General features: G+C 51.5%; 5 protein-coding genes across 9 annotated transcripts in view; 4 read left to right on the forward strand and 1 right to left on the reverse strand.

Annotated features, from left to right (window-relative positions):
- Window positions 1-32,714: 32,714 nt before the first annotated feature.
- FXYD3 (FXYD domain containing ion transport regulator 3) lies at window positions 32,715-38,868 on the forward strand. Its single transcript, XM_080645158.1, has 8 exons — window positions 32,715-32,837; window positions 35,370-35,421; window positions 36,507-36,539; window positions 36,649-36,672; window positions 37,528-37,602; window positions 37,677-37,713; window positions 38,031-38,068; window positions 38,227-38,868. The coding sequence occupies exons 2-8, from the start codon at window positions 35,382-35,384 to the stop codon at window positions 38,244-38,246; spliced, it is 267 nt and encodes an 88-aa protein (XP_080501284.1). The 5' UTR covers window positions 32,715-32,837; window positions 35,370-35,381; the 3' UTR covers window positions 38,247-38,868.
- On the reverse strand, window positions 38,762-47,821 carry LGI4 (leucine rich repeat LGI family member 4). 2 transcript variants are annotated; one of them, XM_080645157.1, is made up of 9 exons: window positions 46,994-47,821; window positions 46,510-46,581; window positions 46,201-46,272; window positions 44,783-44,854; window positions 44,581-44,652; window positions 44,190-44,359; window positions 41,660-41,824; window positions 41,043-41,548; window positions 38,762-40,169 (listed from the first exon to the last, which is right to left on the reverse strand). In XM_080645157.1, the coding sequence occupies exons 1-9, from the start codon at window positions 47,167-47,169 to the stop codon at window positions 39,855-39,857; spliced, it is 1,620 nt and encodes a 539-aa protein (XP_080501283.1). In that variant the 5' UTR covers window positions 47,170-47,821; the 3' UTR covers window positions 38,762-39,854. The 2 variants fall into 2 exon arrangements, with proteins under 2 accessions (XP_080501283.1, XP_080501282.1); XM_080645156.1 differs by having other exon boundaries at window positions 39,234-40,169; window positions 41,043-41,824; window positions 46,994-47,686.
- Window positions 47,822-51,490: 3,669 nt separating this feature from the next.
- Window positions 51,491-55,585, forward strand: FXYD1 (FXYD domain containing ion transport regulator 1). The gene is made up of 8 exons (XM_080643699.1): window positions 51,491-51,611; window positions 52,727-52,791; window positions 53,268-53,300; window positions 53,792-53,866; window positions 54,169-54,205; window positions 55,044-55,093; window positions 55,282-55,333; window positions 55,451-55,585. The coding sequence occupies exons 2-7, from the start codon at window positions 52,731-52,733 to the stop codon at window positions 55,302-55,304; spliced, it is 279 nt and encodes a 92-aa protein (XP_080499825.1). The 5' UTR covers window positions 51,491-51,611; window positions 52,727-52,730; the 3' UTR covers window positions 55,305-55,333; window positions 55,451-55,585.
- Window positions 55,586-55,770: 185 nt separating this feature from the next.
- On the forward strand, window positions 55,771-63,377 carry FXYD7 (FXYD domain containing ion transport regulator 7). 2 transcript variants are annotated; one of them, XM_080643695.1, is made up of 6 exons: window positions 55,771-55,907; window positions 59,377-59,406; window positions 60,984-61,058; window positions 61,201-61,243; window positions 61,437-61,477; window positions 62,971-63,377. In XM_080643695.1, exons 1-6 carry the CDS (start codon window positions 55,877-55,879, stop codon window positions 62,991-62,993), a joined length of 243 nt encoding a protein of 80 aa, XP_080499821.1. In that variant the 5' UTR covers window positions 55,771-55,876; the 3' UTR covers window positions 62,994-63,377. The 2 variants fall into 2 exon arrangements, with proteins under 2 accessions (XP_080499821.1, XP_080499822.1); XM_080643696.1 differs by having other exon boundaries at window positions 61,201-61,234.
- Window positions 63,378-63,722: 345 nt separating this feature from the next.
- FXYD5 (FXYD domain containing ion transport regulator 5) overlaps window positions 63,723-68,251 on the forward strand; it is an 11,732-nt gene continuing 7,203 nt past the window's right edge. Inside the window, exons 1-4 of one of the 3 annotated variants that reach the window (XM_080643686.1) lie at window positions 63,723-63,890; window positions 64,599-64,659; window positions 66,408-66,488; window positions 67,243-67,299. In XM_080643686.1, the coding sequence (XP_080499812.1) occupies window positions 64,599-64,659; window positions 66,408-66,488; window positions 67,243-67,299 (199 nt within the window). In that variant the 5' untranslated portion in view covers window positions 63,723-63,890. Of the gene's footprint in view, window positions 63,950-64,598; window positions 64,660-66,407; window positions 66,489-67,242; window positions 67,300-68,251 lie in introns of all 3 variants that reach the window. The other 2 variants (XM_080643688.1, XM_080643687.1) reach the window with 2 other exon arrangements.

A 68,251-nucleotide genomic window follows, 5' to 3' on the forward strand; every position in this document is an offset into this window, starting at 1 on the left:
CCGATCTAATTAGCATATTACCCTTTTATTATATAGGATAAAACTGTGCCTGGGACTGTCAGGGGCTAGAAGGGGGAGGCTGGCGGGGCTAGCCAGGAGGGAAGGCGAGACAGGAGGATTGGAGGTGGCCAATGTGAGTCCTCAGTATTCCTCACTGCCGGCAGGGCACTGGGGCACCCAGCCCTGTTGAACTGCTTTGGGCCATTGCATTAACTCCTTGTATCCTACACCCAGGCCTGTGTCTTCAACCTCTGCCCCTCTGGCGCGGGCAATGGCATGCTGTGTACCTCAATGGAGGCCTAGGCCAAGCTCTGCACCCTGCACAGTGTCCACCTGCTGGAGTGGTGAGCCAGCCTGTGGGGTAGTACTAGTAAGTGCCCCTTCACCTTCTGATGATGACCTCACCCCTTGGCCAGCTAGGATTCCAACATCCCTGGCAGATTGGAGCCCTTCATTTTCAGGGAGACCCAAACCTTGCTGCCTGGGATGGTGACCCAAACTTCACACCAGAACCAGGGTTTCTCTCAGCCCCTTTCTAATCCACCTCCCTGCACTTGATCTTGAGTTGTCCTAACGGTTCGGTATGTGGCACAATTTTTAAGTGATCCATGGACATGATAGTAATAAACCACATGGAGGAAAAGCATTACTCAGGCACAATGGCGGTTTGGGAAGGGTCCTATGGTCCATCCCTGACCCCTCCCTGCCCTGCACCCATCCGAGTTTTTTCTCCTTCTGACTGAGGGATCCAGGGTTTCAGGGTGGTGGCCCCTGCTCATCTGTTTCCTCCCCCAGGTGTGGCATGTCCAGCCAAAAGCTACTATGACTTCTATAGACCACCCCGCCCAGCCACCTGCGCCAGCCTTAAGTCCTCAGCAACCTGCACCTGCACGTGCACAAAGAGGGATCGTGGTGCTGTTCTCTGATCACACAGAGTGCTCCTGCGACTAGACGTGTGGGTTTTCCACACCAAGCAATCCTCCACGTCTCTGTGACACTGGCTGAGTGCCCTACAATTCAGGTCAGTGCTGACTTGACCTAGAGATAGCATCAGGCTCCACAAGTTAATGCCTCAGTCACTTGAGACTGCCCTGGACTTCTGGTGCCAATCACAAATGGGGGTCCCCAAGTTATCACAACTTTGTCTGACTTGGCTACAAATTAGAGGTTCCCCTGACCCTCTCTTCAGTTTCAGTAATTTGTTACAATGGCTCACAGAACTCAGGGAAATGCCTACATTTACTGGTTTGTTATAAAGTCTATTATGAGGGATACAAAAGAACAACCAGATGGAGAGATATATAGGGTGAGGTCCAGGAGGGTCCCCAATGCAGGAGCTTCTGTCCCCATGGAGTTGGGGTGCTGCCCTCACAGCACATGGATGTGTTCACCAACCCTGCCATGCTCCAAACCCCGTAATCAGGGCTTTTTACAGAGGCACCATCACATAGGCACCGTCAGTGTTAACTCTATAGCCCCTCTCCCTCCCCAGAGGATGGGGGTGGAACTGAAAGATCCAGGCTTCTAATCATGGCCTGGTCTTTCTGGCGACCAGCCCCCATCCAGGAGCCCACCAAACATTGCCTCATTAGAACAAAAGACACTCATATCACCTAGAAAATTCCCAGGGATTTGGGAGCTCTGCATCAGGAACTGGAGTCAGGGACTACATATTAGAACAGAGGCGCTCATAGCAGTCCTGTCACTCAGGAAATCACGCAGGTGTTAGGAGCTGTGTGCCAGGAACTGGGGGCAGAGGCAGTATAGACTATTTCCTAATATGTCACAGGTGCTTACCTATATGAAGACTAAGAAGTGTAGATTGCCTAGAACAAGATACTTAGTAAGGCATAAAAGTATTTGACTGAGAAATAAAACGTAACTGCAAAGTCAAACCGGCTTTTTGTCAATGCCCTGTCCATGGCAGGCAGAATGAAGAGGCAATCTCTAAACCCCAAATCTGTTCACATAGCTCCTTTCTCAGAGCCCTCCCATGGCTCCATCTTACTCAGAGTAAAACTGTGGCATATGTGACCCCACAAAACCGGCCTCTGTCACCTCTCTGCCCTTAACTCCTCCCGCTCGCTCCCACTCATGCTCCTCCAGCCACGATGACCTCTCTGTTGCTCCTTCAACACTGCAGGCAGGACCCCCATTCAGGACCTTTGCAGCGCTGTCGCTTCGGCTGTAAGGCTGTTCCTTGAGATGCTCACATAGGTGATGCACTCTCATCCTTGAAGTCTCCGTACAAATGTCACTTCCTTTGAGAAGCCTCCCCTGACCACCCCCAAGAAAGGAGCCACCCTTCCCAGTCTCTATTATAACCCCCATTTTCTTTCCTTTAAAGTATATCATCTTTTCTATTGATCACTTCTTTATTTCCTGTCTGTCTTCCTCTTGACAGAACAGGAGTTCGCCGAGGGCAAGGACTTTGTTTATTTTGTTGAAACATAGATAAAAATCCCTAGAGAAAGACAATAAACCAATATATGGTAGTATAATTATTATAATGAGATGTAACTTCTAGTAATACAGTTTGCACCGGAGAAAAATAAAGAAGGGAAGGAGGTAAGAGAGTGCAGTGGGGTGTTCCACTTTAAGACAGGGCGGGCAGGGAAGCACTGGGGCAGAGACCTGAAGGGGATGAGAAAGGCAGTCATGTAGACACTGGCGGGAAGGGTATCCAGGCAGAGGGAACAGCCAGTGTAAAGGCCCAGAGGTTGGAATGGTGCCCCTGTGTAGCTGGAGCACTACATCCCTTCCTCCCGAGGACCTGGGCAGAAGTGTAGGACCCTAAGGGGCATCTTCAAGTGACACCCACTTTTCCCTGGCACCAAACAGGCATCTGGGCACTCACACATCACCACCTTTGATGGGAAGACGGTTTAAGTCCCAGGCACTTATTGTAAGATTGGAGTCGCTCAAGCAATTAGGCAAGTAAGAGGGGAGTTTATTAGAGGGAATGGGAGGATGGAGCCACAACCAGGGAAGTTAAGACTCAGCCTCTGCTGTCCTTGAGGTTGAATTTTATGTGTCAAAACCGCAAGGGGCGGAGGCTGGGAAATGCAAGTGCTCTAGTCTGATTAGATGGAGTTTGTTGTCCTTCAACCGATTAGGGCTGGCTGGCCCTGGAGGCTGTGGGTTGTAGGCGGCCTTGTTATCATGGGCCTGCTGTCTCGCCCTTGGTGCGGCTGCCTCCTGTTGAGCCGGACAGGGTGACTGCAGGCTGTTCCACGAAAGGAGGTTGGGGCCACCTTCTCGTTCAGGACTTTCTAGTCTGCCTGAGCCACAGTCCTCTGCTGGCCTGTCACGTACGCTTCTGTCTTTACCAAGTCCTTGACTTCCTCAGCTCATTGGCCCTTTTCAAGGTGGAAGTTGGGAAGGAGAACAGGTCCATTTCAAAGATGTCTATCCAGGCAAGGGGGACCCAGACTGTCCGCAGAGAGAGCCGTGACCTGACTGAGGTAAGCACTCATTGGCCTCTAGAGACTCTTGGTTTTTTTTTTTGTTTTTTTTTTTTTAAATAAATCTTTATTCAGATTATTACAATTATTTCTCCTTTTTCCTCCCATAGCTCCCCTCCACCCATTTCCCACCCCACCTTCTGCCCTTACCTCCCCCCCACTGTCCTCATCCATAGGTGTATGATTTTTGTCCATTCTCTTCATGAACCCCCCATACCCCTTTCCCCCTGAGAATTATCAGTCCACTCCCTTTCTATGCCCCTGATTCTATTATATTCACCAGATTATTCTGTTCCTCAGGTTTTTAATTCACTTGATTTTTAGGTTCGCTTGTTGATAGATATGTATTTGTTGTTCATAATTTTTCTCTTTACTTTTTTCTTCTTCCTCTTCTTTAAGAATACCTTTCAGCATTTCATATAATACTGGTTTGGTGGTGATGAACTCCTTCAGCTTTTTCTTATCTGTGAAGCTCTTTATCTGCCCTTCAATTCTGAATGATAGCTTTGCTGGGTAGAGTAATCTTGGTTGTAGGTTCTTGCTATTCATCACATTGAAAATTTCTTGCCACTCCCGTCTGGCCTGCATAGTTTCTGTTGAGAAGTCAGCTGACAGTCGTATGGGTGCTCCCTTGTAGGTAATCAACTGCTTTTCTCTTGCTGCTTTTAATATTCTCTCTTTGTCTTTTGCTCTTGGCATTTTAATTATGATGTGTCTTGGTGTGGTCCTCTTTGGATTCCTTTTGTTTGGGGTTCTGTGCGCTTCCTGGACTTGTAAGTCTATTTCTTTCACCAGGTGGGGGAAGTTTTCGGTGATTATTTCTTCAAATAGGTTTTCAGTATCTTGCTCTCTCTCTTCTTCTGGCACCCCCATAATTCTGATGTTGGTACGCTTGAAGTTGTCCCAGAGTCTTCTTACATTATCTTCAACTTTTTGGATTTTTTTTTTGCTTTTTGCTTTTTCAGTTGAGTGTTTTTTGCTTCTTTGTATTTCAGTTCTTTGACTTGATTCTTGTGTTCCTCTATTCTGTTTCTGGGTCTCTGTATAATATTTTTTATTTCAGTCAGTGTATGTTTAATTTCTAGTTGGTCCTTTTTCATATCTTCGAGGGTCTCGTTATATTTATCGGCCTTTTCTAGGATATTCTTAAAAAGTCTTATAACCGTGGTTTTGAATTCTATATCCAGTCGTTTGTTTTCCTCCATTTCTTTCGTTTGTGATCTGATTCTTTGACCCCGCATTTTCACTGATTCCCTGAGTTGGTAAGGTAGATATTTGTGCTAGGTTTCCAATAAGGCCCAGTGGGTCTGCTTCCCCAGTTAACCTGAGGTGGACACTCTTGGTGCACCCCTTTGTGGACTGTGTGTACAGCCTTGTTGTAATTAAGTCTTTATTGTTGTTGGTATCACTGGGAAGAATTGACCTCCGGGTCAGTTGGCTATAAGGATCAGCTGTGTCTATGCTGGGAGAAGTTCGGTGCTGGAGACAGCCTTATAGGATTAGACTTGCCAAATTACAATAGGCTCTGTGCTCAGCTTGGATGGGGTGGAGTCTCAGTCTTGGCTTCCTGTCAGCCTTGCCCTTGCGCGCATGTGCGCTTTCAGTCCTCCGCCTTCCCCAGCTCGAGTCTCCGCCTGAGAGTCCAGACTCCCCCCACAAGAGCGTGGGTCCCCAGGGGCTCGCCTGGAACTGGGGTTCACTGCAGTCAGAACTGGGGCTCAGTGCCGTCAGGACCCTCTGACTCCCTTCCACTAGGGAAAGCCTGTGGCAACCTCCGCAGCCTTTGTGCGCACTGGCCCGCGCGCGCCTTCAGACTTCTGCCTTTCCCAGCTTGAGTCTCCGCCCGAGAGTCCAGACTCCCCCCGTAAGAGCGTGGGTCCCCAGGGGTTCGCCCGGAACTGGGGTTCAGTGCAGTCAGAACTGGGGTTCAGTGCGGTCGGAGGCTTCCTTCCCCCTTCCGCCAGAGAAAGTCAGCCAGGCTCTCAGCCGCCCTTCCTCTCTGCGCGCACAAAGCCCCTTTGCCGTACCTCCAATTCTCTGTGAGCTTTTCTTTTTCCTTCTAGTTGTAGAATTTTCACTCAGCCAGATTTCCTGTGGTTCTGGATGGTGTCCGTTCTGTCTTTTAGTTGTAGTTTTGAAATTGTTGTGCGAGGCAGCAGTTTAGGTGTTTACCTATGCTGCCATCTTGGTTTCTCCCCCGACTCTTGGTTTGTGTGAAGCTAGAAGAAATGCATTGGCTCAAGCTAAGTAAAACCACGTGACACATATCCCAGTGCCGTGATTCTGGGTCCATGGAATTTCTTTGTATAACAGTTTAGCTTTCCTTGGTTATAAATAACAAAAAACACATTAAAACTCACTCAAACAAGTCAGATTTCTTTATTCCATAACTAAAAATTCCATAGTGAAACCGAGCGTGGTTTGAACAGGGTGCTGACTGTTTCTCAGCTTTCTCTTGGTCTGTGGCCTCTATAGCTTTAGCTCTGTCTTCAGGCTGCCTTTCTTGTGGTGGCAAAGTACCGAAATTTCCAGGTCTCCAATGTGCATTCCCCATCGTCCAAAGCAAACCCCAAATCTTTTCTTCCAATTACTAAACAAGATCCCAGTGCTTCACTTTGATTGGACCCCACTGAACCAGTGTTGTGGCCCGGAGGTTGTCTTAAAGGAATCCAGTGTTAGCTTCGGAAGCTGCAGGTGGGAGAGATTCCCCCAACCCACACAGCTGCTCATGGCAAGGACAAGGATTCCCAAACCAGTATTTCTTGTTGCAGAAATCCTGCGAATTTACATTTATTTACGAAGAATGTAAATGCCCAGGAAGACCTGCCCTCTGAGACCTGAGGCTTTTTTCTGGAATCCTCAGGGGTGGATGTATTTTCCACGCCTGAGTTCCCCTGCCTACAAGCACACCATTGTTAACTGTTGGAATACACAAGCCCTGCCCCTCCCACCTTACGCCTTCCAGGAAGGGGACAGCTTTCAGAATTAGTCATGCTGTCAGCTTTCCACACACAGCCCTATTGAATACAAAGGGCAGCCTGTAGAGTGAGTGCTATTTTTATCCCCATTGCACAGATGGGGAAACTGAGGCCAGGAAGGGAGACTTGCTTACCCAAGATCACATAGTGAGTACGTGGTGGAGCTAGGATTTGAATCTAGGCTTTCTGGCTCTGACTTCCTTCCCTCTCCATCTGTGGACCTCATGTGTTCCCTCAAAGTGTGATCTCTTTAAGGAGAGTTGGGTACCAGGTTCATCTGTTATGAGGCCTGGGATATAGTAACTCTCAAGAATGGTTTTCGTTTATTCACTCAACAAGTATTTCCTGAGCATGTACCATGGACCAGACCCTGTGCTCAGTGCTGGGGACACAGAGGAAATAGAACAGACCAGGTCCCTCACTCACTGAGCTGGCATCCCAAAGGGGAGAGAGAGACAGTAAACAAAACCGGTATGTGTATAATTGTATAGTATGTCAGGAGGTGATAGATGCCAGTGCTTTGAAAAAAATAAAGGACAGAACAGGAAGCGGGGAGGTGGTAGATTACAGTGGAGGCTATGGTTAAATGGAGTGACCAAGGAAAGCTTCATCAGGAAAGTGATGTTTGAGCAAAGCCCTGAAGAAAGGAGATGAGATGGGACCTGGGTACATCTGTGGGAAGATGTAAATAAATGTAAAGTCCCTAGAGGAGGGGCAAGAGCAGATTCTGGAGGCTGGAAGGTAGCTGGGGTGTTGGAGGAATAGCAGAGAGGCCAGTGTGGCTGGGGCTGAGTGAGCAAGTGAGTGAGAGGCTGAGGGAGAGAAGATGAGGCCACGGAGGTGACAGGCAACCAGCTGGAGGGGGCTTATGGGTCGTGGTGAGGACTTTGGCTTTTTACCAGGAATGAGGCACAGCGAAGAGAGCTGAACCAGGAAGGCCCTGACCTGACCCAGCGGTTCACAGGCTACCTCTGGCTGTATGTGGGGAGCAGATTATAGGGCAGGACAGGAGCAGGGGACCAGGGAGGCAGGGGATGGAGGCTGGGCCGTGGGGCAGTGGAGGGGGTGGCAGTGGTTGGTTCTGAAAATATTCTCTGGGGTCTTATTTCCTCTTCCCACCCTGCTGTCTGTTCTTCAAAGTTATGTGGGGCTCTGTTGTCCTTTGTCACACACACACCCCGCCCGCCACACACACACACACACACACACACACACACACACACACACACTTACGCGATGTGAAGGCAGCTTGGAATTCCAACTTCGACCCTTAGTTAACTGTGTGACTGTGGCTAAGTGACTGACCCCTATGTACCACAGCTTCCTCCACGGAGAGAATAATTCCTCCATAGCAGGCAGTGTGTCCTGCAGTTGCATCCACCAGGATTGTTCTTTGAAGATGAGAGAGAGACTGTTAGCAGTAGGCAAATGACTCAGGGATGTGCAGGGCTGTGGAGCTGGCTCTCACTGGGCACAGCACCACATTCTTGGACACGGAGGTGCTGGGAAGGGAGGATGGGCATGCTAAGATGTCAGGGGTCTGGCTGCCAGCAGGCTGCTGGGTCAGTGCCTCCCATGGCCACAGAGCCAAGCTCTCAAAACTGCAGACTCATCTCGCTGCCTCTGCAGCCAGGCAGGAGCCTGCCAACTCTAGGGCCAGCCACAGAGCCCGGGGCCCCTCAGGCCAGGGCTGAGCAGCCAGGAGAGGGAGGCACCCACCACTAGGAAGATGCATAAGGGATGAGGGACTGGCAATTGATCCAAGAGGAGGAAAAGGAAGACATGTTGGGAAGGCAAAAAAAAACACACAAAAACACAGGCTTTTGTCTAAAAGGAAAAAAAAATAAAAATAAAAAAAAATATATATATATACACACACACACAATAGGAAATATATAATACATACTATATGCATGAACGCATTGCCTAAGTTCAATTAAATTGATTAACTTTTAAAATAATAATTTATTCATTTTTAGAGAGAAAGAAAGGGAGAGAGAGGAGAAACATTGCTCTAAATTGATCAGTTGGCTGCCCCCCACATGTCCCCACCAGGGGTCTGACCAGGAGTCAAATCAGCAACTCTTTAGTGGCCAGGATGACACCCAATCAACTGAGCCACACTGGCTGGGGCTCTTTATTTAACTTTTAAGTTACCCGATCCTAAATTTACTTTTCCTCTAATCTTTTATTGTTGTTTTTATTTTGTGGCTTATTATTGATTTTCCCAACTTTCCTTTTAAACTTTTTGAACAATAGAGAAGTTGCATAAACAGTGCAATGAACCCAAATCCCCTGTGCAGACATTCAGCAGCTCTTCATGTTTTGCCTCATTTGCTTTATGTCTCTCTATCTCTATCTGTTTATTACTTGTCTGAACCTTGCATCTCAGATATCTCCTGCTCCTCTTTGTGCAGGCATTTCCAAAGACAGTCTTCTCTGTTGTTTGCCTGTCAAAGTCTTTTCCGGAGAGAGTCACAAAGCACAACTAATCTTTTTCTTAACTGTGCCTTTTCCCCTGACTGAAACCAGAAAATGAATGGGTCTGAGCTGCCTGTCACTACTTGAACCAATTAAGCAGAGACAGGGTTGAATCATATATGAGCATTTTATTTTCTAACTAGAGGCCTGGTGCATGAAAATTCATGCACTGGAGGGGGTCCCTCAGCGCAGCCTGCCCCCTCTCACGATCTGGGAGCCCTAAGGAACGGGAGGCAACCTGGCGGTCAGGGGAAGGCAACGCCTTATCACACCTCTGCTGCTGCCACTGCCAGCAGCGCAAGCCTCAGCCAGCTCTAGTTACCCAAGCCTCGGGAGGCCCTGGAAGCCTGGGGTGCTGAGGGGACTGGTGGACTCTGGAGGCAGGCATGCAGCAAGGCCGGGCCCGCTTGGGGGTGGGCCTGGCCTTGCCACATGCCTGCCACCCCAGCGGGGCTGAGGGGACTGGGCGCCACCATCTTGTGGCTGTGGGTGCTGCCATCTTTGAGGGCAAGGCAGTCAATTAGCATATTCCCTCCTTATTGGTTGTGGGTGCCGCCATTTTTGCGATGGCATGAGGGTCAATTAACATATTCCCCCTTTATTAGGTAGGATATTGCAGGCAACATAGGAGAGCAGCAGGTCATCCACAAAAATTTACTCTACCCACCCACCCCCATAAACCAGCTGCTTATTGATAGATCGTCCCTCCCCGCAACTGGTGGGTGGAGTTATGACGTTACCGGCGTCTGCTGCCAAGATATCCCCGAGACATTGAACCACCAATCAGCACGTGCCGAGTGCCCTGGGGCCCACCCCTTCCCATTCAGCCCTGGGCCCAACCCCTTCCTGTTCCTTCCCTCAGAAGGCCGTCTCCACCCCTCCATTGCAGCTGTTCTCCTCTCTCTCCATCTCTCTGTCTCTCCGTCTGCGGAGACAGCCCAGTTGGGTCCCTCCTTCTCCTCCTCCCCCTCCCCTAATCCTGGTTTCTCTACCTCCTCCGTAATGAATCTCGCTCGTTACTGCAGAATAAACCTCCCCTTTAATATGTCTTGGTCTCTGACTTCTGTTTCCTGCCCCTCAAATCTTACACTTATTTTGGTTAGAAGGACAAAGGTTACTTAGGTAAAATGGTTACAGGTTACAGGTGTACAGGTACAGGTGGGGGTTACAAAGAACAGGCACCTCCAGACTCCATTGTTTTGGCAACAAGGTTGTTAATCTTCCCATGAAGATAGGCAGTTCTCAGATAAGGAGAATGGACCGCATTTTGAGGTTAATTCCCAGACAGGTCAGAATGCACTTTCTTTAATCAGAACAAAACAATCACAGTTAACAGCATGATTAATATTTCTTATAACTATAGCTAGTCCCCACTATTCTATTTCTCCCTCCTACCCCTAACATGACCATGGGCAGACTTGATGACAGTCCTGGCAGTGTTTCCTAAACAGACCCCACCCTGATCAACTCTCCAGTGTCTGTGCTGTAATGGTGGCCACATGATTGCAAGGTGGGTCTGAGATGGGAGATGACTGACCAGGCCTGAGGCCATAGCCACTATGAGTCTCCCTCTCCTTGCTTCCTCTCATGAAGCCTCAAACCAGGGCAAGATGGGGCCTTGGTCATCCCAGGGAGACAGACCTACCCCTCCTAAAACTGCCCCCAAAGAGGAATGGGGTCCAGTTAGGACAGGTCTTCTAAGAGAAGCTGGAGATGCAGCCTGTTTTGTTGAAATATCCCAATGTTTAAATGTTAGCAACTATTAACTTTCAACACTTTGTGAACTAAAGGAAACATGTGAAATAGTTGGGTTTGGCCCTGGAGCTACTAGTTTGAGATCCTTGTCTTAGTGAGTGAGGCAGGCTGGAAGGGGGCTGCAGGGTCTGCCCCTTGACCCCCATCCCAGACATGTAGCCTTCTCCCTCCTCCTTCCCTGTAATTCCCACTCATACCCAAGACTCCAAGCCAGGCGTCCTCAAACTACGGCCCGCGGGCCACATGCGGCCCGCCGAGGACATTTATCCAGCCCGCTGGGTGCCGCTGCCTGTCCTGCTTAGCAGCCGACTCATCCCGGGCCCCCAGTGCACATAGGAATTTGATCATAGTTTTTTTTTTAAACTATAGTCCGGCCCTCCAACCGTCTGAGGGACAGTGAACTGGCCCCCTGTTTAAAAAGTTTGAGGACCCCTGCTCCAAGCCATCACTCCTTCAGTGATGACAAATGGAGTGTAGGCCTGTCAGCAAATCTGGTCCTCTATGCCCACCTGCCCTCACCACCCCACCTCAGCTCCTGCAAGGCCTCCATGATGGTTTGTGGAGGGATAAGAGCACTTTCATTATTTAACAACTACTTCATGAACACCTACTATGTGCCAGGCATGGTTCTATAATTTGGATGAAATTCATTGGGAGTGTTACAGGCCTAAGGTTCGTGTTTAAAGCAAAATGTGGGGTTTGAGTCTGAGTTTGTTGTCTCACAAAATCGAAGAATGAAATTGTGGACAAAAACAGTTTAGCAGAACCAAAGTTTCTTGAGAGAAGCCAGTCCTAGAAAAGGTGGAGCTGGGGTTCGGGGCAGTGTCCAGAGCTTCTGTTCCATGTTGTAGCTGGGTGTAGTTCAGCATCCATGAGAATGAAAGTCTGTTAGTCCATGTGTGGAGGCCCCATATGGCCATAAGCCACGTGGGTGCAGGGAAGCATGCCCTCCCCCCGCTTCACGTCAGAGAGAAGAGAGAGGAGCACGTGCTTCCTTTGCTAGCTTCTGATAGGTTCTTTCAAAGAATTCTGCCTTAATAACATTCTTGGAAGCTGTTATTGCAAGCTGCCTGTCTTAGCAACATTCATACATTCCGCCAGCTGGGTTCTCTGGTTTTACTTCCTCCCCATCATGGTCCCTGTTCCTGTCTACCTAGCTTCTATCTATCTCCTCAGTGTAACCAATGCTTCAGAATGTCACTGGAAAGGAACTGGACTGAGACCGGTCTGCCCAGCACAGTCTAGAATGTGTGGGTTCTTGACTTCGTGCAGGAAAGATTTCAAGATGTGAGTCCAGGTGATTTTGAGAGTATGTTTATTAAAGCTGGGACAGAGAAATAAAGGAAGGTCTTAGGATGGAGAAAGCAAGAATCCAGCAACCAGAGTAAGCCCAGGCAGAGCTGCTTTTTGACTCACTAAAAGGTTAGGCAGGAGGGTCCTTGGAGATAGGATCAGAGAGTTAGCCAGGGCCAAGCTGCTGCTGTCCTCTGCTCCCCTTGTTGCAACTCTAATCGGCACCCTTAGAGCTTAGGAGAAAGAAGGCAAAGATACACCCTAAGGAAGGATGGGGAGGGAGGCTCAAGGGGAAGCAAGCACTGGCATCCTCTGTCTTAAGAGTTTTTTTTTTTTTTTTTTTTTTTTTCTGTTTTCTAATGGTAGGAATTTTAGGGGAGGTTTCAGGTTTTAGGTGAGGGTCTCAACAGAATATTCATCAGCTTTCTAGGTGTGTCCTTTGATATACTGATGAATAAAAATGAGGGTCATTCTCTGGTCAGTTTCACCTTCAAAGAATGCGGCTGGAAAGGAACCAGAACCAAGGCTGGTCTGCCCCACATGGTCTTGAATGTGTAAACCATTTGTTCCTAAGTGTCTTTGGTTAGGAAAGATACTGCGATTTATTATCTGGCTGTAAACTGTTCAGCCATTTTTAAACCATCTGTCTCAGTTTTCCTCATTCCACTTGCCAAGGAATTTTCCTAGCTTCTTACTAATCTCCTCAAAAAGAAAGGCCAATATTCAATAGGTCAGAGTTTGGAGCAAGGGTTTATTGATCAAGAAGGCCTAGCTCAGGAGGATAGGAGAAATGATTCTTAAATGCATCTTCAGAGTCTGCGCTCCAGGCATCTTCTATTGTTGAGGGAAGGGAGGAGGGGAGAGGCAAGGGGTGGATGCTCGCCTTACACAGTTAGACAGGGAGGTGTCAAAAGGAATCCAAGGAATAGTGGGACATTCAACCCTTTGGTCCTTTGGTCCCCCTCTTACCCGCCCCTCGAGAGAGAGAGAGAGAGAGAGAGAGAGAGAGAGAGAGAGAGAGAGAGAGAGAGAGAGAGAATCCTCTTAAGGAGACTCCTGTGAAGCTTTGAAAAAGCCATTACTTCCGCCTTCCTCCCCGTCGCCACGGAAATGGGCTGCACCGACGCCTCGGGGCGAATTGGGGCGCGGCTGCCGCCCTCTGGGGGGCGGGGCGGCGGAGCGGGCGCCCAAGCGGCGGGCGGCCCTTGGGTTCACGTGGCCAGCGCCCGACTGCAGGTCTCCCCTTGCGGCCGCGGGGACTGCGGAGCACAGGCAGCGGCGGTCGGAGTGGTGGCACGGCAGGCCTGCAGGAAGTCCTTCCCCTCTGACCGAGCACTGGTGGAAAGGAGTGCCGTGGTAACTGTAACCAAAGGAGGCATGGTGCTTCCAGAAAAATCTACAGGAAAAGTATTGCAAGCAACAGTAGTCGCTGTTGGATCGGGCTCCGAGGAAAGGGTGGAGAGATTCAACAAGTTAGCGTGAAAGCTGGAGATAAAGTTCTTCTAGAATATGGAGGCACCAAAGTAGTTCTAGGCGACAAGGATTATTTCTTATTTGGAGATGGTGACATTCTAGAAAGTATGTAGACTGAAATAAATCACTATTGAAACGGCATCATGTGACACTGCCATTCCACTGAAGTTCTGAAATCTTTCATCATGTGAATAATTTCCGTGTCTCTTTTGTAATAAACTGATGCTATCCACACTAATGACATCCAGTGTCTCTTAAAATTTAGTTTCACTGTGCTTACAAACAAAAAAGAAAAAAGAGAAGAGAAAAGAAAAACCGTCATTACTTGGTGCATATTTCCCCACCTCTTTGCTGAGGTGGGCTGCTCAAGCCTCCAGCGGAATTCTCCTCGTTAGTCAGCACATCTACAGCAGCAGGCGTAGCCTGCAGGCCATCAGAGAGGAAGCATTTCGTTCTGTTACTGGAGGAGACGGCTTGCCAGCAGGGGAAGCAGGAAATCAAAAAAGCAAAGAAGTTTCTTCGAATATGCTTTAGAGATAGATAAGTCATAAGGGAATGGAAAAGGCTGAGGGTGGGTATGATTTTAAATAGTGTGATTGTGGGAAATAGGCCTCTGTGATCCATCTCCAGCATAGTCAACTTTTCATGGAAATGCTAACTGAACTTCCCCAGGGCGAACAGGATGTAGGGAGGAGGGAAGAGGATACAGGAACAAAGAACTGTGTACGTGAACCAGCACCTCGGTGGGAACTCCCCAGGCACCCAGGATGAAACACCTGCCTGAGCTGGAAGGGGGGTGGAGACAACTAGAAAAGGCCTCAGCCCTTTTTTTTTAAATGGCTCAGTCGGAGACAATCAGACCTAGACCAAGTGTGAGGAAAACTATTAACCCCACAGTACTCAGCCAATGAGGAACCAGAGGAGGGACTCACACCCTAGGGATAAATAGCCTGTGATCACTGCTCTGTGTGTGCCTGTTCAAGACGGACACCCGCTCTTGCAAGAATGTTTTAAAAGTCTCGTTTTCACCATACTTCTGTCTCTGAATTTGGACAGGTGAGCATTTCTCACAGTGATCAGGGAAGGCCACATGAGAAGGTGGCATTTGAGTCAGAACTTGAAGAATATAAGGGAATAACCCCTGGTGACATGTGGAAAGAGGCAGACAGGGGGAGCAACTGCTGCAAAAGCCCAGAGGCAGAAACATGCCTGGAGTGTTCCAGGAATAGAAAAAGACAACAGAGTGACAATGGTGTTAATTTCAAGGGGCTATGTCCTGGAATGGCCGTCCAAGTTGAGGTATCTCCACCCTCAGCTTGCCTAGTCTCTAAGATGGAGAACACAATCCAGTAAGCCCCAGGGCCTGATCCAACCATTGGGTATATTTTATTTGGTCTTCAAAGTGTTAAATTTAAAAAGTCAGTTGCCAGTACTTAAAAATCAGGAGATAACATAATAAAAACCAACATTTCCAGCTTCTCTTGGTGGATGATGACATCAAAGTGTGATAGGCAGTTAGACAGACATGAGCAGAGCAAGAACGATGGGCCAGATACAGAAGGTCACCAGAGTGGAAAGCCCTGAGTATCCAGCAAAGGACAGTTGTAGGTGGGTGACCTTTCCTCCCCTAGCATATTGCTGGTCATTGGGTTTGGCGCCCATGACCTTTCCTCCCTAGAGATAACTTCTAGGCCTCAGTTGTATTTCAGCTCCAGGCCCAGAAAAGCAGCAAAACCAGCCACAACTGACCTTAGGACCAGCTGCTTTGGATAATGAACCCCTGCCCTGGCACAGGCCAATCAATCAGTGGCCACCTAGAGCCTGAAAGGACACACCTGGAAAGCTGATGGCTATTAAGATCTTCCCCTGGGACCTCCCTAAAAATCTCTATCCTTTAAACCCTGGACCCAGCATGCTCCTCCTCCAGGAGCAAGCCCGCATGCACCTTTCCCTCTCCCCTTCCCCTCCCCTGGCCCTCAGGCACATTACCATTATCTTCTTCACTCCCACGCTCCAAGGGCCCTTCCTTTGCCCCATAACTTGTTTCCTCAGTCCATTTCTTCCACAAATTACTTCTTCTACCTCTGAGATTTTATAAATAAACTAGAGACCCGGTGCACTAATTCATTTACCAGTGGGGTCCCTCTGGATCGGGCCAAAACCTTCTCTCCGACATCCCCTGAGGGGTCCCAGATTGTGAGAGGGCACAGGCCAGGCCAAGGGATCCCACCAGTGCACATCGGGGCTGGGGCGAGATGGGTGAGGTTGGCCAGTTGGGGAGGGACCATGGGAGGACATGTCCAGCCCATCTCACCCAGTCCAAATCGGCCAGACCCCAGCAGCAAGCTAACCTACCGGTCAGAGCATCTACCCTCTGGTGGTCAGTGCGTGTTATAGTGAGCGGTTGAGCAGCCTTAGCATATCATTAGCATATTATGCTTTGATTGGTTGAATGGACAACCGGATGGCCAGACACTTAGCATATTAGGCTTTTATTATATAGGACTAGAGGCCCAGTGCATGAATTCGTGCACAGGTGGGATCCCTCGGCCTGGCCAGCGATCGGGGCTGATCAGGGCCATCTCGCCCAGTCCTGCCTTGAGCATCTGCCCTCTGATGGTCAGTGTGCATCATAGCTACTGGCCGATTGTCTGGTTGTCTGGTCGTAATGGTTGCTTAGGCTTTTATATATATAGACTAGAGGCCCAGTGCACAGATTTGTGCACTGGTGGGGTCCCTTGGCCTGGCTGCGGGGATCAGGCCGAAACCAGTTCTCTGACATCTCCAAGGGGTCCCAGGTTGCAAGAAGCACAGGCCAGGCCGAGGGACCCCACTGGTGCATGATTGGGGCCGGGGAGGGACCGTGGGAGGGCTCCAGGATGTGTCCGGCCTGTCTCACCCAGTCCCAGTCAGGGCCAATCAGGGCCGGCAGGCTGGAGAGGGACCATGGGAGGTTGGCCGGCCAGGGAGGGACTGCGAGAGGGCTCCAGGGCATGTCTGGCCAGTCTCACCCAGTCCTGATCAACCAGACCCCAGCAGCAAGCTAAACTACCGGTCAGAGCCTCTGCCCCCTTGTGGTCAGTGTGTGTCATAGTGACTGGTCGAACAATTGAATGGTTGGAGGGACAATTAGCATATTAGGCTTTTATATATGTAGACTAGAGATCTGGTGCATGAATTCATGCATGGGTGGGGTCCACCGGCCTGCCCCTGTGGGGGCCATTGGGCCAGGTTGGTGGTGGGGGAGGAGCTGTGGGAGGTTGGCTGGCCCTGCCCCTGATGGGGAGCTGATCGGGGGTGGTGCTGGCTGGGGGAGGTTGGCCAGCTGGCCCCACCCCCAATCAGGATGGGGGGGTGATTGGGGGTAGGGCTGGCCAGGGGGAGGGGTTGCAGGCAGTTAGTGTACATCCCACCAGGTCCCCCAAGACCAAGAACTACACAGGTGCCCCAAGAGCACCAGTGAGGTGTGTTCTTTTCTGCCCTCCCTCAGTCTCCTCCACGAGCATCAGGGCCACAGGAGGTGCGGTGCTTCATGGGAGTTGTGGTGTGCTTCCTCCACAAAGGGCCCTCCTGTAGACTGAGCTCTGGGTTTCCGAGAACTATGCCTCCTGGCATACCCAGCGCCAGGTCGACCTTATCTGTCAGCACAGAGTGGAGGACCCAGGAAGCTGGCTGCAACAGAAGGAGGAAATGTGCTTGTGCGCTGGTCCAGCCTGTCCTGTTTGTCCCAATCATTGTAAACAGGCAGATGCAGGGCGGGATAAGAATGAGGCGCCTGAGGCCAGCCAGGGGCACAGCGCAGGAGGAGGCTGTGGTGGCAGTGTGAGTGAGAGGAGGTGGTGGCTGCGGCACAGGTGGGTGGTCATGCGGTGGCATGCAGGGGTCGCAGTGCATTCCCCTCACGTGCCCGGGGAGCTCTCTCTGCACCCACTTCACAGTAGTGTCTGTCAGACTGCCTGTGGGGCTGGGCTGGAGTTGGGGGTGAGGGGCGTGGCTGCCCCTAGTGTGGGTTCTTCCAGGCAGGCTTTTCCTCAGTTCTCACCCTCTTTGCTGTGCATTCCTCCCACTTCCCAGCCAGGCCTCCTTCATGGCAGCTGCATTTGTAATTTGGTGCTCTCGAGGTCTGGAGGAGCACAGCCAGGAACCGAGCCCCTGCCCCCTGGGGCTTTAGGCCTCAGGGCAGTTCTTGGGCACCTTGGAGCGGGAGAGAGGGGTAGGGGGGGCTAATCAGGGGCAGGACCAGTTGGGGGGAGGGGCCTCAGTGGGTTGTGGGGGGCAATCGGGGCCTGGATCACACTGGTTGGCTGCTGCAGTGTGCATCATAGCCACTGGTTATTCCAGTCATTCTGGTTGTTCTGCAGTAATGGTCACTGGGCTTTTATATATATATAGACAGATGTTCTCTTATAGTTGAAGTCTTGGCTCTGAATTCTTTCCTAGGCAGAACTCAAGCACCGAGTGTTAGGGTCACAGAAGGAGGGATGCAGAGGTGGAAAGTGGTAAAGAATTATGAATTTATTAGATCATCTGGAAAACCAGATGGGCTGAGCCCCAAAATGGTGCCGGCAGCCAGGGACCAGGAGTCAGAGATTTTAAAGGACTCTAGATGGGATTTTTCTGGGAAGAGAATTCTCTGGGTGGGTCCAGATCCTGGGAAAGTCCCAAGGGAAAAGATAATGGTTTTAGCAAGTGGAATGTGGCCTTATTGAAAGGAAATGTAATGGAATGTCAGTGTGAAGTGATCTAAAGGTCAGTTCCCAGGGGATAGGGTATCCATTCAATTATTTAATCCAACCTGTTAGAAATAAGGTGAGCCCACAAACCAGGGGTCCTGGTAGAACACGAAGGATAGTCAGGAGCCAGACAGTAAGGCTCCTGCAGGAGGATGTGCAACCAACACAGGGTCTGGTAGCATGCACACTGAGTGGGCGGTCTGCTTGGGTTTTATCCCTGACACATGCAATCTGTCCCTCTCTTGATTGGTCAGAGCTTAGGTTCACATTCTCTTGTGATTGGCTAATTTAAAGAAAAAAAGGGAGGGGTTGACCTTTGCCATTTCAAAATGGTGGTTGCCTACACTCCCTTCTTTGACAGGAAAGATTACTTGTTTATTCTCACAATTCCCCCCTTTTCTTAGGATGGAACTCTTTTCTTCAAACTCGGGCAGCATTAGCTGACTACATGCTCTGCAGTATTTAGAAGAAGGAGATCATCTTGCTGTTTGGTCAATGTGGTTTCAATTAACCTTTGGATAAGACCTCTCATACAAGGGATGATATAACATCCCATTACTGCAACTCCTAACCCGATTATCAAAGAGGTGAATATAGACACCATCATCCCCTTCCATTTTCCAAACCATTGCTCTAGTAAATCAGAGAAAGAATCCTCAATTTCAGGATTCTCAGAGAACTCATTAGCTAAAGTTGCCAATCCCTGTGGGGCCTTAGTAATGGCTGCGTCTGGAGATGTGTTGTCAGGGATGAATGTACAACACTGGCCCCCCAACATTACACATACTGCTCCTTTTTCTGCCAGAATCATATCCAAGGCCAACCTATTCTCCCACATCATCCTGCTGGTGGCATCTAGTTGTTCAGCTATACCTTTAACTGCATCTTAAGTATAGTTAACAAACCTTTGCTGGTTATAGTAAATATAATTAACCCAATCCACATTTTTGTTGATGGTTGACCACCAGAATTCAAATCCTGCAGCAATCTGATTTTTAGCCTTAAACTCCTTGGCACTCCTCCTGAACCCCAATGGAATCTCTATAAATATGGGGATTAAAGGAGCCCCCTGGACTCTCTTCTTCCTAGTCTGTCCACTGAAAAAGGTTCTGATATGCCAAAGTGAAAGGGATAGTCAACTGTATTAGAGCGCAAGTTCTGCTCCAGTTGCTGGGCAAGGCCAAATGTAATGGTCCCCCACAATACCACCAGACATCAGCATGGGGTATCGACAGTGCAGAATAATTGACTTCTAAGGATACTCAGCCATTTAAGCATCTGGATAAATTTTTCATAAACTCTGAGTACTGTTTCCCCCCCACCCCCGCCACACACACACACAAACACCTTGAGAGGCAGGAGGTATAGTTCACATCGGGGGCTGGATTGTTTTGGGGGACCCTTGCTCTTTACCTCTGTTGGATGGGAACAACAGGGAGAGAGTCTTACAGGAAGGGTTTCCCCAGGTGGTTTCCTCCTGATACAGGGCAAGCATACATTCCATCCTGTTACTGTCTGAGGTCCATCCGAATGGAAATGGGACCACTTGGGCCTCTAGCCTTCCTGCTGCACAAGTGTAACAGTCGCTTTTATTTAGGGCGCGTACAGAATATTTAATCCATTCCACCCAGGCATTAGTTTCCTTATATCCTACTTCTATTTGCATGCTGGTGGCAGTGGTCTAGGGCGGTGGTCGTCAAACTGCGGCTCGCAAGCCACATGTGGCTCTTTGGTCCCTTGAGTGTGGCTCTTCCACAAAATACCACGGCCTAGGCGAGTCTATTTTGAAAAAGTGGCATTAGGAGAAGTTTAAGTTTAAAAAATGTGGCTCTCAAAAGAAATTTCAGTCATTGTACTGTTGATATTTGGCTCTGTTGACTAATGAGTTTGCCGACCACTGGTCTAGGGGATCTTTTCCTGTGACATCTACTCCTAAATGTAGTCCTAGACAATCTCTTGGCCTAAAGGCTGAAAATTCCAAGTCATTCAAGTTATCTATAATCAATAACTTAACTGGGTAAGCATGATCCTGATTATACACATTTCCCCTGCAATTTACCAGAGCCCTAAAGCAAATAGACAGCTTACAGTTTCTTTGGTGTTAATTTCAAGGGGCTAAGTCCTGGAATGGCCATCCAAGTTGAGGTATCTCCACCCAGAGAGGCTGGTGGTACACCCCCAACCTGAGTGGGATGGGTCCAACCTTGTTCTGCAGTCCAAACAGCAGTCTCAGTGGTAATGTAGTCTCCTGGTTGATGGTGAAGAGCTGGGAACTCAAGAAGACGGGGTTGAGCCAGGAGGCCTTCTAATCTGACAGACATTAAAATAGAAGAGATAGCCAGTACATAGTTCTTAAGAAATTGTCCCTAGTCTCCATTGTAGGGAGATCTTGAGATACCAGGGCCTATTGGAATCACCTAAAGCCAATTCTAGGTCAAGAAAAAGTTTAACTTCATTTGTCCTTGGGTGTGGTCAGCAAATTACACTAGTTGGATTTCTGCTACCTGTCTCCCTGAGTACATTCATATAAACTTTTTACCCTCTTGTTAGGGAGGCAAAATGTAAATCATTTACTCTTAAGTGTCCTTGGTTTATGGAAGATGGGATTTACTAGATAGCTCCAAATTGCTGTTTAACCATCTCAGTTTCCCTATTCTACTTGGCCTGGCTTACTGGCCTGTATCATTTATATAACTTATTTTCAAGAGTTCTTTTTACAAACATTCCTCAACTTTTACAAACCCTTCCTCACAAATCTTACAACTTTCAGAACCCACTTTCTTTTTCCTTCAAAATGACACCAAAACCATAATTTTTTTCCAATTAGTTAGAATTCTTAACCCTTAGAAACCTTAATTTTTAGGTGGCATGTAAGTAATTAACATTCCTCAGATTAGGAATACATTCACAATTTTAAGAGATATTTTAAATAAAATACAAGACTTATTATTCATCAACAGATTCAAATCCATCCTCTAGATTCTCCATATGAGGCAAACTGAGATTAATATTTCAGTATCCTGGTATTTCAAAATACCTAGATATTTAATAATTTTTTTTTTTACCATTTAACCCAGCAAACTCAAAGTTTTAAGTTACTAAAACTTTGGAAGTTACTAAAAGTTTTTGGAAAACTATGTTTAGGCATATATAACTATTATCATATACACTTAATTTTTTTTTTTATATTTACAACAACTTTGAGATTTTAAAGCTAACTATTATTACCCAAGGCATTTTATTGGCAATTTTGTAACAGGGACAACTTACCAGCCTCCCGTGGCTTTAATGTGAAAGTACTATTTTATTTTATTTTTCTTTATAAAACCGGGAGTGACCCTGCCTCCCCGCTCCCCACATTGCTATCTCTCCAACTTGCTAGAGGGCACTTCTGCAGATCTGCTTCTCCCAGTGTTAGAGGCAAAAATCTGGAAATTGTATGCCCCCAAAACCTGGTAGTCAACTTTGGATCTGGAAGTCAACCTTGGAATGTGGTCCATTCCCATTCAAGACCTGCCTATGATCATGGAAAGATTAACAGCGTTGTTGCCCAAACAATGGAGTCCCATCCCAGCCCACATCACTTACTTCCCCAGGCCTGTAATCCCTACTTCCTCATGTAATCTTTGTCCCTAAGTTCATAAACCAGTGAAGAGCAAACTAAGTCCCCAAAAGATAGAAAGCAAGCAAAGTAAATTAGTAACCTAAATTACATTACAGACATACAGATAAGAACTCTCACTAGTTAAGAGTTTCAGGCGGCTGATGCCCTGAGAGGGAAAGAAAGAAGAGTCCCCAAGATTAAGAATTCTTGGCAGCTGCTGGGATGTTCCTGCAATCTCTGCCACATGTTCAGCCTTGCTACAAATAGCTGGGTCCCCCAAAGTGGGGCATGCCCCATCTTTAAGCAAATTAAACCAAACAACAAAGAGACACAAAACATCAACAGAAACACTCTTATATACAATATTTATAGGTGCACACAACCCACAGATAAAGCTTCTCATCATGTTCCTTGTCTGTCCAGCCAGGCACCACAGAATGCCCTGTATAAAGCACCACCAAAGCAGAACAATATTTCTTGTCCCTGGTTTGGGGACTATCCCCCTCCTCCCTGATCCTCAGCATTCTCCTCAATGGACTATCTGGGGAATGTATTCCCTGGGCCTAGAATTTTTGTTTCCCATCCTCAGAAAGTCCCTTGTGACTATTCTATGTGTCCTGTGTGCTCAATACTCCATACTGGAGATTTCTTGCACTCCCCAAGATTCGCTTCATCCCTCTCTGGACATTGCCCTTGTGGGAGAATAGAACTGCAGATTAGAGCTCCACACTCACTTTTTGTCCCAGACACATCCCAGTCACATATATTTGACTTCTGAGGATACCCAACCACCAAGGCAGTACTTATAGTCCAGTTTCCCACCGTGGCTCATGCATGAGGTTATCTGGTTGCACAGTGCTTGCTTGGGCCCTTCCCACATTGCTGGCTGACTCTCGAACCAGAGCTTGTAGTTGGCCCAGGGGGTAATGGCCATCCATTCTCACTGAGGCCGCTGCAACTTGGCAGCGGGACACGTCTCCTCAGGAGAGGGGTCCAATGGCCTCCCGTAATGACCAATGGAATCCCAGGTGGGCCCCCAAAATTGTTAGAAAGAAGGTGAGCCCCAAAACCAGGGGTCCTGGTAGAACACAAAGGATACTTGGGAGCCAGACAGCAAGGCAAATATCTTTACTTCTGGGGAAGGGTGCACACCAACACAGGGTCTGGCAGCATGCATACTGAGCAGGCAGTCCGCTCGGGGTTTTATTCCTGATGCACGCTGTCTGTCCCTTACTGTTTTTTTTTTTTTAATAAATCTTTATTGTTCAGATTATTACAGGTGTTCCTCTTTTTTTTCCCCCATAGCTCCCCTCCACCTGACTCCCCACCCCACCCCATGCCCTTAACCCCCGCCACTGTCTTCATCCATGGGTGTAAGATTTTTGTCCAATCTCTTCCCGCACACCTCACACCTCCTTCTCCCTGAGAATTGTCAGTCCACTCCCTTTCTATGTCCCTGATTCTAGTATATTCACCAGTTCGTTCTGTTCTTCAGATTTTTTATTCACTTGATTTTTAGATTCACTTGTTGGTAGGTATGTATTTAATGTCATTTTGTTGTTCATAATTTTTATCTTTACCTTTTTCTTCTTCTTCCTCTTCTTAAAGAATACCCTTCAGCATTTCATGTAATCCTGGTTTGGTGGTGATGAACTCCTTTAGCTTTTTCTTGTCTGTGAAGCTCTTTATCTGACCTTCAACTCTGAATGATAGCTTTGCTGGGTAGAGTAATCTTGGTTGTAGGTTCTTGCTGTTCATCACTTTGAATATTTCTTGCCACTCCCTTCTGGCCTGCATAGTTTCTGCCGAGAAATCAGCTGACAGTCGTATGGGTACTCCCTTGTAGGTAACTAACCGTTTTTCTCTTGCTGCTTTCAAGATTCTCTCTTTGTCTTTTGCCCTTGGCATTTTAATTATGATGTGTCTTGGTGTGGTCCTCTTTGGATTCCTCTTGAATGGAGTTCTGTGTGCTTCCTGAACTTGTAAGTCTACTTCTTTCACCAGGTAGGGAAAGTTTTCTGTCATTATTTCTTCTAATAGGTTTTCAATATTTTGCTCTCTCTCTTCTTCTGGCACCCCAAAAATTCAGATGTTGGTACACTTAAAGTTGTCCCAGAGGCTCCTTACATTATCTTCATATTTTTGGATTCTTTTTTCTTTTTGTTTTTCTGTTTTTTGTTTTCTCATATTTCAGATCTTTGGTTTGATTCTTGGGGTACATTGATCTACAGTTGAGTTTCTGTATATTCTTTATTTTAGACAGTGCATGCTTAATTTCTGACTGGTCCTTTTCCATTTTTTTTGGCATTCTCATGAAGGTCCTTGAAGGTCTCACTAAGCTCCTCGGAGGTCTCATCAAGTTTCTCGGCGGTTTTTAGAAGATTCTTGAGTAACCTTATAAATGTGGTTCTGAACTCTATGTTGTCCAGTAGTTTGCTTTCCTCCATTTCTTTCATTCGTGACATGTTTCTTTGTCTCCGTGTTTTGCTGCTTCCCTGTGTTGATGGAGTGGCTTTGTGTGGTAGGTGACCTATAGGGGCCAGTAGCTCAGCCTCCCCAATCACCTGAGGTGGACGCTCTTGGTACGCCCCTTTGTGGGCTGAGTGCAAAGTCTTGGTGTAGTTAAGCCTTGATTGCTGTTGGTACACTGGGAGGAATTGACCTCCAGGCCAATTGGCTGTGAGGACCCGCTGTGTCTATAATGGAAGAACGGCTGCGCTGGAGACACACTTATGGTGCAGGACTTGTTTCAGTGGGGCTTTGGTGCTCACTGAGTCTGCCTCTTGAATGTGTCACTTATGGATGTGAGGAGTTGAAATCTGGTGTCTCACACGGACCACTAGGTACACTGGCTTCTGGATCTCCAATGGGGTGCAGGTCAGCTACTGTCTGAGGCCACCCAGCAGGAGCTACAGCAAGAACTACAGTTTTCTCCTCTTTGCTTGGGGTTTGGAGGTTTTGGAGCTGTCTGACCCGGGCTGCAAGTTTGCTAGGTTAAGCTGCAATAGGGCAGGCCATTCATATGCTGAAGCCACTGCATGGAGCTTGGGTGGGTTTGTAGGTTGTGCGGGGCGGGGTCTCAGGGCGTCACCAGGCTAGGGCGTGGCAAACAGCGATGGCTGCCAGTTAGCCATCTCTGCGTCTCCGACCGCGTCCCCGCATCCCGCGCCCCAGCACAGTAAACAATTATTCCTGTGCGCAGCCCTGCAAGCAAGCCACCCTCACTTTCCAACCCGATGGCAGACAGTCCAGCTTCTCCCCATGGGAGTTTGGGTCCCCCACGTCTCCCCAGAAACTGGAGTTGGGAGTAATCGGAAGCTTGTCTCCCTTCGGGTTGAAAAAAGCAGCACTCCCAGTCGCCCATCGCCAGCCTGATTCGCATGCCTCTGTACCTCAGCTTTTCAGCGCTTGTGCACGTCTCAATACTCTTTTCTCTTTTCTTCTAGTTGTAGAACTTCAGTCAGCTTTCCCGTGGTTCTGGATGATAGACATTTTGTCTTTTAGTTGTAGTTTTGAAATTGTTGTGCGAGGCAGCAGTTTAGGTGTTTACCTACGCCACCACCTTGGATCCTCTCTCTGTCCCTTACTCTTGATTGGTCAGAGTTTAGGCTCACATTCTTGCACGATTGGCTAATTTAAATAAAGAAAGGGAGGAGGTGACCTTTGCCTAAACTCCCTTCTTTGACAGAGAAGATTACTTATTTATTCTCACAGACTTAGCACCAAGGTTGCTGAACCCAGGTCTAGTCTGACCCCACCTGGTACCGTTCCCACCACCTACAACAAAAGCAGCACAGAAGGCAGGTTTTAAGGCTGCCCTGTGTGGCACATCACATGGCTCTGGGAAGTCCACAGCTACCCCAACCCGAAACAGGACTGGGCCACCTGCCAGCTCCCACTCTTCTCCCACAGGTGTGCAATACAGAGGCCACAGGGAGCAGTTCCAGAGCCCCAGGAGGCCATATTTATCTGCCCATGGGTCTCTCTGTCCTCATCTTGCCCAGGAAATAGGAGCTTGGAATATTGCTGCAACCTCCCCTCCCCAACCTGAGACAGGCCTGTAAGCCAGTAGAACAAAGGGAACAGGGAAACTGAGACAGACAGCTGAACAAACTGCAGAGCGATTTCCAGCAGGTACAGAAGGTCACCTCCCTAGACATAGCATCTAGGGCTCAGTTGTATTTCAGCTTCAGGCCCAGGAAAGCAGCAAAACCAGGGGGTGACACCAGGACCAGCTACAATGACCCCCTGCCCTGACACTGACCAATGGGTGGAGACCAGCATCCTGGAGGTGCACACCTAGAAAACTGATGACTGTTTTGCTGAAACCTTCCCTAAAAGAAATAAAGCCAGTGAGCAAGAAATAAAGCCTTAAGACAAAGGACCTTCCACATGCTCTCCCTCTGGGGAGCAGTTCCCATCATTCCCTTTCCCCCCTTTTCCCCCAACTCTTACTCACAACCATGCATCTCCTAAACTCTAAGAAACCTCACAAAACTTGCAACCAGAGGAACAATGGGTAGCAACAGCTCATCCCAGGTTAACCCCTGAACCTGATCCCAAGGCCCCCCTTTTCTCTGACTTTCCAGAGAGCGAGGGCAGCCCACCCTAGACTATCCTGTTGCTTCTCCTGTGCTACAACCTTTCATGTTTTACTGTCCTCAGCTTTAATAAACGTTTCCTCATAGTCATCTGGACTCATGTTTGAAATTTTCCCTGCACGAAGTCAAGAACCCACACACTACCAGCTGGTCTGAGGCAGACCTGCTAAGGGCCAGGTCCCCTTTCCGGTATAAACCCACCAGCCTGGCCTTCTCAGTTTGCACCCGGAAAGGTGGGGAACTGGCCCAACAAGAACCCCTCATGAGTCGGGTGCCTCTGGCTCCCACACCCCAGGCTGCCCATCTGGGGCCTATAAATTTGTCAGGAGCCTATGGAAACATTCACAGACTTAAAGAAGAGCAATAAAATTATTGACCCTGAATATTAAAACCAAAATTAATAAAACTTTCAGTAGGTGACCATAAAACACCCTATGGCCTTGCTCTTGTATTTTTATTCAGCATTCCTGAAAAGTTTGTGATATTCAGAAACTATCTGTAAGTTTGGTTTTTCTGATTTTGCGAGGATTCCCAGGATACCGAGAAATCGCAGCCAATCACAACTTCAACAGGTTCTTCAGGGCCAAAGGATTTCAAAAGCAAAATGAAGGGGAATTATTTCAAATGATATTATTATCTATAGACTATATATATAGAAACTATAAAGTTAAGAAACATTCAAACCTATAGAGAATTTTTGTGAGTTTATTTGAGCCAAACTTTTGACAATTTCTGGAAAGTAAAATCTCAATGAATTGAGATAATGTTCCAGTGAATGGCAGTTTTGCACCTTATCCTATCTAATAAAGAGGGAATATGCTAATTGACCATCACTCCATCACAAAGATGGCTGCACCCACAGCTGAGGCCAAGTTCTCATGAGGAGCCTTAACGAGCAATCAGCAGGGACCTGAGGCTACACCCTCCCCTGCCCCCGTGGGGCTTGACAGGGGACCTCAGGCCGTGTCCCCCACCCAGCAGGGCTTGACAGGGGACTTCAGGCCGTGCTTCCCACCCAGCGGGGCTTGATGGGGGACCTCAAGGTGCACCCCCAGTGCTGGGTTGGGGGAACTCAGGCCACACCCCCTGCCCAGCGGGGCTGGACAGGGGACCTGAGGCTGCACCCCCCTGCTGGCCACCATGCAGGCCTCCCTGAACTTCTCAGGTTAGCATGTGGCTTCTTTTATCCACAAAACATCCATCTATCTATCTATCTATCTATCTATCTATCTATCTATCTATCATCTATCTATCTAAAAGGCTAATATGCAAAGTGTCCCCTCAGGAGTTCAACCGGGAGAATGGGAGTTCTATCGATTGCTATGACATGTGCTGACCACCAGGGGCCAGTGCGGAATGAAGGAAGGCCCTGGCTGGCAGCTGGGGAAGGAAGGCCCTGGCCAGCAGCCAAAAGGCCCTGATTGGCCCTGATCACTGGCCAGGCCTAGGGACCCTACCTGTGCATGAATTTCATGCACCGGGCCTCTAGTGTATCTATACTAATAAAAGCCTAGGTGGTCCTCGTGCCCTTTCATGCAACGTCGTCACAAGATGGCTGCCACAAGATGGCCGCCACAAGATGGCCACGTGCATAGCAGAGGTGGGGCCCAGCGGCCACTCCGTGAGGTGAGGCCTGGGGGTCCCGCAGCTCTGCACAACGTGGAGGAGGATGCGGAGGAGACTGGTCCCGGCATCTCCATTGCCTCGCACGGAGGAGGCAGGTCCCAGTGGAGGAGGCGGGTCGCATCAAGGGAGGGCAGTTGGAAGCAATCAGACCAGCAGGGGAGGGCAGTTGGGGGTGATCGGGCCAGCAGGGGAGGGCAGTTGGGGACGATCAGGCCAGCAGTGGAGCAGTTAGGTGTCAATCAGGCCGGCAGGGGAAAAGTTAGGGGGCGATCAGGCTCGCAGACAGAAGTGGTTAGGGACAATCAGGCAGGCAGGCAAGCGATTATGAGCCAGTGGTCCCAGATTGTGAGAGGGATGTTTGACTGCTGGTGTAGGCCTGATCCCTAAACCAGCAGTCGGACATCCCCTGAGGAGTCCTAGATTGGAGAGGGTGCAGGCCCGGCTGAGGGACAACCTCCCCCATGCATGAATTTTGTGCACTGGGCCTCTAATATATAAATAAATAAATGGACACACTTTAATACTGTTACCAGATGCACCTCAGCCTGGCCTGTAGGGTGTGGGTTCTTGATTTCATAGGAGTCCAAGTGATTTTGAGGGTATGTTTATGAAAGCTGGGGACAGTGAAACAAAGGAAGAGCTTAAGGTAGAAGAAGCACTAGGAGAGAGAGCCTAGGTGGGGCTTCTTTGGCTCACTGGCAAGTCAGAGAAAAAGGGGGCCTTGGAGATAGGATCGGGGGGAGGGGGTAGCCTGGGACAAGCTGCCATTGCTCATTGCTCCCCTGGTTGCAAGTCTTGTGGAAACCCTTAGAGTATAAGAGAAAGAGAGCAGAGATACACGCTTCTGTAGGCAGGAATCCTAGGGGAGTTCTCAGGGGAGGGTCTTAACAGAATATTCATTAGCTTTCCAGGTGTGTCCTCGATTCATCAGAATGTGCATATAGGAAGGTCAGGGTTATTTTCTATATGCAGGGTTATTTTCTGGTTACTTTCATTTTTCAAGAACATCATCAAAGAGGGACTGGGACTGAGGCTAGTTTGTTCCAGGATGGCTCAGGGGTCCTCAGACTTTTTAAACAGGGGGCCAGTTCACTGTCCCTCAGACTGTTGGAGGGCCGGACTATAGTTTAAAAAAAAACTATGAATGAATTCCTATGCACACTGCGGGCCCGGGACGAGTCAGCTGCTAAGCAGGACAGGCAGCGGCACCCGGCGGGCCAGATAAATGTCCTCGGCGGGCTGCATGTGGCCCGCGGGCCCTAGTTTGAGGACCCCTGGCTAGAATGTGTAAACCATTTGCTCCCAAGTGTCCTTGGTTAGGGAAGATAAAACCTTGTGATTCATTAGCTGGCTGTCAATTGCTCAAATTGTTTGGCCTTGTTTAGTTATTTTGTCTGTTTCCTTTATTCCACTTGTCAAGGAAATTCCCTCGCTTCTTATGATCCTGCCTCAAAGTGACTAAAGTCAAATTGGCCTGGAAGACTCACCAATAGGATGCAAGAGACTGTACTACCTCACTCCCTGCAAACCCTCCCCAGGGTCCCAGTGTGCACACTTTCACCCATCCACAGGGGGGCCTCTAGTCTTACCCTCCCAGCCAAAAGCCCCAGCCCCAGTCCAGCTCACTCTTGGATATGCATGTTCTAGTCCAGCCTTGGGAGGAAGCTACGGTTGGCCTGAGTTGGGTACAAGCCTCATAAACATTTGGATATCCAAATGCAAAATCACAGTGACTAAAGATTCTGGAAATGATGTTGGCAGAAATCTCTAATTGGTGGTCTTCCCAGGCCTCAGATGTGTTCTGTTTGACCTGAATAATTTTTTAAAAATATGACCCAACTTTTTTTTTTAAAATATATTTTTATTGATATTTTACAGAGAGGAAGGGCGAGGGATAGAGAGTTAGAAACATCGATGAGAGAGAAACATCGATCAGCTGCCTCCTGCACACCTCCCACTGGGGATGTGCCCGCAACCAAGGTACATGCCCCCGACCGGAATCAAACCCGGGACCCTTCAGTCCGCAGGCCGACGCTCTATCCACTGAGCCAAACCGGTTTCGGTTATGACCCAACTTTTAATATAAAAATCCAGATTTCTGATACCTATTAAAAATAGTAGCAATTGGCTGAACTGTGTACAGCCTATCCCTTACTTTATTTTTAATTAAACTTTTTTTCAAGGTAGCACATTTTTAGGATATATAAGTGAGTGTCTCTTCCCACCCCATGCTGCAGCCTCCCAATCCCCCTCCCCAGAAGCAACAATATTTTATTCATATACAAGTATCTTATCTAATAAAGAGTAATATGCTAATTGACTGCCCCGCCCTCAAAGATGGCAGCCCTGGCTGGTTTGGCTCAGTGGATAGAGCGTTGGCCTGCAGACTGAAGGGTCGCGGGTTCAGTTCTGGTCAAGGGCATATGCCCAGGTTGCAGGCTCAATCCCCGTTAGGGGGCATGAAGGAGGCAGCCAATCAATGATTCTCTCTCATCACTGATGTTTCTATCTCTCTTTCCCTCTCCCTTCCTCTCTGAAATCAATAAAAATATATATTTTTTAAAAAGATGGCAGCACCCACAGCCAATAAGGAGGGAATATGCTAATTGACTGCCCCACCCTCAAAGATGGCAGTGCCCACAGTCACAAGATTGGGGCACCCAGTCCCCTCAGCCCCACTGGGGTGGCAGGCACGTGGCTGCCTCCGGAGTTTCCCAGTCCCCTCAGCCCCCTAGCTGCCCAGGGCCAGCCAGCCCGAGGCGCAGGCAAGCCTTGGATGGCAGCTGCCCAGCCACCCAGGGCTGCCTGAGGCTCAGGTAACCAGGGCCTGCTGAGGCTTGCACTGCTGGCAGTGGCAGCAGCAGAGGTGTGATGGGGCGTCGCCTTCCCCTGATCGCCAGATTGCCTCCGGCCCCTGAGGGCTCCCAAACTGTGAGAGGGGGCAGGCCAGGCTGAGGGACCCCCCAATGCATGACTTTTTATGCACTGGGCCTTGAGTTTACATATAAATTATTTTCCCCTCACAAATGGCAGCATACTTCAATACATCTTGCTTTTTCCCCAAGGTATCTGGGAAGTACTTATTTATCTGTCCATGTGGGCTTGCTCCAGTCTTTTTGGCAGCTGTCTGTTAGAACAATAGTTCTCCTGTTTGCTGATTTGTCCCCATACCTTATAATCGCACGCCTGCCCTGCTGTACTCATTCACGATTCTTGCCTGCCCCCTTTGGCATCTGAGTTTGCAGACGGTGCCATAGATGAAGGACAGAGCATGCATCCTCCACCACAGTGCGCTCAGGCCTTCTCACTCTCAGATGCCTGTAGTTCCCAGACTTCCCAGCAAGGGGAGACACTACTCCACTCCCAAGACCACCAAAGGGGTCTTCCCAGGGATGTTACAATCTTGAACTGTCTGTGCAAGAGATGCTATCTGTCCAGACACAAAAACCCCTTGGCTGGACTGGAATCCCCCTCAGGCCTCCCCTTCCTCTGTTTCTATCTCCACCCACCCCAAATTTCCCACTTTGGCTGAGCCCCACCCTTCATGAGTGTCCCCTCCATTTCTTGTAGGGACTGGCCCCTCCTGAATGGGAGTGGCGAGAGGACCTGTCCTAGTCTAGGGCCTGGGACCGAGAAATTGCCTGAGTGAACCACATAAAGAAACCATATAGCTGGGTGAACATTGCTGCCTCCCTGTCCCTCCCTGCTGAGAAATGGGGGGTCTGTTCTCCCTGCCCCCAGCAAATAGCCCCAGCAGAGCCTTGACCTCCAAACCCCTTTTCCTGGGCCTGCACTCCACCCTCTCCCTGGCCTGGTTCCTGCAGCCCTCCTCCCCACCCCTGTGATGGTATTGGGGGTCGCCTGGAGTCCAGCTGGTGGCCAGCACAGAGCCACCCCTTTTCTGGCCCTGCCCCTCCCCATGACCCCAATCCTCTACCAGCCACTCAAAGGAGCCTTGTTCTCTATCCAGCCCCCAGACAAAAGTCTCTCTGTCTAAAAAGGCGGAATTGGGGGGAGGGGGCACCCCAACGGGGACCAAGTGGGGGCATGCACAGACCCCAGCCGGAAGGAATGCCATGAGGAGGAGGGGCGGAGAGGGAGGGGGGAGGGTAAAGGAGCCGAGCACAGTGCAGTTGGGCCTTATCCGGAATGGCAGGCAGCCCCCCACTCCGAGGCCCACTGTGTAGCCCAGGCTCTCAGTGCTCTTAGGAAGAGCCTGGGCTACGAAGGTCTGGACCTGGTGCTCAGGAGCCAGTTCCCAGTCTCCCTGGGGCACGATGGACACAACAGAGGAGGGTCATGGTTTAGGGCCAAGCAGCCCCACCTCTCCTTGGCCTTACCAGCATCTTCTGTTGACGCTCAAACTAAGTCAACAGCAGCAAGTGGCCTGGAAGAGGACATCAGCTCTCCCATGATTGCGGCCAATCCCTCCTCCAAGCACAGCACACAATCTAAGTAAAAACAACTGGGATATTACCTCTGCATAGCCCTCCTCCACCCCTCCCAGACCAGCGCTCTGCTGTTAAAGACTCTGCACTTTCTCCCTTCCAGGCCCTTTTCTGAGGGGCAGGAGATTGGAGAAAGCCCCCTCCTCTAATGTCGGGGTTGGGGACGAGTTCCAGCCCAGGGAGCTCCTGCCAGTGGTGGGGTGGTGGCTGGAGCTGTCTCTTTAAGAGCAGGAATGGGATGAGAGCCCCTGTGCTTTAGGCAGTCTGACTTGTTCTCTACCAGCCCGGGCGTTGCCCAGGTTTGCTTAGGGCGTGGCAGCTGCAGATAAAGGCAGCACTCAGGCGGAACTAACCGTCCACACAGCCTGGGGAGCCACACAGGTGAGAGATGGGGCCCCCTCCCTCCACTGCTCTCTGTTAAAGACCCTAGAACCCACCTTCCAGGTCTTTTTCTGGGGCAGGAGCAGGAGATTAGAGAAAGCCCTAGAGAGATCCTCCTCCCATGATTCTCCTCTGGAGCTGGTGAGCCAGCTGGGAGACGATAAGGTCTACAAGTGCTACTGGGCTGTCTGGATAGCACAGGACTGGGGGCGGCTGGGTGAACAGGGGGGTTGGGTGTACCTGAGCGAATGGAGGTATCTAAGTGGATCATGGATGGTTGGTGGTATCAGAGCAGATAGGGTGACTGGCTAGACTTGAGTGCCTAGGGAGTGGGGTCCTGTAGATTGAGAAAAAGGAGCTGAAGGTTCCCGAGGAGATGTAAAATGGGGGGTTGGGTGGGAGATTTCAGGGACACGGGAGTCATTCCTCATGCCTGAAAGGCCTGGCCTCCACCACCATAGAGGAACAGAAGGGAGAGCAGAGGGCAGCTGGCGGAGACGGGACCTCCATGGCAGGAAGGAGTGGAAAGGGGTGAGCAGAGCCTCAATCTGCAAAGCTGCCTTCCTGTCCAAGCCTCAGACCAGTAACAGTCAGTTCAGGAGCAGCTCAGGCCTCTTCCAAGGACAGCCTGACAGGAAAGGGGGGCAGACCCCCAGACACGAGGCTCGGCGGCTTGCGCCATGGGAGAGCCAAGCACAGCTGAGACCACTCCAGTCTTCCCTGAGCTGGAGGTGCTGGGTGATGCTGGGAGGGAGAGTAATGGAGACTTCGCAGAGGGCAGGGACTCGGAGGATCCCAAGGAAAGAGGCTTAAGAGCTGAGACTCAGCATTGCCACTGACAGCGTAGTTCACACAGGTTACAGGGCTGAGACAGCAAAGTGAACTAATCCCAATGCCGCCTTCATCAGGCTGCGAAGATTACATGCACAGACCTGAGAACAGCGTGCCCGGGTGATCCTCCATGAGCCAGGCTCCTACCAGTGCTAGTTAGTCCTGTGGCGGCAAAGCCTCACCAGGTCGCTTTCAACAGCAGCAGACCTTCTACGGGCCTGTCCTGCCCACACATGCTCTCCAGATCCCCCTGAAACGTTTTGGGTTCTTAAATGCATTAGTAATGCTCCCCAAAACTACAGGCCCTCCTCCTGAAATAGAAAGCAACTCAGGTGGGGGTTCCATGGAGGGACTGAGAAGGAGTGAGATGGGGGTGCTCTCTCCGGTCATATGGGCTTTTCACCAGGGTGGGGAGGACATATGTGTTCCCATCATGAAATGGGGAATGTAACAGATGGCCTCCGGGGTTGTCCGGGATTACACGAGTGAAAACCCAGCAGGGTCATTGGCAGTGCCCGGCACAGGTGGGTCAGAGGAAGTGTAAGCTCTTGCTGTCAAGGTTATGGCAACAGATGCTTTGGCCATGGAGCAGGGGCAGGGGCAGGGAGAGGGCAGGGGATGCACAGAGATCGGGTGCTTATCGCAGGCACAGAAGATGGTGGGAGGGTAGACTAACCCTAGACCAGTGGTTGGCAAACTGTGGCTTGTGAGCCACATGCGGCTCTTTGGCCCCTTGAGTGTGGCTCTTCCACAATATACCACGGCCTGGGTGAGTCTATTTTGAAGAAGTGGCGTTAGAGGAAGTTTAAGTTTAAAAAATTTGGCTCTCAAAAGAAATTTCAATCGTCGTACTGTTGATATTTGGCTCTGTTGACTAATGAGTTTGCCGGCCACTGTTCTAGACCAAGAGGGGACAGAGGCGACCTCTTCGTGCTGAGCAGGGCTCCCTGGGGAAGGAGAAAGAGTTTGCTGCCAGGAGGAGCTTGGCAGGGGTGGAGTAGGAGCAGGGGCTGGGACTGGGGTAGAGGCAGAACCAGGGACTGGAGTGGGATGGGCAGGGGTGGGACAAAAATGGGGGTCAATGGTCAGGGTGGCACAAAAGATGGACCTGGGACTGCAGCCAGGCCAATTCTCCCAAGTCTATCCCACCCCACCCCAGCCTTGTGCTCTCCCCACCACACCCAGCCCTGAGCAGCTTGAGTCTATAAAGTCTGAGCAAGTCGGGCAGGTTCCAAGCTGTCTATGGGAGACACTCCTAGGAACTGGGCCTCTGGCCACTTGACTTCTAACACCCCATTTCCCAAAACACCCCGAGGCCCTGAGAATCCTGAGTTAGGGACAGCTGCTGCAAAGCCAACCCAGGTTTAAATCCCACTTCTGACAAGGCACCTATCATGAGCCTCAGTTTCCCAGTTTGTAAAATGGGGTTAACCACAGGCAGCTTCTCTCTTATTTGGTTGCCTGGGTGATTCACTTCAAGCCTCAAGTCCGTGTCCAGTGAGTTATTATTGCTGCTCCCCCATCAGGTCTGAGTTCTCACCTAGCCCCCACTGCACTCCTCAGCTCTTGTCTCTCAGCCTTTAATGCCAGCCTTCCCACCCTGGGGTGAGGTGTGTACCCTGGGCGGGGCGTGGAGTAGGAAAGGCCCTAGTGGCATCCCTGCAGCCCTGCTAAAGCTGGGCCCTTCCCTTCCCCTTCCAGGCCGGCTCCATCATGCAGCAAGTGGCCCTGAGCCTGCTCCTCCTTCTCGCAGGTGAGTGCTGTTCCTGGGAAGGCCTTCCCCTGAGCCCCTCTGCTGAGTGGCAGGCAAGCCTCACAGAGCCCCTGTGGGGTGGGGGACTGTCCGGACAGCATTGCCTTGAGGGAAGAAGTGCTGTGATTTCAAGAGAACACAAAACAGGGTCTCATAGCAGCGGCTCAACCAGCTAGGAAGTCTAGTCTCGATGTCTCATTGATGACTTCAAGGAAATGCTCAGCCTTGTGCTGTGTCTTCATGGCCCCCTGCCATTTCATTATGAGGGGTAACTGGGAGCTGAGAGGTAATGGAGCAAGTTACCAACTGTGCCTCAGTTTCCCTATCTGTAAAATGAGGACAATAATAGCACTTATGTACAGAGTCACTGTGAGGATGCAAAGAGTTGGCCTTTGGAAAGCACTTAAAACAGTGCCTGCACAGAGTAAGCACGATGTATTTGTACTTTAAATATAATTTAAAATTATTTATCTTCCTTTAACAAAGAAAGAACAGAGCTTAGGCCCCCAGCTCAGGCAGCCACTGCTTCTAGCCAGAATTTAATCCTAGACCTTTGCTTTCATTGTATTTGTTTTTCTCTGTTACATCGGGCAAGACTGTATTCCATTTAGGATGGTGATAGAAAGATGATTTTGAAATAAAGTGTATTAAGTTTATAATTAGCAAGTTGCTTTAAAGAGGAGTGGTGAGCAAACATCAGAACAGGTGGGGTGGGATGTGGCAGAATAGGGAGATGAGCTCTGAGGAAGATGGAACGGATGCCATCTGTCCTGGGGACAAGAACATCGCTCCGTTTCTGGAGGAGGCCTGGAGTAGCCAGGAGTCTGGAAACATCAGGCCAAAGGGTGGCCAAGAGCTATCCAGATTAAAACCTATTTCAGGAGGCAAAATGCTGGCATGGCTCGCAGGTGTGGGGCTGAGTGGAGGGTCCACACCTCCGAGATGGGACGTGCTAGTTTGGGGCTGGACCCCTGCACCCTCGGGAGGCAGGGACTGTCCATCAGGGGGCCTTTCTCCAAGTCCCTGGCCCTGCCAACTTCCTGAGACCGGCACCCATGTCCTCTCCTTCCTGCTTCTCCCACCAGGCCTGCCTGCCCTGGACGCCAATGACCCAGAAGGTAAGTCAGACTGTGCTCTTCTATCAGCGCCCCCCCGCCCCAATTCCCCCTGGAGCCCCCGTATCCCAGCTATGCTCCTGGATTTATGTTCTTTTTTCTTTCCTTTCAGATAAAAACAGTCCTTTTTACTATGGTAAGAGCTGGTGCCCCTCCCTTCGCTCCTCCTACTCCACCCCGCACACTGTTTTGTGCCGCGGGTCCCACACAGTGTTGGGTGAGGGTCTGATGTGGGTGGAAAGGGGGCAAGGATAGGATTGGACCGGGACATTGGCCAGTAGCCACAGTGGATTCAGGGAACAAGACAGGCAGCCTGGTCCTCGGGAACATGCACGACTACCAGCAAGGACAGTTTACGAGAAGCAGGGACAGTTCATGAGACGCCATTGTTATGTTCAAATCAAGTCTGGAAGGGTTTGACTTGAGAAAACTTCCTGGAGGAGCTGTGCCATTTGATTCAAACCCTCCGTGGCCTCCAGATTCCACATGGTCTGCTCCGTGTCCCTCCTCTGTCCTCCCTCCCTCATCACTGCTTCTGTTCAGGCCACAGGGGCCTCTCTGCTGGGGCTCAGACTCAGCAGGTGCGCTCCCTGCCTGCAGATCTTTGTCCTTTCTGATCCCTCTGCCTGGAATACTTCCTCCCACATGCCACATGCTCCCGCCCTCATCTCCCCACATCTCTGCTCCAGTGGGCCCCGCGGAGAGGCCTTCCCTGACCACTCTCCCTAAAGAGCTGCCTTCTGGCTTCCTGTTCCCTGGCTCTGCTCACTTGTCTTCAGACCGCGTCTCTCCATCCAACCCTCCATTAAATCTCGTGTCGCTTGCCTGCGTGTTAACTAGATATGAGCAGAGGAGGCTGGGCTCGTTTTCTGCACAGCTGTACCCCAGCGCCCAGCACGGCATCGGTGCCCAGTCATCTTTGTTAAGGGGTGGGGGCTAGGATGAGGAGGACGCTGGCTGACACTGAGGGCCCCCTCTGGGTTTCTCCTAGACTGGCACAGCCTCCGAGTTGGAGGGCTCATCTGTGCAGGGGTTCTGTGCGCCATCGGCATCATCGTCGTCTTGAGTAAGTGGAGGAGCTGCCAGGGGAGTGGGGCAGGGCAGGGTCCCCTCTCCTGACCATTCCCCTCTCCCCAACAGGTGCGAAATGCAAATGCAAGTTCAACCAGAAGCCCAGGTGAGCGGATTCCCAGTGTGTGCCTATCTCATGCTGGACAGACACCTTCCAGGGGTGAAAGAGCTAAGCCTTACAGAAAGACCCAGTTGCCAGGCTTGGCGCTGGAGATTTCCTGCCACTAAGACTTCCCAGGCTTATTCTTCGGAGCTGAAAATCCCCAAAGGGCCCCAAATCTTGAAATGCTTGGGATGCTGGGTGGTACAACTCTATGATGGAAAAGTAGCCAGGAAGCTAGGTTAAGGAAAGCTGAGAGTCTTCTAGTCTTGAGGGGGAGGACAAAGAGGCAAATACAGATCTCACCACTTTTCTTTTCCTAGCCACCGACCAGGGGACACCCCACCGCTCGTCACTCCAGGTAAAACAGGAACAGAAGGGGTTAAGGGGTACACAGGATGTGAGGCGTGTATGTGTGTGTGTGTGTGTGTGTGTGTGTATGTGTGCGCGTGCGCGCGTTGCTCTGGGGAGAAAAAAACTCCATCTGGTCTCACAAGCTGACCCTATCACCTCTCCCAGGCTCTGCCCATAACTGTTGAGGATGGATCCACGAAAGAACACAGAGGGCCTCTCTCTGTCCCCACGTCCTGGTCTGCATAGGAACCTAACTCCAGGATGGAATTCCCCTCCTCTCCTCAGACTGCCTTTCCAGACCCCACCTCACTTTCACTGTAAGGTCCCTTTGTTCACTGTTTGATCTAAAGTGGTCTTGCCTCCAGCCCAAGCAGCTGAGACTCTGTGTGTCCTGGGGTAGGACTTGCAGTGGACACGCTCGGGAAGCTGCCACAGAAGCTGGCAGCAGAATCTCTTTGTTGGGAAAAGTCCAAAGGCCTATTCCCTCGGGCCCTGGTGAATGGCATGGGGTTTGTCCTCTACTGCTATGGCCACGGGAGCCACCTGTGCAATTTAACATTTTCTAGTTCAAATGGGGGACATTTGAGAGTGAAAGAGAGCTGTAACCAGAAGAAATGTTGAGGCACTCAGCTGGACACTGGGATCATCCTACCAGGATGTGAGTACCCAGATAGTAAGACCCCTTAAGGCTCACTCACTGCTGTGACCCCAATTTATTACACAAGATTCTTCGTAATACCCGAATGTCTCTGTGAGACTTTTAAGTAATTGCCTATGATAACCCTAATAATATATGATGGCCATCTGGTGTGAGAGCCTCCAATGAACCTCAAACTCCCTTGAGATGCCCCAAAACCCAGTAAGACCTCAAAATGCCCTCAAGAGGCACCCCTAAGGTGCATAAAAACCTTCAAAACACCCAAAAAGAGACCCCCTCAGGAAAAGACCCACAATAAACCTGTGACCTGTCCCTAATAATGCCCTTATATCCCTTGAACATCCCCCATAATCATGAACCCACACTCCTTAGATAACTCAAAAAGCTTACCAGAGTACACCAACATGCTCCCCTGGGACCTCCCCCTCTATAACACTGCTCCTGGGACCCTGCGCCCCCCTCCCGCCATGTCACTCAGGGGACACTCTTTCCCACTGATCCCACAACAACAGCTGGGGCGGGTGCACAGCACATTTATTGAGCTCACACACCTTCGGCCTTCACCTCTGAAACTCACTAGAAAGAAGTACCGTGGGCCCCCTGCAAAAACTCTCGCTTTCCTTCCCATTTCCCTCGCACCAGCAAGGATGTGCTGGGCTTCCGCCTTGGCAGCAGGCATGCGCACAAGCAACAGAGGAAGTTAGCAAGCCTGGCAGGAAAACTGCCCAGCAACTGATAACGTCATAGAGGCGTGCACTAAAAGCGATTGGCCAGATTGAGTTTAGTGGGAGAGGAAAGCCATCTCCTCCTGGGTACTTTTACAGGGAGCTGGAGTAGGAGGGGTAGGTTGAGGGGAGGGCATGCTTCCAGACCTCAGGGAGTTCTGCACATTACTCCACCATGACTTCTGGAATCTGATTCCGTGCCCCAGTCTGAGCGCCCAGCATTTGCCCCAGCCAAGATGTTGCTTAAGATTGGAGGGCAGTTCTTGCCTTGAACTTGGCCTGTGGCCAGTATCTCACAGGACCAGCCATAACCCCAAGTGGGACCAAGAGGTCAGTCAAGGGGGTGTCCAGAGGCCTAAGACTCCCCATGCCAGCCCCCTCACCAACCATGTCCAGGATCCCATCCAGTGTCAGGCACTGAGGTCTAATTCGTGAAGCTGATAGATCTGTGTGGGGCCCTTGAAGCAAGCAGCGAAGAGGAAGCGTCTGCCAGCCATGGCGATATGGGCAAAGGCCCGGGGGGCCACCAAGGCTGGGGGCCCCAGCTCCTGCAACGGTTCCAGGAGTCCCTTGTCAGGCTCAAGGCGGAAGACCTGGCTGAAGGTGAAGTCACTGCCCAGGATAGCCAGCTGGTCCCTGGCTATGAGCAGTGGCTGGAAGACGTGTGCACCACGTGAAGGAAGTTGCTGCAGCAGGCGGAACATGGAACCATCCCAGCGCATGACCTGTGAAGTGTGGCGGCTGGTTAGGACTAGGATCCAAGAGGGCCAGGCCTGTTGGTAGTCCTCTAGGCTTCAGAGGACTTGGAACAGCTTGTAAGTAGAGGCCTGCAGGTCCCTAAACTCCTGTAGCTTTCTTTATAAATGTCATCACCCAGATGCTCAGGCCACATTCTTGGCCCTTCTTTCTCCTTCCCCCCATCCCCCAACATAGAACCCATCAGTAATGCAGTCTGTCAGTTTTACCTACTATGTTACATATTGCTCCAATCTCCTCTGGCCGCACTCCAACCCAGCCACAGTCGCCTTTTCCCTGGTCACCTACTCTCGTCCTTGTGCCCACAGTTTGCTCCCCACAGAGACATTCTATGAACTAAGTCAGAGCAGTGACTTGTAGGCTCAGACTCTCCCCCTGGGTCCACCTTTCTCTAAAAAGAGAGTGCTGGAGGGTGTGGGCATCAGCCTTGGGGATTTAGAGTATGATGCTGTGGTTAAATGTAAGTCCTAGAGTGAGTCAGAGCTACAGAGTCAGAGTTTGGGGTTAGAATCAGAATCTTGGGGCTAGTGTCTATGTTGGGGAATGGGAGTAGTTCAGGGTTAGCAATGCCTTGAGGGGTCACAGGCTTGAAGTCAGTGTTGGGGTGGGATCAGAATTCAAGGATCAACACATTAGATGGGGTTGGAGTTTGAAGATCAGCCTGTGAGCTTGGGGCAGCCTGTGAGTTTGGAGGCCAGCGTGCAAAGCGGGGTCAATGCTGAAAGACCAGCCCATATTGGGTGGTCCCCAAGGCAAAGACAGCCCTGAGTAGGAGTCAACTGCAGGTCAGAGGTGGCTTGTGGCCTCTGCTGCCACCTCCACCTGGTTGGGCCCAGGCTTACCAGGGAGTCCCCGATGTAGCGTGTCAGGCACAGGAACACATCCCCACTGGCCTGGAAATGGCGTGTGGCGTAGACGTCCTCAGCCTCGGGGATGTCTGTGCGCCTCTCGAAGCGGCCCCCAAACCAGTGGAAGAGCACGGGCCGCTGTGAGGCTGAGGCCAATAGCAGATGAGGCCGGCCATCCAGCTCAAAGGCCTCAGCATCCGTGTCCCGGTGCCAGGCGTGGAGGCTCTGGCGTGGGTAAAAGCCAGGCCCGTCGCGGCATAGCAGGGTGGTGCTGCCTGCCTTGGAGGCATCGGCCACCACGAAGCAGGGCTGCCCATCTAGCCATAGGAGCTCAGCGTCATTAGGCCTCAGCAGACGCTTTGGGGCCAGGGCCTGAGTCGGGGCCAGGCGCAGGCCGGGACCCGGCCGAGCCCACAGCTGCGAGCCTCCCCACAGGCGGGCAGCCAGCACGAAGAGGCGCAGGCCCAGCACCAGGGGCTTGCAGGACACCACCGAGGGAGCTGTGGGGGAGTCAGGAACAAGAGGCAGATCAGGCGAGGTGGGCAGGGCAGCCCCCACTCCCCGCCCCCCGCAGGCAGGAAGATGAGGTGGTGGGTGCGGGGTGGGCTCACCAGATAGCTCTTCCTCAAGTCGGAAGCGCTGCAGGCCATAGTCCCAGGAAAGAATCAGGCAGCGACCAGCAAAGGGCTGTGCCAGGACCATGTGGGGTTCCCCCTGGTAGGAGAAAGGTTCCACACCCAGCGCCGACTCCCCAACCGTCTGGAACCGGGACAGCTCTGGGGGTGGAAGGAGAAAGTCAGGCAGGCCCGGGAGACCCCAAAGGTCTTCATTGCTGAGCCTCGGTTTGCACATCTCTGAAATGAGGACCATCATGGTGTTCATCTCATAGGTACATAGAGTGGGATCTTTTAAATCTATAGCGTATTAATTCAAAACAACATGGCAATGCTTTATTTTCTAAGCTTCGTGGCATCATCAAATAACTGCTTAGAAACAGCATGTTCATTAATTCATTTAACTTCACAAAATCCCTCTGAGGTACATTCCATTGTTATACCCACTTTACGGATGAGGAAACTAAGGCTAAGACACAGGCAGCCAGTTGTCCAGCAAAATCCATCTTCCCATTTTCCATGAAATAGGATTGGAGGCGGGCACAATCTGCCCAGCTAGAGGCCACAGCACCCCAGCGCTCCCTCAGGACCCCTCCTGAAGGTAGGTGTGGCCATGTCCAAACCAAGTTTCCAATGGAATAAGAGCAGAGTGGTGGCTGCAATCCTTGCCTCAAGTGTATGAAGGTGGCTCACCTGGACCTGGTCTCCTTCCCCTTACTCCCAAGAACTGGCAGATGGACGTGCTACAAGTCAGTGTCAACCATGAAAACCAGGACAACCCAGATGTGCTTGGGGTGCACACTGCAGGCCCTCTGTCTTCTTTAACTCAGGACATTTTGAACCTCTTTGCTACAACTTAGCTTTTATGGTAACAGTGCACCCAGGTTGCCCCGCAGAGTGGTGGCGGAGCTGAGCAGTTGACTCCAGGTCATACTACTTCACTTGATATGCCAGGCCTGTTCCTAAGTGCCAGGATTGCAGCAATGACCCAAGCTGACAAGGATGCCCACCCAAAGAGGGATCTTTTAAAATGTCCATCAAATTATCACTCCCTGCTCAAGACCCACCATGGCTTCCCACAGCCTCCGGGTGAAATCCACTCTCCTCTCATTGCTCTCAGTGTCCTATGCAATGAGACTCCTGCACCTTTGACTTCATGTGTCCTTCCTTTCACTCACTCTCCCAAACCAAACCTGCCTTCCTTTGATGCTTAAGCAGGACAGGCTCTGTGCTGCCTCAGGGCCATTGCACATGCACCCCCCCACCCGCTCTGCAATGTCCTTCCCTCTAACCTCACGTAGCTACATCCACATCTAATGCCATCTCTTTAGAAACCCTTATCAGATGCCCATGTAAGGTAGAACCCCCTGTGTTTATCGCAATATGTAACATACATCTATTTGTGCAATGTTTTTTTTAATGTTTGTCTCTCCCTTCCTTCCCCCCAGAACTGTGAGGCCAGGGCCCAGGGTTATCTTGGTCACCACAGTGTGCCCATTGCCTGTCATAGGGCCAGACACAGAGTGGACCTTGGTGAATGTTTGTTAAATAACTTAATAAAAAATGACCCTTGCCCTAGCCTGTTTGGCTCATTGGATAGAGTGTTGGCCTGTGGACTGAAGGGTCCCAAGTTCGATTGCGGTCAAGGGCATATGCCCAGGTTGCGGGCTTGATCCCCAGTAGGGGGCGTGCAGGAGGCAGCCAATCAATGATTCTCATCATTGTTTTTTCTATCTCCCTCTCCCTTCCTTTCTTAAATCAATAAAGAATTATATTTAAATATATCTATATATTTAAATGACCCTTAAGTTAAATTCTCTTGTTCTGTGAGTCCGAAAACCTAAAACACGTCACATTTAGCTATGATGATGATAATAATAGTTATTATTATATTAATAGCCTTCAGATGTGAACTCAAATGCCCATTCCTTCAGGAGTATCTAACTCTTGCTCTGGCTCTGGGCTCCCACAGCCCCAGGGGCTCCCCATCTCCCAGCCCTTACCACTCTGTGCTTTCCCCACCCTGGCTCTGATCCTGATCATTCCAGGCTGTCATTCTCTGCTTTCCTCTGGACTGTGGGCTCTATGAGGACAAGACCAAGGGCCATTTCATCACTGCTGTGCTCTCTGCATTGCCCAGTACCCATAACGGCACCAACATATGTTTATGGAAAAGCAAAATGATCATAGAAAGCATTTTAGAAATGGCCATTTTTATATTAATAACAGTAACAAGAGTGAACATTTATAAGGGCCTCCCATTCCAGGCTCTGTGCCAAATGTTATACAGGTGTGGATACATCACTGAATTCTCACAGCAATCCTGTCACTGTTTATTACCTCCATATTACAGATGAGGAAACTGAGGCTCAGGGAGGTGATGCTGCTTGCTCAGAGTCTCACAGCCAGGAAACGGCAGGAAGCAGGAAGTGAAGTGAACCCCTCAGCCCAGGGCTCTGACCCCTGATCTCCCGCCTTCTTCTGGGAACCCCTGCTGTCCCTCCCACCCCATAGGGAAAGCCCCCACCTATGGTTCTGCACTTGAACGTCTTGGGGTCGAGATGGCGGAGCTGCATGTGGGCCAGGGCAGTGGGGCCGGCACAGGCCCCAGTCCCCACGCTGGCGTTCACGCTGGGGATCCACTGCAGCAGCCAGAGGACACGGCAGTCACACTGGAACGGGTTCCCACGGAGGTCCCTGGGGCAAGAGGCCGGGGAGGGGCTGCGACCCGGCTTCCACCATCTGGAGGCCACACCCCACCCCCTCCCCAGGTAAGCGTTCAGGAGGGAGCCCCACAGGTGGTGTGAAAAATATGAATCATTGCAGCCGTACACATCGTGCCTACCAAAAGTGGGCACAGATATCCCCTCCCTCCTCAAACATTCCCACCCTCCCTGCCCAGCTCCCTTGAGCCTCACACATGAGTCAGGGTCTCCAGGTCTCGGAACAGGAATCTGGGGAGGGTCTCAAGATGGTTATTGGCCAGGCTCCTGGTGGAAGGAGAGAAAGAGGAGGAGCCATAAGCAGCTACGAGGAGAGCCTATGCTCTGGATGATGGAGTGAGGGGTGCCTGCCAGGGTGGCTGGGGCAGTGGAGGGATGAGGCCTTGGAGGCACATACAGATGTGTGAGTGAGCGAAGTCCTCTGAGAGCATTCTTAGAGATGGAGCCAATTTCATTGTCCTCGATGAAGCTGTGGAGGGGAAGGGCGGTAAGGGGGAGACCCTCATTTTTTGCTGTGGCCCTACAGTTTTTAGGGAAACTCACCCCATGGAAGCCATACACCACTGGAATATTCTGAGTTCTCCCCAACACTTGGCATAATCCCAGGGGAAGCCTCCTCAGAAACCTCTTCTCACCAAGGTCCCAGCCTACAATCCTGGGAGCCAAGGACCTGACCCTGTGGTCATTGCCAGCCTCACAGTGAGCTCTGCCACCCCCTGACCCCCACTGCCACTGTGACCAGTAATACCAGCACCAGCATCAATACCTCCACGATTATCCATTGTGACCCATACCCAGCCTCTCCCATTGCCATCAACCGCAGGACTAATAACTGCATTTATCACCAACACCATACTGTGCCACCACTGTCACTGATACCGCCACCCTCATCACCAATACTAACATCACCACCTACCTCCACAACACCATCATTACCAACTCTAATAAGCTTCACCAACAATACAGCCGTCATGATCAACACCAAAATGACTGCCACCATCATCACCAACACTGCCACCATTATGACAAGCATTAGCGCTAGCACCAGCATTGCCAACATCACCATTATCTCCACACTCACCCGTAGCACCACTATTGCAACACCTCCACCAGCACCACCAAACCAGTACCAACAACATTTTCATTACATCAACACCGACACCAACATCCTACCCACAGCCATCACCCACACCAACACCCACACTAATACTGGAATTACCAGAGTCCTCTGCACTGATAATTATCCTACTCCAACCCCTCAAACTTCATCCTCAGTATCACCAACAGCACCATCACCATTGGGTCCGCCATTTTTATCAGCATCATCCCACTCCATCATCCTCAGTAATACCACTTGTGAGCAGCAGCAGCAGGTTCACCACCAACACCAGCATCACCAATACCAGCTTTGTCATACTGTCGTCACCACCATCACCATCACCACAATCGCTACCATCACTACCCAACTCAGAATTGCTTCCTGTTAATTTGAAACATCTCCTGTCTCTGGCCTCTTTGAGCTCTCCCCGGGTGTCCATAAGTCAGGTAGGGCCAGAAGTAGTCTCAGGTTTCCAGGCTTTTTGTGGATCATCAAGCACAGACAAGTGAGGTGAGGAAGCTGAGATGCCACATCTGAGCAGGAATCCTGACCCCACTCAAGAGGCCAGGCCCTTTGCCCCTCAAGGAGGGATCCTTGTCCAGATATTTCCTCCCCAGGGCAACCAGCTCCTCCCTGCCCCTACTCTGGGAGCCACAGAGGGGCCCCTCCTTCCTTTCCCAGGTCCCCATTCTGGCCTATCCACTGGCCACACTCACAGATATTGCAGGTGGGACAGGCCCGCAAACGCATCATCCTCAATCATGGAGAAGGAGTTGAATGTGAAGAGGCTGGCAAGGAAACAAGAAAGAAAATTTTCCAGAATTGTTGCCCCCTATCTGACATTTTAACCTTGACCCCCACCCTCAGCCCACATGGGCATGGTTTCACACACACACACATATGTGATTTAAGTATGTGTGTGGATACAGATGCTTTCACAGACACACATGCACATAGCCCCACACGCATGTGCATAAACACCCACTCCCTTGAGCTAGTTGTCAGCTCTGCTGGGCCCCACTCACAGCAGGTGCAGTGATGGCACCCTCAGGAAGCTGCCGGCCTTCAGCTGGGTAACTCCAATCCTGACGAGTGAGCTGGGGACATGGGCAATTGTGGGTGAGGAGAAACCCACTCTAGTGCTCCACTCCCATCCCAGTCACCTCCCGCCTGGGAGACCCTGGCATGCCACCATGGCCCAGGTGTCTTTCCTTACATCTTCCGCAGGGAGACAGGCATTTGCTCGCCTCACTTGGCAAGGATCCTGGTGGCTCTCAGCCCACCCCCTGGCTATCCCTCCTCCCGAGCCCCTGGTGTGCTGCTGCCCTTTGGAATTTCCCGTCTACTCCCTTTCAAATCCAGCAGCCCCCTTCTGGGCATCCCAACATCCTTTGCTGCCCATATTCCAAGATCCTGACAGGCCCCTGTTTCCTTGGCACCCTACCCCCAACCTCTGGGTACCAGGACTCCCATCCCCACCCTCAGGCCCCCACAGGGCCTGACACTCACAGTGACAGCAGGGTCGGGGAGAAGCTCTCGGGCAGGTCCGGGGAGCCTTCACACAGGGCACTGTCTTTGGAGCAGGAGCAGCTCGGAGGACATTTTCCCTTTGGGGGTCTCCAGGCTGCCCCGGCCCCCACCTCAGCCAGCAGCAGCAGCAGCAGCAAAATGCCTGCCCCTCCCATGCCCCCTCACCCCTGCTGAGGCACCAGCTCCCCTCTGCCCACCCAGCTCTGCCCAGGCTTCGGCCACTACATCTCCCATGCCAGGCAACCCTCCATTCCGCCAGCTGGCACACTCTGCCCTGGCTTCTCTCTCTTCTTTCTGTTCTCTCTTTCAGTCTGTCTTTCCCCCTGTATCTCTTTGGAGCCCAATTTTCTGTTTATTTCTATTTCCCTGTCCTTCTTCCTGTCTCTCTCTCTCTGTTCTTCTGACTCAGTGAGTTAGCCTGTTTCTCACTCTGCTCTGTCTCTATTTCTGTCTTTGTCTTTTTTTCTATCTGTGTCTCTGTCTCTCAGTCTGTTGGCCTTTCTTTCTGTGTGGTGTGGTGGTTGTGGTGGTGGTGGTGGTGGTGGTGGTGGTGGTGCTGTGTGTGTGTGTGTGTGTGTGTGTGTGTGTGTTTCCCTCTGTCTGTCTTTATTTCTTGTCTCTCAACCCCCCTTTCCAGATTTCTGTGTGTTTCTTCCCTCCTCCCACACTCCTTCTCCCTGGGGGTTTGGGAAAGGGACACAATGGGCACCGGGTGTGCCCAAAAAGCCGGGTAAGAATGAGGAGGGGGATCAGAGGCCATAGGAAGAGCAGCTCTGGGGAAGGGACTGGATATCCCCTTGGGAGGGGAGGGGCCACCAAGGGCTGGAGCCTCTCTGGCCACTCCCAGGCAGCCCCCCGCCCAGATTCCCCACTCAGGGAATGTGAGGAGGATGCCACCAGGGTGGGGACCAGATGGCTCTGCAGGTAGGAAGGTGAGGAGAGACCACTGAGGGCTGGGGTCATCCTAGTCACTCCCAGAGGACCCCCTCCCTAGGCTTCCAGAGTGCAGCGGATGCTGTTAATAAGCTTGGAGGGGCCAGTTCAGGTCCAGCTGCTCCCTCTGGTGGCCATACATGGCAGGGCGCTACCCTGACCCAAACCCATCTCAGCTCAAAATTAACCCCTTGAGTGCCCACGTCCTACTGGGGGTAGGGAGTTAACCCAGGAAAAAATGATGATGATGCCACCCCTTCTTCAGCATTGGCTCTGCACCAGGCCCTGCGCTGAAGGCTGATCCTTTAGCTCCTCTGACCTCTCACAACCTTCTGAGGCTGATACATTGCACGGTATTTTACAGAGGGACATACTGAGGAGAGAAGTCAGGAAATTGGAGGGCTGGATTACCCAGAGAGGACGGAGGCAGGACTGAGCCCCGGCGCCAGCTCCAGAGCCTCTCCACATGCTCTTGCATTCTTTCTTTGGAGATCAGAACTCACTGATAGTGGTCATTTTTATTTGGACTAAGCTTTTAAGCAATTTGGATAGATTCTGTCCATTAAATAAGAAACATAAATAAATGGCATTTGTTACCAAATCCCAAATAATAGTGATAATACTTACTGAGCACTTACTGTGTGCCTGTCTCTACATAAAATTACTGTCCTCACAACCACCCTGTGAGGCGGGTAATATTACTAATTCCGACTTTACAGATAGGGAAACTGAGGCATGTGGAGTTTAAATGTTGTTTCATGGCACTGGACGGAGCTAAACCTAGCCACTCCCCCGCCACTGAGTAAACACACAGCCTCTCTCCTCCTGCTGCACACATCCAGAAAATTCGGGGAACAGGGGCTAAACGCTCAGGCAGGACCACATATATCTGGATTCCAGGCCCAGTTCCATGTGGATTTAGGCAAATAAATCACTCAGCCTCCCCGACCCTCAGTTTTCCCACATCTCAAATGGGACAATCATGCACCCACTTCCCAGGTGTGTAGAACATTGAGTGAGATGCCCTAGCCGGCTTGGCTCAGTGGATAGAGCGTCGGCCTGTGGACTGAAGGGTCGCGGGTTCAATTCCGGTCAAGGGCACATGCCTGGATTGTGGGCTCCATCCCCAGTAGGAGTTGTGCAGGAGGCAGCCGATCAAACTCATCATTGATATTTCTATCTCTCTCCCTCTTCCTTCCTCTCTGAAATCAATAAAAATATATTAAAAATAAAAAAGAACATTGAGTGAGACAATAGAGGCAATGCCACTGTGCAGGGTGGCATTGCCCAGTGGTTGGTGGGCTTGGGGTGGGCCCTGGACCGAAGTGCATACCTGCACCCAAACAGCTGTGTGATTTGAGCAAGGCCCTTGGGTCTTGGTTACCTCAGCTATAAAGGAGGATATCAAAATTCTTTACAGGGCCTTTAAAAGATAAAGGACTTAGTGCCAGCAAGGACGATGATGAGGGTCACTTACTGTGTGCCAGGCTTTGTTCTAAATGTTTTACACGGATCATTTCTCATAATCATTCCAACTTCCCTGTAAGGTGAATGCTATTATTATCTCCATTTTACAGAAGAAGAAACTGAGCCACAGAGAGGTTAAATCATGTGCCCAACATCACACAGCTAAAAAGTGGCTGAACCACTCTAATCTGGAGCAGTTGGCCCTATGAGGGGAGGAAGCCAAGGATTGGCTAGAGCTGGCCAGGTGCTCCTCTCCCGGCTCACCCCCTTGCTCCCTGTCACCCCTCCCCAGTGCTGCATAAACATCAGGGTTATCATTAACCAGGAACTGCTGGTGGCCCTGGGGTGCAGGCCCAGGAGGAACAGAGGCTAAAGGCTCAGAAAGATGGGGAAGAGGGAGCCTTTCAAAGCTCTGTAGGTCCTCTGAGGCTGTGTGCACACATATATGTGTGTGTCAGGGCTATACCTGTGCCGAGTGTGAGCATGCACACTTTCTCCTGACTCTGTGTCCTGCAGAGCCTGAAGTCTGGGCCTGCTTCTGAACTTTGACTGAAAGGGGGGCAGTTTCTGTCCTTAACCACCAGGGGGACCCCCAGAGAATTAGCTCCACTTTGCTCAGCGTAGGTTTGCTCATCTCTAAAATGGGGTTAATAATAATACAATCGCGGGCCAGAGACTTCTGAGCTTGGCCTGAGGTTACAGTCTGACCTCAGTTATTTCTCCATTTTATAGGATGGGAAGCTGAGGAACAGAGCGGTCATATGGACTGCTCAAGTCCACACAACCAGAAATGGCAGAGTCTAGATCTGACCCCAGATTTCTCACCAGTGCCTTGTGAATTTGGCCTGTCCATGAGGATGCCAGCTGTGGTGTCCTCCAGGAGATCCTAGAGGCCATATGAGCTCGGGGAAGGGGAAGTTCAGGGTTAAATACATCAACTCATGTTTGATGGTGTTAATGTGTGAACAAAAGCATGTAGGCCTATTGTGTCTGTGATAGTGTGGCCGGCTGTGTGCTTATTTGCCTGTACATGAGGTTGTGCTCACAGGTGTGTGTGTGTGTGTGTGTGTCTGTGGTTATGTGTAAGAGTGGCTGCTTGTCTGGTTGCGTCCTTGACAGTATTTCTGCTTCTCTGTGTGCCAATGTAAACGTGTGTGTGTCTGTGTGCATGTGTACACAACTTTGTGGACGTCACGTCTCTGAGAGTGTATAAGTGTGCTGGCTGTGTGCCTATGTCTTTGAGTGTATTTCTGTGTGGCACGTGTGCATTGATGTGTCAGGATGTCTTCTTAGGAGTGTGTATCTTTGTGACCGTTTGTAAGGGGGATAGTGTGTGGCTGTGTCTTTGATTGTGCCTATGTACAGGTGTACATCTGAATGAATATGTGTGTGTTGTTTGGGTAAGCAAATGTGTTTGCCTTGGTATTTTGTGACTGGTGTAAGAGGTGCTGGCTGTACACACACTTCCCGTCTTTGGGTTTCTCTATGAGTGTGTTATTCTGTGTGTGTCTGTCTCTGTTTGTATGTACATACAACAAGTGTGCGTGTGCTTTTTTGCCTGTTTATCTGGGTCTGTGGGTTTCTCTGTGTGTGTGCGCACAGGCACATTCCTGAGGGACTAAACAGTCAGCAGCGAACAACACATACACACACTGAAATGTCCCCAAACAGTCCTGGGCTGCTTGCTGGCCAGGGCTCTGAAGAACACTGGAATCAGGGGTCAGTGGGCTCCTCAACACTCAGGCTAGGTGGCCGTAGGCGCCACCTAAGCCCAATTCCCAGGGAACAGCACAGAAAATTATTGACACCCCTCAGCCCTGCTCAGAAGCTGTCTGAGATAGGCCTGAGGCATGTGCGTGTGCGTGTGAGTGTGCGTGTACGTGTCTGCAATCCAGTCCTCTCTGCCAGGACCTCCTTTCTCTAGCTTTCCGCAACGTGGCTGTCTACTGTTCCTCCATCTGAGCTGAGAGAGTTAACCTAGCGGGCCAGGGCGGTCTGGGCTGGGGGCCGCCCCCTGGCCCCCCTCCAGCACCAGCTCCAGTTACAGCTGCTGGTTGGGGAGGGCATGGCTGGGGTGGGGCTGGGAGGGGAGATCGCTGGGGGCGGTGCATACAGCTCTGGGCCAGGGGTTCCAAAGTGCTTGCCCGGTCACACCAGACTTGGGGGCCTGCTTCCAGCAGGGGACAGCCTGATTGGGGTGAGCGTCCCCTACCCCTCCCCTCCCGGCCTCACCCCTCGCCTAGCTGGGCAGCCTATTTTGGGAGCAGGAGTGGCCAGTCCCTGGCTTCCCAGGCAGGCCAAACCTAAGAGAAATGCAGTATGTTTGGGACATTTGCTTGTCCCAGGGGTGGGAGTATTGGTGCAACTTCTCCCTTCCTTGCTGTTGCCCCTGGCTGGTGTGGGTTGTGGACGTTTATGTGTGTAGGATGGGTTGGTCACTGTTTAGGTGCACTGGAGGCCTAGATGAGGACTAATATATGCCTGACTGTGTCTCCACCCCATATCCTGCTCCAACTAAAAGTGTAGGGGTACCGGACGGGTGCGTATCCATTTCAGCCCCACTGTGTGTGTGTGTGTGTGTGCGTGTGCGTGTGTGTGTGTGTGTGTGTGTGTGTGCGCCCGCCCTTGCCCCTGGCATCTGTCTTTTCCCTCATGTCACTTGCCTGGTGTTGTCTGTTTGTGAAAGATGTCACCCAGAGGTAGGTGGAGGGGATATATTTTTCCCTTTTCTCATTGTTCCCAGAAGAGGAGAAGGGGTGGCCTTTTCCCCAGCAGGATTGTGCCTGACCCCAAGGAGGGGAAGGAAGGCTGTTGCCATGGTGGCCTGTACGAGGCAAATTCCTCCAGAGTGAAGTGGGAGATATTTATACCCAGGGTCAGGCAGAGAGCGGCTGTCAGGGCCAGGGCAGCAGAGCTGGGATATTTCGGACACAGCTAGGGAATGGTGGGCAGGTGGGCCCTTGGGCATGTTCATCCCTTGCAGTGTATCTGTCTGTCCATCTGGGTGGGGTGAGGCCTCCCGCTCTCCACTAGAGTGGGTGGGGGAATCTGCGGCCTGCTGTGGGGAGGCCCAGGCTGCAGGAGATCCCCGTGGGCAGTGTGTGTTTCACCCCCGTCCTTGTGGCCATGTGACCCCATTTTGTGGGTTGATTTGGTGACACTGTGTCCTGTGAAGCAGGGGGTGCCCCTGTTACTCAGGGTGCATGCCAAATGCTTTTGGAATTAAGTCCCTCTCTGACTTAACCCCTTGGGTTCAGGCCCCAATGGTGGGGGAACAAGGGTACACATTTCCTAACTCTTGGTGTCCTCCAGGACAATGGCATCTCTCGACCACATCTTGGTTCTCTGTGTGGGTCTCCTTGCCATGGCTAGAGCAGGTGAGTCTGGGGAGGCAGCCCACTACCCCCCTCAGACCCAGGGTGGCAGGAGTTGGGGAAACCCTGCTAGAGAACCAAGCTGGAGACTCCAACCTAACCTGAGTCAGTTGGGGCACTGGGAAAGTGGGGGTCTCACATGGGGTGCAGTAACAGGCTAGTACGTGGGGGAGGAGGGAGGATGCCCAGGTCAGGCAAAGGGTGGGATGGTGGCTGGTTTCCCCAGAATGGTAGAATCAGAGACAACCTGTAATGAGATGGGGAGCTGGAGCAGTTAGGGGCTCCCTACCCTACCCCACCCAGGGCGGTGCAGAGAAGGTAGCTAAGACCCGGAGAGGGCAAGTAGCTTGCTCAGGGTTCAACTGTTCCCCAGCTCTCAGCCCAGGAAGGTAGAGCCCCCCAAAAGGGTCTTTTTATGCCCCTCCTTGTCCAAGGAGCCCAGGAAGCATCCAACCCCTGATTTCTCTTTCTCTTTCCAGAAGCTCCACAGGAACATGACCCATTCACCTACGGTGAGGGAGGGGGTAGCATCTGTCTTTGGGAATAGGGGCAGGGGGCTGGGTTTGCCTGTCTTGTCCTCATTCTCTCTCTCTCTCTCTCTCTCTCTCTCTCTCTCTCTCTCTCGCTCTCGCTCTCGCTCTCGCTCTCGCTCTCTCTGTGGGCCTCTGTCTCTATTTGATCCCTCTCTGGTTCTCTGCTTCTCTTTCTCCTTTTACCTCTCAGTATCTGCGGCCCATCCTCTGCTGCTTCCTGCCCTTTCTCCTCTCCCTGTCCCTCTCATCCTCTCCACCGTCCTCCCTGCACTGCCCACCTCCTTCCCTTCCTTCGCTCTCCTCTCCCTGATCCATCTCCTCCGTCCTCCCATACCTGCTCCTTTCTGATTGATCTTCTTTCTCCTCTCCTCCTCCTCATCCTTCCTCCTTGCTCCCTCCTCCCCATTTTGCCCTTCTCCTGTCCTTCTTCCTCCCCTCCCTGCCCTCACCCTCCTCCCTGCTGCCCATAGACTATCAATCCCTGAGGGTCGGAGGCCTCGTCATCGCCGGGGTCCTCTTCATTCTGGGAATTCTCATCATCCTCAGTGAGTGCCCCCACGGCCTCCAGCCAGGTTCTCCGGCTTTACACCCCAGTCCCACCCGTCCCCGCCCCACCCCGCCTTCAACCCCGCCCTATTTCCACTTCTGCCCTCCCTGTTCTGCCCCGCCCAGGCACTGCCCCATTTTGTCCCAGCCCCATCCCATCCTCGACCCCGCCCACCTAGACTCCCGCCCTTGGCCCCGCCCCCGACTCCACCCTCGCTAGCACCAGCTGGAGCCAGAGTGCCCCTCGGTGCCCGCCTAGATGGACTCTCAGCCCTGTCTTCCCCCCACTCCCTATCCACAGGCAGAAAGTGCCGGTGCAAATTCAACCAGCAGCAGAGGTAAGAGGCCCTCCAGCGCTCATTCACTTACTCCCGCTCTACGGGGGCTCTGAGGGTGAAGCAGAAGCCCACCCAACCCACAGCAGGAGACCCGTCAGCAAATCTGTACCAAGCGCCTGCTAGGTGCCACGCCCCAAGCCAGGTTCTGGGACCCAGCAATGAATTAACTGCCCTCCCTGCCCGGCCGAGCTCCCAGCCCCGGGGGCGGCGGCTGGAGGTGCCAAGGGCTCCACAAATACAAAGTCATGCGCGCGGTGCGCGCGGCGAAAGCGCACGGAAGAGTGAGATCAGCACTTGGTGGCCCAGTTTAGCTCGGTCTTGTTGCTAGCTCTTTGCTTCGTCGTTAAATAAAAATGTAAAGCCCAGACAATGCGAAAGTACAAGTACCTTCTCCATGTGAAAACCATTACAGATGTTATTATAAATAATAGCCAGGATTTACTGGGCGTGTCCCACGTGCCAGAGGCCGTTGCGTTGTATCTTATTTACCGTCCGCGCCACCCCTCGGAGGCAGGTGCCGTTGTTAACCTCATTTTACAGAGGCGAACACGAGGCGCAGGGAGGTAGATCATCCCACTAGAAGAGGCCATCTCGAGGCAGTCTGCCCCTCAAGTCCCTTTGGTGCCCCGTCCCCCACCAACTCCCAGTCCTTTCCCCGGGAGGTACTTACTGGTACCCGCAGGAACGCCTCCTGGGCGCCCCTGAATTCTGGCGGAACCCAAGCCTGCTGCTTCCCCCCCTCGGCCTCAGGGCACACGGGTCTGTAGAAGGAGGGCTGCCTCGGCGTGGCTGCCTCTCTCCTTTCCCATTCCCAATTCCTCTGCGTCTCTATTCCCAGGACTGGGGAACCTGATGAAGAGGAGGGAACTTTCCGCAGCTCCATCCGCCGTGAGTTTGGGGAGACTTCGGATGTTTGGGGATGAGGGTTGGTTCCAAGAACCGCATTCCTGGCCCTCTCCGGGCGTGTGGAGGATGGGGACTGATCTCAAACTGGAGGGCGGGGATTTCTCTGCCGCTCCCCACTCCACATTAGCCGGGGTACTCTCCTGACACCCGAACTCTGTGTTCCCCCTCAGGTCTGTCCAGCCGCAGGCGGTAGAAACACTTGGCACCATGGAGCCCAGCCAGGTCCTGCAGCTCTGTCTAGGCCGGGCAGGGAGCGGGAGGCGCGGGGGGCGGGGGGGCCCGAAGGGCTGAGGCAGGGGGCTGGGGAACACGCCTGACTCATCCTTTTCACCCGCACAGGATTCCCCTGGCACCTGATGCCTCCCACCCACCGCCCGCGGCCACTGCCACCTGGACTGCTCTACTTCCTAGCCCAGACCCACCGACTCCTCTCTGCCGCCCCGCCTGACAATAAAACGTGTTTTTCTCTCCTGACAGCATTTTGTCGATGTCAGTTCCTCTGCGCGGAAGCCTAGGCAGGCACCCCCTAGGCCCCGGCAGGGGGCGCCCCCACCCTTGGGGAAGGGGCGGAGACCTCGGCAGTGGGCGGGGGCGGGGGCGGGGGTGGCCTGGACGGAGGCGGGCTCTCCGGGCCCCCATTGGCTACAGCCCCCCCCAACACCAGGGCTCCCCCATCTCCCCCAGACATCAGTCCATCGGTCTTCCAGCTGCCGCAGCCGTGCCTTCACCGTTTCGGCATCCAGCCTCCCCCTGCTCCAGCCCGGCATGGCGACCCCAACCCAGGCCCCCACCAAGGGTGAGCGTCGCCTGGGGAAAGGGTGCAGGGGGGCTCTGAGGTCTTAGAGCTTCGGAGAGAGGATCTGAGGAGATATCAGTACTGGAAAGGGAGGGGAGAGGGGAAGGGGATGTCCGTTCCCCCATGGGCGGAGGCCCCTGCAGTGCACCCCTTGGCGCCCCCTGGGCCTCTTGGGCACCCTCTCCCAGTGGTGTCCCTCCTGTGCGAGACCCCTGGTGGGAGAGCGGCAGTCGGGAAAGGATGCTCGGACCGGTAGCTATGGCAACCGGGTGGCTGATCCTGCACAGCACAGCATGGTAGTGGACTGCGAAGAGATGGGCTTTGAGGGTGGGAGCTGATGGGTCAGCAGCCACGGAGGTTCTCGCCCTTTTCAAATGGGTAGAGGGGAGGGGTCATATCCCTCTTTTTCCCAGCGCTAGCTTCTGTGGTGGGAAAGCCTGCCGGGCAGGTTCAGGGAAAGGGAGAAAAAGGAGCAGACAGGGGGATGGAGGAAGTGAGAGATGGAGAGAGATAGAAAGGAATATAGCAAGAGACTGACTGAGCCTGAAGGAGATAGAAAGGGGTCAAGGGAGACAGGAGACCCAGAGTCAGAGACCCAGAAAGACAGATATGAGACTCAGAGAGATTCCAGGAGAGTGAAGGGGAGAGGCAGAGACAAACAGGGAAACGCAGAGAAATAGAAGATCAGAGACCGAGAGATAGAGGGAATGAGGCAACTGTGGAGAGGGATGCATAGAGAAAGACACAGGAGGTGAGAGAGAGATAGACCCAAATCGCCAGAGAGGAATGGAGAGAGAGGAGGAAGGGCAGCACAGGGTGGGGCCTGATCTGCTGCAGCAGCCCCCCAGGGCAGGAATGGGTGAAAGGTCCCTCCTTTCCAGCCCTCATTCAGGGGTCTTGTCTGGACTAGAGGGTGCACTTGGGTGCACATAGATGCTCCTCCCCACCTCCATCCAACCACAGCGATGTGCATTTCACACCCATTAACCCAGTTATATGCACCCGCTTAAACACTCTCTCTCTCCTAAGAGCCTCCTTTCCTTTCCTGAGCCTGCTTCTTCAGAAGAGCAAGGGAAGAATGGTTTAATTGAGGGTTGGGGGCAGAGGAAGGGTTCCCAGCGCCGAGCGCAGGGCCAGGGGATAAGGCTAGCGGTGCTGAGGAAACCCCACTCCACTCCAATCTTTCCCTCCCTGCCCCCTTTCCCGGCAGGCAGGGGCTGCTGCACCGAGCCGTATCTGCAGAATTGGAAGCAGGGCGGGGTGGAGGGGGGGGCCTGCAGTGGCTGGAAACCACCCTGGGGAGAGGGGGCTGGGCTGAACTGGCATGCCTGGCGGGAGCCCAGGGCTTCTTTTCATGGAGGTGGTTAGCAGGATCGATGACAGTAGGCGGCCCAAGGTGGGAGGACAGATGCCTCAGCCACCGCCCCCCCCCCACCTTTTCCCCAGCCACACCATCAGCGGAGGACCACAGGTTTTGGGGAACCCCAGGAGGAAAAGTATGGTGTGTCTTGCAAACTGCTTAAGGAAACTAAATAATGGATTGTTGGGAGGGGAGGGAAGGGGAGAGAAAGGTGAAGTCTCTCCCCAACCTGTCACAGAGCAGGAGGGAGAGTTGGGGGACAAACATGGAATGCAGGAGATCCACTGGGCCTGGGTCCCTTATTCCTGAGAAGAACCCTCAACTTGGCCAGAAGCCAGCCCTGGGGAGGGGCAACAAAGGGAGGTACAAAGGGAGCAGAGGGAGTCAAGATTGGCTCCAGAGTTAGAAACCCAACCCCTAAGCCCCCACAGAACCCCACCCGCCTGAGGTGCCTGAGCCCACTACCTCTCTTCACTTATCAAGATGCCCCAGTTACCATAGCAACCACCTCCTTCCTCTTGTCTCTGGCAACTGGCCAGGAGTGGTGCACATTCCTTTTCCTGCCTCCTGGCTCCACCCTTAGCCCAGCCTAGCCCTGAGGACCCAGATTGCTGGGGTAGCAGGAACCAGAAGAACATGGAGACAGAGCAGCCAGGGAAGAACCAAAGAGGATTCTAGGACAGGCACCACCCAGCGGGTTCCTGATGGTTTGGGTAGGGACGGTATATGGAAACACAGGCAACAAAAAGCAGGATAACCCAATTGCTCTACCGAAGACTCTCTTCCCTCTTTGAAGACTGAACAGAGAATGGAGAAGGGTGAACTTGCACATTGTGTGAATCAGTGCTCTTCAGGGTCTTGTCTAGGTGCCACCTGTATTAGTCAGTTTAGGCTAGAGCATTTAGGGTAACAAATAGTACCAAAAATCTCAGTGGCTTCTGACAACCAAGGTTTATTTCTCACTTATACTATTCATCAATCACAGGTCAGCTGGGGACCTCATTCACCAATGAACACTGGAGCGGTTACCATCCTGAACATTCATGTCACCAGGTCAAAGTCAACAGGGAGATCTTGTCTGGGCTCGTAAATGCTCCAGCCTGGAAGTGAGGGTGACATTTCCACTCACAGTTCATTGGCCAGGATTAGTCACATGACTCCTCCCCCCACATCAAGGCAGCCATCTCTCCCTGAGCCTGGAAGGGGAAGAACACTAACGACAACACCTGCCATTGCTAGCACCCCTCCCCTAGCGGTGCCCTAGAATTCTGCCCTAGACACGGCAGACTGTACTAAGAGCTGTCGGAGGAATTCAGGAGCCATCAGATGGGTTCCTGAATGGGAAGGATGTTCTGAGTTCTCCTGAAGGAGAATATAGTTTAGGACAAGGAGAAAAGAAAATCCACACACATACATATTTTACCCACACATTAACATTTATGAAATCAGGGTGAGTTTTCTAAAAGATGGGTATGTTTCATGTTGTACAGTTACATTCATATTCATGCATAACACACGCCCTGGAAAAGCTACTACAAAATCAATTATGAATCTTAAAATTAGTAATGCCTTAGAAATAAGTGATATAAACACATTATATATAGCAGAATATAGGGTATATTATAGGACAGCTCCCTGTGCTGGACTTGGTGGCAGAAGCAAGTGGATGAGAGCAGTAGCTACAGTGGCTGCCTTTTGGAGCTCAATGACTGAGAGGTCTCAGGGAGTGTTCAGGGGAAGGTGACACACTCAGCAGCCCATCGGTGAGATTGGAGTCTCTTCACCCCCAGCACCATATGCACTTGGGATTATCTATATGCTTTCAGGAAATGAATCCATCATTTGCAAAAGACCTCCACAAGGGCCTAGGGCCAGGACTGTACAAGGGAAGGTATCAACCAATGGATTAAGTGGGAGCTGGAATCCATCCTGTGCTTCACTCTTCAAACCTTGAAGCTCCATCACCCAGAGCAAGGGGTCTCTCTTTATCTGATTTCTACACAGAAACCATTAGGCCAGTGGCCCCATCTGGATCCTCATATATGTTAAGAAACTCAGTGTTGAAATATTTTTTTCCCTCTCTCTCTTTCTCTGCCTTCCTTCCTACAGTTCCTCAGGAACCTGACCCATTTCACTATGGTGAGTGGCAGATTCTGTGATAAGAGCACCTGGGGATGGATGAAGGTGGCTGCTGATCCCCATGGGTCACTGCTGAAGTGACTTCAGTTGTGGCTGATATGTGCTGGGCTACTAGCCATGGGACCATGTGGGTACAGCTCACAATGGCTGGGCTCATGGAGGGCAGAATCAAATTGGGGTACCTTCTCTGGGCTCCTTCAGGCTTCACCAGAACTCTGGGCTGGTGTGCATTGGAGTCACCAGAGTAGCAAACAAGTCTGAGATTTGCCTGGATTTGAATCCTGGCTTATCCACTCACTGGCCGTGTTGCCTTTCTTAACCCTTCTGTAAATAAGGGAAAGTAATAGTTTCCACCTAAGAGAATTGTGAGAAAGATTTACTTGGATGATGCCATTAAATCATTCCCACAACATGGAAGCTCAAAGAAGCTACCTGCAGGTCCAGCAGACCTGGTCCCTGTTCCCTCTCCAAACAGCCCTGCTTCTGCCTTCGCTCGCTCACACTGTTCTTGCAACAAGCCACGTGCTTGCCCACCTCCGGGTCTTTGCACTTGCTCTTGCTCTGGCAGAAGTAGTCCTCCTCTAGCTCTTCACACAGCTGGCGAAGGCTCCTCTTCCTTCCTCAGGCCTCAGTCAATACTGACTGCTCTGATAGGACAGGCCCTCCCTAATCCCAGGCACACCACGGCTACACATGGTCACATGACTCAGTTTTTGGTTTTGTTTTGTTCAGTGCTTTAGCACAATGATAAAGTCAACTCCCTGAGGGCAGCGGCCTGGACCACTGCTGATACAGAGTGGGTGTCCTAAAAATTAATATTTTAAAAAATAGTTACTGCAGTATAGTTAGACAAGAATAATTCTTATGTAGGGAAGAATTAGATTAAAGTGTTGAGAAGATGATGGGAAATTCTAAATAGGATAGCCAGAGAAGGTTTTACTGACATTTGAATAAAGCCCAGAAGTTAGTATGGGAGGGATATTTGGGGGAAGATCTTTCAGGTAGAGGAACAGCAAGTGCATGACTCTGAGGTAGGACCATGCCTGATATGCTCCAGGAATAGCAGGGAGACTAGTGTGCCCAGGGTTAAGGGTTGAGGGGAAGTGGAGTGGGGTGAAGTCTGAGAAGGAACAGAGACTAGATCTTATAGGGCCCTGTGGACTGTGATGAGGACTGGCTTTTACTTGGAGTGCAATAAAAATGGGGAGGGGAAGGGGCAGCTCTGAGGGAGGAGGACCCTGATCTGACTCAGGTGCTACCCTATGGCTGGGGGGAGGGAGACCATAGAGAAGGTTGCTTGCTGCAGTAGTCCAGAAGGGTGACAATGGTGGACAGGACCAGGGAGAAGGCAGTAGAAGGAGGTCCAGAGGAAGGGGTCAGGGAGAGAGAGGACGAGGGGAGCTATGTCATCTTCACACTCTCCCACTGGAGGAGCCTCCAGCATAGACTGCAGCATCCCTGCATTTTGGGACCCTGGCTGGGCAATCTGAAGACTGGCTGGGCAGGGGGGGGGGGGGGTGAGGTGGTGGTGGTGCTGAATGCTACCTTACCTTGATGTCCCCCATTATCTTTCCCAGACTATGACACCGTGCAGACCGTGGGCATGACTCTGGCCACCATATTGTTCCTGCTGGGCATCCTCATCATCATCAGTAAGTGTGTCTCTCTCCTGGAATCTAAAACCCTCAAAGAGGCCACCTCCGTGGTCAGGCACCAGGTACAGAGTACCCCTGCTGGCTCTCAACCAGACCCTTATGTCCTGTCTTCTTGTTCTGTCTATCTCTCTCCTAACAGGCAAGAAGGTGAAGTGCAGGAAGGCGGACTCCAGGTCTGAGAGGTCTGGCAGCAGTGGGAAGAGAGGGGAGAAGGGTGGGAACAGAAGGGCCCAGGGCTAGCCTGTGTTCCACATAAACCTGTGGCTATTGAGCCTCTTTTTTAAAAAATTAATTAGACGTTATATAACTTACTAAGTGATCATCCCAATAAATCTCAAATCCTTTTGCTTTTCTTTCTCATCTTTGTTTCCACAGCCCAACATGCAAGTCCTGTAAGTCGGAGCTTCCCTCTTCAGGTGAGGGTGAGAAAGTGTGTGGTTCTGGGAGGAGGACAGGTGGGAGCAGAAAAGGGAGTCATTAAGAGGGGAGTTGCACTGTATGTCCCTAAGAATGGGGCCACCAACCCAATAGATGGACATGAGATATTCAGTAGGAGCTGAGATCCTGCAGATCAAAATGTTAAACCGTGGCTAGTCAGCGGGATGTCAAATGTCCTAGAGTCCACTAAACCTCCCAGACACAAGTGCACAAGCTTATAAAAGCAAGGATGAGCTAATTCCCCAGCGTAGAAAGCCAGAAGCCTGGGAAGAGAGCGGCCCCACAAGGGAAAAGGACTTCCGCAGTCAGAATGAAGACAGAGTTGAGTACTAGAGAAGCAGAAAGACAGATGTTTTCCAGACTTAATTGCTCAATTTGGAAGATCTAGAATGTAATGAAAGAGAAAAGAGGAACTGAGGGCAGGAAGGGGTGAAGGAAGGAAGGGCTTTTGAATAATAGTATCAAAATGACAAAAGGAGAGAGGTATGGGATGCAGATTTTTAAAAACTGATGTAAGTAGTATGAGGTGAAACAACGGAAAGGGATAAAGAGCAGAGGGGATTGAGGGTGTGGGGGGTACAGGAGAGGGTGAGGAAGAGGGGGATGGAGGTGGGGGAGGATGGAATATAGGAGGGATGGGTGCAGAGGGGAGTAGGAAGGTGGGGGTACTGCAGGGGGAGAGTGGGTGCAGGTGGATGCAAGGTGTAAAGGGAGATGGAGAGAGATATAGGCCGTGGAGGGGGATAAGCTTGTAGAGAAAGATTGTGACTCCTTGGGAGTGTTAATTTTAATTATGTAAAAATATCTTGACCTGTTTTTATTGGACCTGCATCCTCTCCAGGGATATTTAGAAGAATCAGATGGGAATCTCTCTACCTCTTATAAAGTTCTTGTAACTAAAAAGTGGGCTTTGGGGTACTCAATATTTTGGGGGATTTGGTGGCAGATTTCATGTGTTTCATGAGACTTTCTTTTAATGAGACTTAAAAGCATTGAGGGGACACTCTGTGGATGACTTGGGGGGCGGGGGGAGGCCCTGATGCCTGGGCCGTTCTGAGGGTATGTGCAGGATTCTGACCCTCCAGTTGAGTGACGGTCCCATGTGGGTGGGAACAGGAGATTTCCGGTTGTGCCCCAATGTTCCGGAGGCCAGGTGTGGGGAAGGGCGAGGGTAGAGGCTCCCTTTCTGACAGGGGGGAGCCCCAGAGAAGCCCAAGCTGGGTCAGGGAGTCTCCGTGCAGGTACAGGTGTATTCCCCTCAATGACAGTGTCTATAGGGCAGGACAGAGACACACAGGCGTCCCTGCATGGACCACACATCAGGGAGCGGGAGGCAAGACAACTCCCTGGCGCTGTCTCAAAAGTGTCAGTTCTTGGGGGTCTGCATTCCATGGTGGGGATGAGGGCTCACTGGCTCTGGGGAGGGGATGCTCTAGTCATTGACCTAAACTGTCTCTCTCCCTCTCTCCAGCCCCGGGAGGTGGCGGTGTGTAAAGCCAGCCTCCGCACCTCCACTGCTGTCCCTGCCTGAGTGTGGGAGCCTGAGGACCGGGTGGAGGTGGTGGGGACCCCAGCTTTGCGCTGCTGGGAGCGCTCCCCGGAATGAGCCGCCCCACCCACCCCGAGGCTGGAGCCGCTGCACCCTGCTGCCCCTCCCCAGGCCTTGGCAATGACGACCCCCCAAAGAGCCCATCTGCATCCCAGATACAGGGACTCGGGTCTCCAGCTCCTGGAATCCGAGAGCCCACCCCCTGATCCGCAGAGTTCCCGGGTACTGCCCCCCCTGCACCTCCTCGTCTCCTCCCCAAAGATCCGTCCTCCTGCACCCTCGGTGTCTGTGTCCTGAGCTGAATAAATGTGCATTTGGTTTTTCCCCTGTTCTGTCTGTGTGCTCTCATCTGTGGGGACCAAATGTGGGAGGAGCAAAACTGAACCTGGGGAGCCCTCGCCTAAGTCCCCAAGTGGTCCCTCCTTCTTCCTCTTCCCCAGCAGCCTCCTCCTCTTTCTAGGATTCCTTTCCCCTCCCTCAACTCCCTCTGGGCTGTGCCCTTTCCGCCTCCTCCTCTGGAGACCCTAATAGATGCCCCCCTTCTCGCCAGCCCCGTCCCCAAAGGATCCCCACCCAACCAAGACCTCCTAGCCCCAGGCCTGGTGGGTGGAGGTCACTGCCTGGCTTCTCCCCCCTCACCCCCTCCGCATCACCCGTAGCGTCTCCCCCTCCAGCTCCCACCCCAGGCTCTGAAGCCAGGAAACCCAAGAGGAAATGACTGAGCCCGTCTGGGTCCCCGCCCGCCGCCCGCAGGCGCTCTCCTGGCCACACCCTCCGCCTGCAGCAGCGGCCGCCGCTGCCCTCTCTCCACGAGGCTGCCGGCTCCGACCCCCCGCTCGGACGTAAGTCTCTCCTCCAACCCTCCGCCACCCTCTCCCCTCTGCCCAGGGCCCGGGCCCAGGTGAGTAAAGACTGGTCTTAGCGGATCCTCTCTGCCCCCATTCATGCTTAGTTCCCCGGCCTGCTCTGCCTTACACGGGTCCTGGGCTGCCCTGCCCTCTTCCTCCTGCCTCAGTCTCCCCAGTTTTCATCTTCCTCTTGGACCATCCCTCTCAGATCTGCCCAGCATCATGTTCTGTCGTCCCTGCAGGGAGGTCCTGACACCACTCACTTTTTCCTCTGAGGTCAGGAGCACATTACTCACTCTTCCTCTTTCCCTTCCTTGCTGACTCCTGGGCTGGGAGACAGCCCCAGAGGGAGGGAAGGGGCCCCAGGATCTACCCCTGTGCCCAGGCCCCTCTGGGTGTCCAGCAGGGTCAGTCCTGGTGGGCCAGTGCTTCTCTGCCTCAGGGGCGTCTGTGTACAGTGGCTGCTACCTGAAACCCAGTTTTGTCTGATGTGTCTTGTTTTCTTTGGGGACCTGCAGAGGGAAGAAGGGGGTGGCTGCTGGGGGCCCCACTTCTGGGACTCTCCTGTTAGCCCTGGTAGGGGGTCCTTGAAACCAGAAGTACCTGCTCAGGCTGGGGAAGGGGGCTGTAGGGATCCCTGGGGCTGCCCTGGGCCTGCCTCACTGCCATCATGGCTGACCCCCGCTCCTGCTCACCCCATAGATGTCGCCCTCAGGTCGCCTGTATCTCCTCACCATTGTGGGCCTGATTCTCCCTACCAGAGGTAAGGCCCAGCCCTTGTCTCCACCCTGCTCCAGAGCCCCCAGCCTACCTCGAGGGCCCTGCTGGGTGGGCAGCTAGTGGGTTTGGATGCCTTGTCCTGTGTCCTCACCCCCTACTGAGCTGGCACCAGGAAGTGGGGGGTCCCAATGAAGGGGCCAAGATTACATTCCTTTTGGACACCTCAGACCTGGGTGGCCGCCTCCAAGTCTGGCCAGAGCCTGCCCTGCTGAGCAGCCTCCATTTCACCTCCCAGAAGAACTGAGTTTGATTTGGCGAGGAGATGGGTGTCAGTTTTCTACTCAGCAGCCAGGAGCCCTGGGCTCCCAGCAGAGCAGCTCGCTGGATGCCCGGGTGATGCACAGTTAGGGAAAGGGGGTGAGCCAGGGCCAGTCCAAGAGCTGGAGATGTCCCCCCTTTGCCTGGGAAGTGCTTCTGAAGGCAGCAGCTATGGTGGCATTGGCAGGTGCGTTCTGCATGGCAGTGTGTGGGAGCTGGCCTTCAGCTTTACTGTATGATATTATACATGTTGCCCTGCCTGTTTCACAATGAAGAAATAGACTCAGCAAAGGGAAGTGCCTGTGCTAGAGGCTAATGAGTGGAGGCGCTGGGCCCAGTCATGCTGCCTGTCCCAGAACCCAGAGCATGCTCTCACTGACGGCCGCAGTTCTCTTGGATACAATGGTTTCCATGCATTTCTTCAGTCATGCAACAAGGAGTCGTTGAGCAGCTACTGTGTGCCAGATCTTACTGCATGCACTGTGGGAACAGCAGTGTATAAAACAGGGGCTCACATTCTATTTGGGAAAGACAGAAACCCATTGGTAAATTATATAGTATGCTAGAAGGTGATACGTGTTATGGAGAAAAATAGAGGACAGGAATGAGGATTGTTTGAATAAGGTGTTCAGGGAAGACCTTCCGAGGAGGTGAAATTTGGGCAGACACTTGCGGGAGATGAGGGAATGAGCCAAGCAGGTATCTGGGGGAGTGAGTGAGTCTGAGGAACAGCAGGTAGGCCAGGTGGCTGGGTTGGTGAACAAGGGGCAGAGTGGGACAGGAGAGGTTAGAGTAGTGACAGTAGGGCTAGGGCGAGCCACTGACTACATGTTAAGCAGTAGGGGAGACTCTACCCCCTCCATCTCATTTCACACTCTCTAAGGCCTGAGAAGTAGATTCAGTCATCCCCACCTTGCAGTTGAGGCTCAGAGTGGGTAACTCAGCAAGGGAATGGTTGGGAACAGAATTTGAGATGAGGGCCCTGGCTGATTCTAGTGCCTGGACCAGGGGTGGGCAAACTTTTTGACTCGAGGGCCACAATGGGTTCTTAAACTGGACCGGAGGGCCGGAACAAAAGCATGGATGGTTTGTGTGAACTAATATAAATTCAAAGTAAAGGAGCGGAGGGGAGAGCAAGAGAACCCTCCGCTCTTTCGGCTCTGCGGGCCGGATAGAACAGCCGAACGGGCTGGATCCGGCCCGCGGGCCGTAGTTTGCCCACGGCTGGCCTGGACTAACCCATATCTCCCATCCCACAAAGATGGAGGAAGGGTGTTGGGCATTAGCATTTCTTAAAACACTTCTAAGATCATGTATTGATTCCACCAAAGCTGATCAAAGAGCTGTCTGCTCTTCTACTGGCAGAAGGACCTCCTGAATTACACCCCCCCTCAAAGGCTTCAGAAGGGAGGGAAAGTGGGGGTGTTGGTGAGAGGAGGACCAGAGCCTGGCTTTTCATCCTTGATTTCTCAGGACAGAAATTGGAGGAGGCCACATCCATTTCTCTAGCAGACTCAACCACTGTGAACATTCATGCCCTGACTCAAACCCCAGGTGAGGAAAGAGGGACAGATCTGGTAAGATCCTATCATTGCAAATAACAATGGCATAACAATTCTCAAGCTGGACCAAACAGGTATTTTTGAATTTGCGTAACTGAAAAATCCAGGGATAGACCTCAGGCATGGCTTGATCTAGGTTCTCAAATGATCCTATCAGGAGCCTGTCTTCATTTCTTGGTTCTGATTTCTCTGTGTTGGCTTCATTCTCAGGCAGATTCTCCTATTATAGTGCCAAGATGGCACTTAGATACCTGGGACTTCCATCCTACCTGCTAAGAATCCAGAGGGAAGAGAATTTTCCCTCCCCCAATCTAGCAAATGTCCCAGAACTGAGTGTCATTGACCAAGCTCAGGTCACATACCCACACGTGAGCTGATCATTGTGGCCACAGACACAGAAAGCTGATTAGCCAGACCTGGGTCTCATGTTCAACCTCCAACAGGGCTGGTGCCAGCCCCCACTGAATTAAGTAGGCTGAGAGTTGGGGAAGGATGGTTCCCCAAAGGAAGTTCCAGGGCTCTTACCAGAGGTGGGTGGATGCTGAGAAGGGGAATGGGAATCGGTGGGAGGGCAGGGCCTGAGAAAGGGAAGATATTGCCATTGCATTTAGGCAACAAGGAAATGGCTGGATTAATTAAGTCATTTTCATAACATCAAAATTGAGTTGCTATGGAAATAACTCCTGTACCTCCATTCATGGACCTTCTCACCTCTTCTCTCTTCTCTCCCTGTTTCTGGACTTCAGACGCAATTCACCCAGAGCTCCAGTCCACCCCTCAGACTTCAACCCTGCAGGCTGGTGGTGAGTGGGGCAGTGATATGGGGGGAGGCAGGCCTGGGACCAACATTGTTTCCCCGCTTCCCCTGACACTCTGGGTCTTTGGTTACCCATTTCAGCCCTCCCAACTCTCAATCCCCTGGTTTAATTTGTGGTTGGACAGCCAGCCAACTCATTCACTTCTTTAAAAATAATCTTTTGGAATCTTGAAAAATAACATGCATGTAGAAAAGTACAAAAAACATAAATGTACAACTTAGCAAATTATTCTGAATTGAACCCCTGTGTAACCACCACCAAGTCTAAGAATAGTTTTGCAAACACCCCAGAAACTCCCTATGTGCCAACCCCATTCACTTCTTCCTTTAATCTCTTTATCTTTTTCCATTTTAAAAAATTTTTCAAATCATTTTTGAACTTTTTCTTGGAGTCTAACGTAATTCAAAAAGTGCTCCCCAATATTTTCCGTTAATGTTTAACGATACAGGTGTATATAAATACATTCTTCTTGGAAGTAATAAAATTGTGGTAGGCAAGATGAAATCCCTTTGTTCATTCCCCATCCTTGTTGTCTCTCCCATCACAGGGAGGCCCCCACTGTTAGCATTGGGTTGGGAGTAGCTCCCCAATGAGATTGTATCACATGTGTGTAACCTGGAGAAAACATGCTGACTGGGAGGTATTTGTGTGGGCTTAAGGATATTATATGATTCTTTTTTTGCAACTGGCCTTTTCTCCCTGTTTGGAAGTTCTTCCACATTCCCGTATAGACACTGATCTTGTTCTTTTTCACCGCTGTGTTCTCCACAGGGTACCTGTGCACAGTTAATGAATTGATGCACATCTTTTTAAAATATGTATTTTTATTGATTTTTAGAGAGAGAGGAAGGGAGAGGGAGAGAGAGAAACATTGATGTGAGAGCAGAACATCAATTGGCCGCCTCCTGCATGCCCACAACCGGGAATCAAGCCCCAG

The sequence above is a fragment of the Plecotus auritus genome (assembly GCF_963455305.1).
Source record: "Plecotus auritus genome assembly, chromosome: 10".
Classification (NCBI taxonomy): Eukaryota; Metazoa; Chordata; class Mammalia; order Chiroptera; family Vespertilionidae; genus Plecotus; species Plecotus auritus.

Coding starts and splice junctions, on each gene's coding strand:
- FXYD3 (XM_080645158.1), top strand. CDS start 35,382: ATGCAGCAAGTGGCCCTGAGCCTGCTCCTCCTTCTCGCAG. Junction 36,673..37,527: donor AAACAGTCCTTTTTACTATG/GTAAGAGCTGGT, acceptor GGTTTCTCCTAG/ACTGGCACAGCCTCCGAGTT. Junction 37,714..38,030: donor AAGTTCAACCAGAAGCCCAG/GTGAGCGGATTC, acceptor TTCTTTTCCTAG/CCACCGACCAGGGGACACCC.
- LGI4 (XM_080645156.1), bottom strand. CDS start 47,169: ATGGGAGGGGCAGGCATTTTGCTGCTGCTGCTGCTGCTGGCTGAGGTG. Junction 46,273..46,509: donor GTGCCATCACTGCACCTGCT/GTGAGTGGGGCC, acceptor TTTCCTTGCCAG/CCTCTTCACATTCAACTCCT. Junction 44,653..44,782: donor CTTCGCTCACTCACACATCT/GTATGTGCCTCC, acceptor TCCTTCCACCAG/GAGCCTGGCCAATAACCATC.
- FXYD1 (XM_080643699.1), top strand. CDS start 52,731: ATGGCATCTCTCGACCACATCTTGGTTCTCTGTGTGGGTCTCCTTGCC. Junction 52,792..53,267: donor CCTTGCCATGGCTAGAGCAG/GTGAGTCTGGGG, acceptor TTCTCTTTCCAG/AAGCTCCACAGGAACATGAC. Junction 53,301..53,791: donor ACATGACCCATTCACCTACG/GTGAGGGAGGGG, acceptor TGCTGCCCATAG/ACTATCAATCCCTGAGGGTC.
- FXYD7 (XM_080643695.1), top strand. CDS start 55,877: ATGGCGACCCCAACCCAGGCCCCCACCAAGG. Junction 55,908..59,376: donor AACCCAGGCCCCCACCAAGG/GTGAGCGTCGCC, acceptor TCCTTCCTACAG/TTCCTCAGGAACCTGACCCA. Junction 61,059..61,200: donor GGGCATCCTCATCATCATCA/GTAAGTGTGTCT, acceptor CTCTCCTAACAG/GCAAGAAGGTGAAGTGCAGG.